Raw genomic sequence first — 72,089 nt, 5'->3', positions numbered from 1 at the left:
TTTTACTGCTCCAGTAAAAACCATAGTTAATTTTTGGATTTGGGTCTTTTCCTGGACTGGTGATGTATGGTATGAACCTCTCTTGTTTTGCTGGGCAGCAGCAGCAGCAAGCCACAGCTGACAGTCAGCCCGTCAGTCATGAGGTGAAGCTACTAACACTCTATGGTGTGCTGCGTTGCTAAGCTAGGAAGCTCAGTAGGCCAGTGGACTGAATGTATTTTGGACTTAGGATATTTCATACTTAGCGATGGAGGTACATGGATATAACTCCATCATAAGTTGAGGAGGAACAATTGTTATCTCTCTAGATGTAATGTGGTCTACTTGTGTGACTGGGGGAAAAGGGTTTTGACACCTAGTGTTGTATGGGCCACATACTTTTGGAAGCACTACTCAACTGGCTTATGTGCCTACAGAGTAAGTGCATGTATTGACTGATGTTATGGGAAGAAGCTTGGTGTCTTATGTGGCCTCCACTCCTGGATGCCTCCTGATGGTGATGCTCCCTCTGAAACCAGAGATAACATTGCTTATTCTGACCTTGCACATATCTGTCAATAATGTATATTCCTACAATCAACAGAGAAACATTTGGGAAATTATATGTCAAACACTTTCACATTTATATTTCATCAGAGGCAAAGTTGGAAAGAACAATTGAGTGCAGTACTTTAATTACACCACCAAAAACCAGGTGGGTGTGATTGCTAATGTAAGGATATGTCTCTGTGGACATGAAGACCAGACAGAATTCTGAAAAATGGAAATAGTTGATGCGTTTACATGGCCAGCCTTTATCTATTATTATTTAGTGTCTGGAGATGCAGTAAAAAAAAGAAAACAAATGACTAGTGCTAGTGGTAAATACTTGACATTTTCCCAGAAAGAAAAATAGATCTTTCTGTGGTTGGTACATCGGTAGATACCATATGCCGTGTTCTAGACATCCATAAATAGCCCTGAAAGACACGTTAATATTTTACACAAGAAAATCAATAACCCCCTACTGTATGCATATGATTGCTATTATGCCTCATTAAAGTGTATTTAAAGCCTTTTCCATATCAAGTGGTATTGGAAAAGTAATGAGAGTCCTTGAGCATGTGGTGTTGAAAAGGAAGAAGTGACACAAAGGCTTAGAAAATGTCCTGTGAGTAGAAGTTGAGGGGCTTCGGAGTGTCCCCAGATGGGGCACAGGCCAGGAGCAGCTGGTCCCCGCTGGCCAGCCTACCTGACACTCTCAAGGCTCTCCAGCATTCCTCTGCCTTCCAATCTGGGCTACTGCTGAGACCAGCCTGTGTCCTTTCCTGCTGAAGGTGGCTGCCAAAGAGGACGCCCCAAGGTGATCTGTCCTCCAAGGTTCTCCAGGGACCAGTTCTCAGCATCTAGACAGAGGCAAATCTTGTATTGGGTGCAGCCTGGAACAAAGGTAGAGTGCTGCTTCTGTTCAAGTCCCTGACCCTCCCAGCCAGGCCTGCTTCCTCCACTGTTCCCAGGTGCTACCACTATGCCCCTCCCTCTTGGGACTACAGAGAGGCCTCCAAATACCAGTGAGCCCTGACGCCCCCGTAGTTTTCAGGATAGTAGCCATCCCTGTTGCTGTTTGCTGGTATTTCGGTTTCCATTTTAGCACCCCCACCCACTTTCTGTACCCCAGAGCTACACCCTAGCCTGCCTCACTGTGATTGCTCCCTTTTACATGTGCTCCCTCCACTGTGATGTTGTCCACCACAAGGACTTAACTACAGTCTAGCTCTTAAGTGTCCACAAAAGTCATGTGTTAAGGGTTTGTTCCATGTCCTATGGTGCTACTGGGAGGTAGCACCAGACCAAACCAAACCAATATGAATTCACTCATGTTGAATGCCACATTATACATCTGCAACTTAAAGGAAAAAGATCTCAAACAGACCAGATTCCCCCCCCAAAAAACAAAAACAAAAACAAAAACAGGAAATTCCAGTTTACCCAAGTCAATCTAACAAGAAAGACTCTATGCTTTAACCATTAACAACAACAACAAAAACGTAACCTGAAATAATCTGACACTAACTGATCACCTTTTTTTCCCCTCTACTATTTGTTTTTCAAAACCCACAGTTTATAAAACCCACTGTTCTACCATTGCCTGGTAGGAGTGCTTATTCTATCCTATAAAATGAAGGCTGCCCAATTCATGAATTGCAAATAACAGCTTCATTATTAGTCTATTTCTCATTGCCATAACAAAATAAATATCTGAGGCTGGATACATTGTAAGGAAAACAGGTTTATTTGGTTCACATTGCTGGAGGGTCAAATTCATGGCTGCTGGCATTGGTTTGGCTCTGGTGAAGGCTTATACAGTCAGCTTATGTTAGTCATATAACAAATACCTGAAATAGTCAACTTGTAAGGAGACAAGCTTTATTTTGGTTCATTTAGAAGTTTCAGTCCAAGATCAGAAAGTGCTCTCCTCACAGTCAGGAAGCCAAAAAGAGAGGCTGAGGAAGAGACTTGGGTCCCACAATCCCCTCTGAGGGCACATGCCCAGTGATTTGAAGGTCAAGCACTAGTCCCTACTTCTTAAAGGTTCTACCACCTCCTAGTAGCACCATGGGACATGGAACAAACCATTAATGCATGACCTTTGGGGACACTTAAGAGCTAGACTGTAGTTAAGTCCTTGTGGTGGACAGCAACACAGTGGTGGGTGCACTGTAAAAGGGAGCAATCACAGTGAGGAAGGCTGGGGTGTAGCTCTGGGGTACAGCACCTGCCTAATGCAAGCAAGGCCTTGGGTTCCATCCCCAGTCCCACAAAACAAACCAACCCCACACACGGAGGCGTTGAGGCAGAGGAAGCAGGAGGTACTGGACTTGCTCCTTCATAATAACTCTCTCGAGAACTAAATTAGGGTACCACAAGAACTACCTGAATCCCCTCCCAGGATGACCCCCGTGACCTAAGTTTTTTAGGTTAGAGTAATATTTACAGGCTGTTTGACTAATTTTCGAGAAAGAAAGGAAGAGAGGCAGGGATGGGAGGGTAGGAGAAGGTCAGAGAGATCCTGCTTCTGAGGTCTTTTTGATTTCCTGCTGTTCAAAGTACTCAGCATACTAAAGGAGGATATTTTGGAGATTCATTTTCTGAGCCCTAACACCCAAAATGAGAGACTCTATGGAAACTATTCATAACAGAAAAGAGAAGCGTCAAGAAGGCCCACCTCTTTCCCCACCCGGGGAGTCTCTGCTGCTTCCCCAAACTAACCTAACCACAGGCGTTGCTGGGTTTCCCCATTTAGTCTGTTACCATTGGATCCTACCCTTTTATCCAATCCCATTCCAACACAGCTGCCCATGCTCACTGATCCTAAGGATAAAAAATGGGTCTTTTGGATTTTTATCTGAAGATTTCTGTGTAATATAAGACTTTAAGTAAATGTATTATGTCTTTCTTTTGTTAACCTGTCTTTTGTTATTGAAGCGTCAGTCATGAACCTATAAATCATCAGGATAGATCACACCTTACTGGCCCTGTAGAAAACATGTACTTGATTGCCCACTTACTAGAAGTTGAGAGGCCCTTCCAAAAAGTTAAAATAAATAGACACCATTTATAATAATAATAACAATAGCTTCTGAAGTATACTGAGTTTTAAATCTAGTTATTCTGTTTTTAAGATTTGTGGCTTAATTTTTTTTAAATAATTGTTTTTTAGTTATAGGTGGACACAATATCTTTATTATAGTTTTATGTGGTGCTGAGGATCAAACCTAGTGCCTCACCCATGCTAGGCAAGTGCTCTACCTCTGAGTCACAACCCCAGCCCCAAGATCTGTGACTTTAAACAAGCTATATTACCTCTCTAAATTTAAGTGTCTCATTCTGCGAAAGAAATAGAAAAATTTTACATGCCAAAATTTTTTCTAGTAATTAAACTAAATAAAATAATTAACTTAGAGCTCATAGCACAGTGCCTAGGAAATATTACATTTTAACTTTTTAATCAGATGTAGTGACACACAATTTTAGTCCCAGTAACTCAGAGGAGTCTGAGGATTGCAAGGTCCCAGCTAGCATGGGCAACTAGGTGAAACCCTGTACAAAATAAAAATAAAAATGTGTGGGTATATAGTTCAGTAGTAGAGTTCCCATGGTTTCTATTCCTAGGACCACACACACACACACAAAGGTCTTTTTTCCCCCATCAAAACCAAGATCTTCTTAGAAGACTTCACTAGTATCAATAGTATCCATCCTTCCCTTTCTCTATTCTCAACTCCATTTTTGTTTCTTACCTAACCTCAGCTCCATGGTTTGTCCTTCCAAAGGTACCTCAATTGGCAGGCCAATCAGAATCACTTGTGATAATTCATCTCAAACCCTAAAATTCAGGAGGGCTTAGAATGATGTGTTTCAAGCCCTGCAAGAAAATAGCTGTTGACCAATATTCCTATGTTCAGCAAAGCTATCCTTCAGATTTAAAGAAGAAATAAAAACTTCCAAGATAAGCAGAAACTTAAAGAATTCATGAATGCTAAGTTGGCACTACAAAAATTACTTGAAGAAATAATATGCAAAAGAAATCAAAATATGCAAAAGAAATCAAAACCAAACTCCAGAGCTCACAAATGGACAAATCTCATTGAAGAGTTGCTACACAAATGAGATACAGGACCAAATTAAATATTATGAATAAATCAAAATGGCAAAAATTAATAAACACCTCTTTTTAATAATACTGAATATTAATGCCCTCAACTCTCCAATTAAAAGACATAGGCTGCCAAAATGGATTAAAAAATAAGAGCCAACTCTATGTTGTTTGCAAGAAAATCACCTCAGAGGTAAAGACATCTAAAGGCTAAAAATAAAAAATGAAAATTGATATACCAATCAAATGGAGCCCCAAACAAGCAGAACTAGCTACTCAAGGAGCCCACAAACAAGCAGAAATACAGATTCTCATATCCAAAAAAAGAGAACTTCAAGCCAAAATTAATTAGAAGAGACAAAAAAAGTCACTTCATACTGATCAAGGGAACAAACCAACAAGAAGATATAACAATAGTAAATATTTATGCTTCAAATGTTGATGCACTTAAACACGTAAAGCAGACACTACTCAACTTAAAGAAGGCTTTAGACCTCACTACAATACTGGGTGATTTCAACATACCCTGCTTTAATAGATAGGTCGTTCAGAAAGAAAATCAGGAAAGACCCTTCAGACCTAAAAAATTAAATGAAATGGACTTAACAGACATCTACAGAATATTTCATTCAACAATAGCTGAATTCACTTTCTTCTCAGATGCTCATGGAAACTTCTTCAAAAACAGGTTACAAAGTAACTCTAGTAAACACAAGAGAATTGATATAATTTCTTGCATCCCATCAGATCATAGTGGGATGAAATTAGAAATCAACACTCCCCCAAAACTACAGAAAGTATAAAAACACAGAAGATTGAATAATACACTTTGAATAACGAATGGAAATATTTTTAGAAATTGTAGTATAAAACAGTAATACTGATACACATTACAGACCTCTAGGACACAATAAAGGTAGTTCTACGAGTAAAGTTGATATCTATGAGTGACTACAGTAAAAAATCTTTAGATCAAGGCCTTAAAAAAATGATAACAAACCAATTTTAAAAAACAGTAGAAGTAATTAAAATCAGAGCCCCAAATCAATGAAATAGAAAATTTAATAAATTGTAAAAAATCAATGAAATAGTTAGTTCTTTTAACAGATAAGCAAGATAGATTAAAAACCCTTAGCCATATTAACAGAAAGAGAGAGAGAGAGAGAGAGAGAGAGAGAGAGAGAGAGAGAGATAGAGAGAGAGAAAGAAATATCACAGTTATAAAAGTAGAGATGAAAAAGATGAAATCATGACAGATATCACAAGAATCCAGAGGATCATTAGGGACTATTTTGAAGATTTATACTCCAATGAGTTGGAAACGAAGAAGTAAACATGTTTGTAGACATATATGACCTGCCAGAAGTGAATCAAGAGGACATAGAAAACCTAACCAGACTAATATCTAGCAATGAGATGGAAATACTAATAAAAGCCTAACCAAGAAAAGCCCAGGTCCAGATGGATTTTCTGTTAAATTCTACCAGGACACATCAAGGAAAGAAAACTATAGGTCAATATCCTTGATGAAATTAAATGCAAAAATTCTTAATAAAATAGTAGCAAACCATATTCAATGACATATTAAGAAGACTGACCATCATGACCAAACTGATTTTATTCCAGGGATGTAAGGAAGGTTTATCATATGCAAAACAATAAATATATGACAGAAGATTATTATCCAGATACATAAAGAACTCAAAAATTTACCATCAAAAATCTAAATAACCAAATCAGTAAATGGGCAAATGAGTTATACAGAAACCTCTCAAAAGAATAAATACAAATGGCCAACAAATATATATACAAAATGTTCAACATGAGCAATTACATTTGATTTGCAGTTTGCAAAACAAGACTACATTGAGATTTCATCTTCATTTATTTAGAGTGGCAGTAATCACAATTACAAACAATAATAAATGCTGGAGAGGACGTTCAGAGAAAGAAACACTTTTACACTGTTGGTGCAATTGTTAATTAGTACAACTGCTATGGAAATCAGTATGGAAGTTACTCAAAAGACTAGGAATGAAACCACTAAGTGACCATTGGTATTTATTCTAAAGAATTAAAGTCAGCATACTGTATTATTACATGCATGCCATGTTTACAGCAGCACAGTTCCTACTAGCCAAATTATGGAATCTGCCTATGTAGCTATCAATGATAAGTAGATAAAGAAAATGCGGTATATATACCCAATGGAGTTTTATTCAGCCATAAAGAAGAATGAAACGATGTCATTTGCAGGAAAATGAATAGAACTTGAAAGCATTGTTTAGCAAAGTAAGCCAGACTCAGAAAGTAAACACTTGTATGTTTTCTGTCATATATTTCTCATATATAGAAGCTAGAGAGAAAAAAATGAAAGAAAACATACAGAGGCAGGGGAATCTCATGAAAAAGAAAGGGAGACCAGTGGAGCAGAGGACAGGGACCAGGGGGAGGAACAGGGGAGGGAAAAGGGAAATACAGGGGAACAAAATTGACCAAATTACATTGTTATATAATGTGCATATATGAATATGTAACAATGAACACCACTACTATATACATATATACTTATACATTTATAACAATATAAATATATATGAATAATTATATACATAATTATATATATATATATATATGTATAATTATAATCCACCAATTAAAATATGGGAAACCAAACAAACAAATCCAAAGATGAAAACAACAGCAAAAAAACACCCAACAACAACAAAGTTGACTCAGTCACCATGCTGGAAACTCATTCCTTTACCATTCTGTAGGCCCATTTTGGGAAACTCAAAAACTGCACAGTATCCTCCATGTCCCCTGGCCTTTCAGCTATTAAGACTTAAAAATTATGCTGTTGAGCCTAGGGCTGTCTTCCATTTTCAGACAGAAAGTTTCTGCCTCTTTGTAGCCTTTTCATTTTTCATTCATTGACTCCCAAAACCATGATCAGTGGGGACTAGGAAGTCTGATGCAATCCGGCTGTCAAAAGTCAAGAGGTGGACCTTTGTGGGATTCACTGGAAATTTCCCTAAGCAATTATATAAAGCTGGAATACAGGGAGAGTGCACCATCCTTTTCCTAAGAGGACCCACTCTTTCCATTGAGAATATGCCCATTTTCTCTTCTTCTATCCCTGCTGAAAACCTTTTTTCTTTTACTAAGTCTCCTGTGTTGCCTGGAATCATCTTAAGCAAGAACCTAAGAATCTGGGACAGAAACATCCATATCTGGCATGCTCTGCCGCCACCTGCTGGTCTCCTCTGCAACACCAGCTGTGCATGCATGCAAATTGACTAGATTCTTGCTGCATGGGAATTTTGAAGAAGCCCCAGGATAGGAAGAAAGAAGTACAGCAACACAGGTATGGCAACATGTTATCAGGTTGTTCCTGAGAAGAGAGAGCCAAAGTCTGAGTGATACTGGGGGTTTCATGAGGGGCAGAGAAAATGTAAGGCAGAAGGGATTTGAGTGACGTCTGTCAAGAATTGAGGGTTTGAGATTTTTATCCTATTTACAAGTTAAGCAAGCTTGCCATAATCTCATGGATACTGGTAGGAGAGATCAGACTCTGGGACAGAGAATTTTTTAATTCATAAACATAGAAGTAGTCAGGGTAACAGCATTTCCCTAACAGCCAATTCCATGAAAAATGTGAAACTTAATTCTTTTTTTTTTTTTTTGGTATCAGGGATTGAACTACTCAGGGGAACTTAACCACTGAATCACATCCCCAGCCCTTTTAATATTTTATTTAGAGACATGATCTCACTAAGTTGCTTAGAGTCTTGTCAAATTGCTAATGCTGGTCTTTGAACCCTTGATCCTCCTGCCTCAGCCTCCCAAGGCTTTAAAGGCATGCACCAGCATACCAAATGTGAAGCTTAATTACAGTTACCTTCTTTTATGGGAGGTAGAACCATAGAGACTCAGAAAAAAATCACCCCATAACAGTATATAGGAAGTACCGTATAAAATTACTAAAACTTGAGTATGTACCCTAACTCCCCTATTTTGCCCTGGCATGAGATTTTGTTTCACTTACCTTTGATGCACCCAACACTAATCATAACTTTAATCCATGAATGGTGACACTTTACACACACACACACACACACACACACACACACACACACACGCCCCTACCTTCCCGGTTCAAATTTATTTAATCTCAGGCTACACAGAAACAAGCAAGCTAGATGACAGACTCTGGGAGGCCAAGGCCCAGGTCTGTGCTGTATCCCAGAATATTGAACAGTACCTGCCACCTAGTAGGACCTCAACATATCTCTGTTCAGTGTATATATGACCAGAAATACCTGTCTGACTTCCCTGTAGAGCACTGTGTTCAGTAGGATGCACCATTTAAAAGTGAGATTTCCTGGGGCTGGGGCTGGGGCTCAGCGGTAGAGCACTCGCCTAGCACGTAGGAGGCTCTGGGTTCCATCCTCAGCACCAGATAAAAATAAATAAATAAAATAAAGCTATTGTGTCCAACTACAAACGAAAGAAGAAATATTTATTTAAAAAAGTGAGATTTCCAATCCATGAAACTACAAAAGGCCTGAAGGCTGACAGCTTGGGGAAAACGTCCTATAAGAAAGGGTGAGGGACAAAGGTTTGCAGCTTCACAGATGTGATGGTTTGTTGGTGTCCCTCAAAAGTTCCCGTGTGAGACAGTGCAAGTTAGGAGAGCCTTAACCTAATTAGTGCATTGAACCCCTGGGGGGGACTAACTGGGTGGTAATGTATGCAGTAGGGTGTGGTTGGAGGAGGTAGGTCTCTAGGGACTACCCCTGGGGTTTCTTATTCTGTCCTGGTGAGAGGAGCTCTCTCTCTGCTTCCCAGGTGTCCTGTCCTGAGCTGCTTCCCTACTCCACACTCTTCTGCAGTGATGTTCTCAACCCTGATGAGTTGTTCAAAAATCAACTCAAATAGGCTATTGGTGGCTTCCCTTATCTTTGGTCTGGGCATCTTGCTCAAGCAGTTGGTCACTAAATGTAGCTGTCCCATAAAAGAGATCATCTCCTCTCAGCTGCATCCTGGGTAATGATCAGGAAGACCAGTTTGGCAGTTTCTTAATAAAATCAAACACATACCCATCACAGAACCCAGCAAATATCACTCCTAGCTATTTATCCTAGAGAAATAAGAACTTAGGCTCACACAAAAGCCTGCACATGAATTTTTAGATGGCTGTCTTCATAATCACCCCAAACTGAAACGAATTCAAAAGTCCCTAAACTGTTGAATTGTGGGGAGCTACTCTGAATGATTCACACCTTCCATCCTGGAGCGGAAAGACTTTGACCAGTCACTACATCTTGTAGTGATCTGGACATTGCTCTGGTCCAGGAACTTTGAGAGCCTGTCTTCAGACATAGGCATGTAGCCCCATGGATTGAGCTACATTCACCTATTCCTTTGTAATATTAACGCTTTGCCCTGTTTGGGACAGAATGTTCCATGGAAATGATTCTTTGTGTGTCCCCTTCTCTTGCTCGGCCTTTGGGTGTGGCCTCCCTAGATGTCAGTCAATCTCTGACAACAGACATCATGAAGCTAGACTTAACCTCCTGAAACCTGACCTCTTGCCTCATTTGAATGGCTTCTCCTTAATAAAAGGGTTCAGATTCTGCTCTCTCTCTCTCTCTCTCTCTCTCTCTCTCTCTCTCTCTCTTTCTGTGGACCCTTAACGTCAGAAGAGCCATCACAGAACCCCGAAGAAAAAGGTACCTCTGTCTCTTGTGTGGTTATTTCGTGCAGCCCAGTTCCCCTGGAGTGACCCTGAGTGTTTTAATTGTGAAGAACACGACATTGAATGGATAAACAAATTGTGATGCATTCATACAATGACTAGTAGGCAGCAATAAAAAAGAACAAATTACTGATAAATGTAACATCTTGGATGAATTGAAAGGCATTATTCTGAGAAAAAGAACCCCGGCTCAAAAGTTTACATGCTGTTTTCCTTTATAAGATGTCTGTTCAAAACTATCATAATGAAGAATAAATCATGTTTGCCAGGGATTAGGCAGGGGACAGGAGTGTGGCTACCATGGCATAGGGTGGAAGAGTTTAGGCAATTACAACTTTCTCAATGTACGTTGAAATTCAAAGAACTGTAAGCCAAAAGGAAAGTTCATCTCATGGTAGGTCAACTGAAAAACAAAGGTGAGGAGGACTATAGCTTTCAAAAATGGTAATTTTATAAAAGACTTAGGAAGGCTGTGGAGATGTCCAAATAAATGAGCCTGAAGAGACATGACTAATGCAATACAGAAAACCCACAGTGAAGGGGAAGAAATGACAGAATATCCTATGTATTAATACATAGAAAAATATCCCTGAAGTTTCAGTTCTAACCTTTCTCAAAACCTGGAAAATGTTGATTAGTGCTCTTGAGTTCTATTCCTATTATCTTTTTTATATACATATACATATTTAGTTGTATATGGACACAATATCTTTATTTAATTTTTATGTGGTGCTGAGGATCAAACCCAGGGCCTTGAACGTGCTGAGTGAGCACTCTACCGCTGAGCCACAAGCCCAGCCCCCTATTATCTTTTTCCACAGTAACTTATTGATTCAATTAAGTGTCCATGTATACATATAATATGTCCTGTTACATAAAAGGCAATGTATTTGTGGACATAAGACAGGAGAAATTCCTCTTTTCCTTTAAGACATTGAATATTGATGCCAAACCATTTATCCACTCTTCTTTAATACTATTTACTGTCATAAACATATGATAAAATTTTGATATCTCTTAGGAGTTAGTTTTCTAAATAATTGTTTGAGATTATTTTTCTAGTCCCATAGATAAGTGACTTATTGGATGCACCACATAATAGCAAGCCTTATGAACAGTTTTTCAAACTGTCTCACTATTGAGAGATCATTGTTTTCCAACTTGGAAAACTCTTCTTCCCAAAACATTTTGTACATGGAAACAAATAACAGCAAACCTCAATGCTAACTGGCTTACTTACCAAAAGGAATTTATTGACTCACTGATCATAGATGGACCAGGACTGAACCTTCATGCCTCTGTGGTGGCTTGGGCCTACCTTATTTCTCTTAGCAATTTTGTCCTCAGACTGCATTCTACCATAGGGGTAAATGTCTGCCACTGCAATCAGAGCTGCTGTGTTTCTTCAATCATATCCCAAGGGTGGGGGCATTATATCTAAATCAAAACATTAACCAAAGTCTTGAATCTCAGTGACTGTACACCTTAGAGCATGTATTATCCCCGAACCAACCACAGCCAAACACTAGGGGTGCTACACGCTGAAGAAGAGAAATAACACACAATATTAAGGAGGGCACCATCATATCTGCAGTGACAATTCTTTCACTTACTTGACACTTCCTTTACTTAATACAATCAGCTACCATCTATTTAATCCATACCTGTGCTGCCTCTTTGCATCCTTTTGGCCATTCCAAACAACAGGGAACTGAGTTCTCCTTCCAGGTTACCTTAGTTAATGGGAGTGCATGGAAACAGTAATGGAGGTCAGGGTGACAGCAAACGCTTCAGCAGTTAAGCAGGAAAGCTTCTAGGAGGAAGCACATCAGGGCACAGCCGCCCTGGGGACTCCAAGGCCCATCTCCTGGGCAGCCTGGGAAGCAAGGTTCCTGGGCTTTCTTTTGGTGTGGTTTCTCTTAGGTGCTTAGTCCCAACACCCTGGGAGACTGTTTTCTACCACATCGCTGACTGCACAGCGCCACCACAGGGCAGTGCTACCCTGAGTGTCATGCCTGCTTGAAGGAAGGTCCCACTTCCCGACATGAGGCTGGGGCAGACTCACAACATATGCCCAGGAAAGCCCTGGCCAGCAGCTGTCAGTCCAGGAGGCCCTTGGAGGCGGTCCCCCAAAGCAAGGGGAGTAGCAGGCACCTTTTCAGGAACCCTGTCCTCCTGGGCAGAAGTCCCATCCCCCTGGCTGAGGCCCATTTCGCACGGGAAAGCCCAGCATCCAGGGCCGCGTCCACTCGGTCCCACTGCCACGAGGGGCAGCCGCAGGCCTCACTCCTAGGAAGTTGGGGACAGGTGAGGACGCTAGTCAGTTGCTGTCCCACCCTAGCTCACCAGCTGAGGTGACAGCGCGGCTGGCGGGGCGCCAAGGACCCCGCCCTCAGCACGCAGAGGTTGACAGGGAAGCCAAGTGGGGCCGTCGCCAGGGAGACGGGGGCGGGGCCTATGCCAGGGCAGGAACTTGGAGCGGCGGTATCGCACAGCTCCGTGTGGGAGGAGCCCGGAAGTAGCGCCCTGGAGGCGGGGCTGCAGGTCCGGGTGTGATGGGTCCAGCTCCCGGGATCCAGGAGCGGAGGAGGTGAGCTGGCCGGGAGCCGCCCGGGTCTAGACGCCCACTCGAGGGTGTGACCCGGGAGGACTCTGCCGCCGCCCTGGAGCCTCGGTCCCGGGCTGCCAGTCCCCTGGAACCGCCGGGGCGGTCCCCACAGCGCCCACCGCGGACCCCGCTGTCCCGGTTCTCACCAGAGGGCTCTCCTCAGCGGAGCTGCTGGTCACAGCGGGTGGATTTTGATTTGCAGGGTCCTGTTCAGGATGCGGTGGCCTCAGCCGTGTGGCCTTTGCCATGGACCTCAGAGGAGAAGAGGTGGCCTGACCCGCAGGTCCCCTGGAGAGTGGGAAGGTGATGGAGGAGCCCAGTGTGACCTGGGGAGCAGGAGGCCAGTTTAAAAGACAGACCCGCCCAGGTATTTCAGGTCTCACTGACTCTGTGTCTCCTTTTCCTGTGGCACCTGTGGATTCTGTTTTAAGTCCTCGCTTTAAAAACCCTCTCCTGTTTCCTTCTGTGTACCTGACCCATCATTTTAAACCATGTTCCAAGGTCACTTTTTGGTGTATGTGTGGTTCTGGGGATTGAACCCAGGTGCCTGAGCTTGTTAGGCAAGTGACCTACCTGAGCCCCACCCTCAGAGACCCTTGTAATTTTTTCCCCCTTGGCCACAAGGTCTAATTGCCAAGGCTGACCTCGAAGGTTCCTCTTGCCTCAGCCTCCCTGGTGGCTGGCATGACAGGCATGCACCTGGGACTGTCACACTCTAGCCTGTGATGGGAACTCATGTGCATATGTCCAGGGCTGAGCATGGTTCTGCAGAGCTGTGCTCCAGGCTCCCTGCAGGGCTGTGGAGGCCTCAGCTGCCCAGCAGCCCTGGTGCCATCGCCAGTGCTCCTCCCAGCCAAGGGCAGGCAGCTGCCCATTGCTGTAGGCTGATCTTATTTTCTTCTTATGGCACTTGTACATTCTCTGGAGTATATTGGATGGTTTGTCCATTAGGAGTTTAACAGGTCCTCTAGAACCTTCAAATAATTAGTAAAATTCCTTACACAGTAAGTGAGCATGCACAGAAATTGGGCTAATGGGAAGAATGATGTTGGATGATATTTTTATGGCTTGAGTATATTATCCAACATGAAGTTACATTTTATTACTTACAAAATAATAAAATAATGAAGCAATACCATGGGCTGAGCCAAAATATATCCTCAGGATCTTAGGCATTCTGTAATAAATTTGCATCGTTTGAAGTATAGAGTTGATCATCTCTGGCTAATGAAATGGAAGTAAAGGTATCAAAGCCAATGATCATCTGTTTCCAATTTTCTGTGATTTGGTTCAAGTGGTAAAGTGGTGATATTTATCAATAATGGATCAAATAGGTTTATAATTGTTTTAGAGTACAATTAGATGCCTTTACACTTTAGGCTATATGGGCACATTTGAGAACAGTTCCAGCCATTCTCTCATCCTTTGGGTCATTCCCCTCAGATGTCCTGTGAGACATTTTCTATGTGAGGCTTTAGGAAGAAGAAGAGAATATTCTGTAAAGAAAATCTTGTGATCTCTGCATTATAAAATTAAATGGGTTCATTCAGAAATCAGACTTTCTATTGAAAGATATTTGCATGAGCCAAATAAAACCTATTTCTAGGCGTCCTGGTGAAGACAAGGTTTTATCTTTATATGTCTCATTGTTTCTGCCTTGCGACCAGATCGAGCTTCATGAAAGAAGGTTCAGTTCATAAGAAACTGCTAGTGAGTTTAATTTAAGGGACAAGACTCTCATTACCTTTCACACAGCTCTGAGACGGCTTCTCCTAGCTCCCACTTCTAGCCACCTAATGTGGTGGTGAGGTTTACACAAGAGACTAGGGAGAGAGGGAGAGCACGCAGGGAGTGAGCTTTTATTGGGGAATAAAACAATTCAAGGGAAAATCCCATCCAGTGAAGGTTAAGGGGGGCAGCATCCCAAGGTCAAGGACAACGATTGAGTCTTCAGGTCAGTGGCCAGGCACGCCTCTGCATGGACAAGCCCTCGGACCTGGGAAAGGGTGGGGAATGGCTCTGACACAACTGTGTTTGAGCGCCTCTCACCCAGCCAGGGAGGTAAGTCAAATCACGTGCGAGGATGGCCTCCCACAATTGTCTGGTTTTTCTTTTCTTGTTGTTATTGTTAAAATGAAATTCATAAGTTGGCAGACCATTTTTTCAGATGTGTAACTAGATGCCATTTAAATTACCCACCTTTAAATGGTAGACATTTTGTACATGAACACTGCCTGTCTGCACCTTTTTTAACAACCAGTCTGGGCTCAGGAGCCCAAATACCAATGTTAGCTGGAACATGTTCTTCAGTTTGGCCTATTTGCCAGTATCCCCTGAGGTCATCTGTTCAATGAGCTTCGTTACTCCTGCTCCCTCACTGGCTTTCATAGAAACCACATACTGTCTATGAATCAGGGACACCAATCCCACAACATTGTGTTCTTTGAGTATCCAAAGTCCCACTTTTCACTCCACCATGCCTGACATAGGCCCTAATATTTATCAGCAAATGTGAGGTTTTCAAAGATCCAATTCTATGTGCTCCTTTCTCAAAGAGCATTAGGCAGGGCAATAGCATACATAAATATTAAGTAAAGGCCATAGTTTTAAAATGTCATCCATTGAATAGTTGACACATGTCTGAGATACTTTTTATTTTGGAGGAGGTATTTTTTAATAGGGAATTCCAACAGCTATGTAATAGTGAAATGAGAAATCTTGCATCCATTTTATTCTTTGTTTCTTATGATTTTTATCAGTAAGGATAAGATACTTCCTTGTTCCAATGCAGATGTTGCCCACTTCTGTAAATGGATGTGGGGTGTCACCTGCTACTTGCATGTCTGCATGTTTTGCTTGACACTGATATCCTACTTGGCAGAAAGTCACTACTGAAGTTAAGGTCTTATGTTGTAGCAGCAGAGCCGAAGATCCTTGGTGTGCCACCTTCTGCAATCCATGCTGCTCTGTTTGAGTCCTTTAATGACTTCCTGGTGATGAGCATCATTGTCTCCTGGTCTTTGAGAATGGCCAAGCATTGCTCTGTGAATGTGGAAGATGGGCGTGTGGAAGGCTCCAGGCAGGATGGATCATTGAACATGTACTCTAATCAATGTGCCTCTTTAATGACCTGTTTTTCTTCTTGGGTTTTAAGGGAGACAGTGCCCTCAGACACTCTGTGCAGCTGGGAATGCAGGCTTCTGCTTCACCTTGAAGGAAGCATTAATGAATCCTTTCCAGAAGACATGAGAAGACAGAGTGAGCCTCTGGTATCATGAAGGTTCCTTCCATTTCCCATGGGCTAGAAGAGAGAAGAGTTGCTTCATGAGATTTGATCCCCTTTTTCCTGAAGAGTTCCACACAGAGGTGAGTCCCCAGCATGTTTAGACACCATTTCAGACCCCTTTGTTGACGGAAATGAATCACACCCCCTGATGATGTGGAAGAGCTAAAGATGGGTTTGCTATGAATTTTCTATTTCATTTCTCAGGGCCTGAGTCAAGCCAGCCATTGTGCTGTCAGCGCATGAGCTGCTGGTCAAATGTGAGGAAGTGGTCTTGCTTTATGAAAACACCACCCTGATTCAGTGAGCCAGAGGCAGCTTGCATTCCCTCAGTTTTCCTGTAAAGGCAGATTGCTGTGGATGGCCTCTGGCCTCGTCATGCAGCCTGCTCAGAGTAGGGGATTGAGGGTCCAGGCAGATCCCTAGTTCTTTTTGACCTTTATTGCCATTGGGCCACCCCAGGATCCTTGGACTCTACCTGGTCTTCTGGCCTGGGTCAGTGGATGTGAGGTTTGGAATCCCTCTCTGTGGCAGGATCCCAGCCACCCCCACACCCCAGCCACTTGAGGGCAGGCACAGCCTTTCCTAATTGTGTTAGAGTTGGAGACTTTTCCCACCCTTCCTCATCCATGCTCATCCCACATTTTGTAGCTTGACACCTGAGGACATTTATTCATTGACTTAGTGGTTAGTCATGATGGTTGCTAAGACTAAGTGACTCTTTCAAGTCACATCACTTGCATGGTAGGGCTAGAGCATGGATCTTCCTAATTGATTTCATGGGACTCTCTCATAGAGACTGTGACTGCCTGCTAAACACACTCTATATTTGGAGTGTCAAAATTCTTGGCACTGCCTCCTTGGCAAGTGTATCTTGTCTTCTACGTGGGAATTTCACAAATATTTTCCTTTGGTTTGTGGAAGTCATGCAGAAGGGATTTCATTTGAAATGGCCCAAACAAGAAATACCAGTTGTCTTTTTCACACATGGATGTGTGTAGTGAACACCCCTTTCTGTGTGCTTGCATGAGTTGCTCCTTTGAATTTGTTGAAGAATGGTTGGCTGGGGAGCAAGGTAACGAGAGATGGATATCAATGGTTGTCAAGTATTCTGAAGTGAAGAATGTATTGAGGATGTGAAGGCTTTTCTAGCCAGTTCCTATGGCTCAGTCAGGGATCAGTCAGAGGATTCTGTCTGGTAGACTCTTTGGAACAGATGTCAAAGTGGCCTTGTCTTACGCTGTGCAGGACTGAATGCTGAGCTTGAGTGGGAGCTTCTTGTCATTTCAAGCATTTCCATGAGTCTGTCCTCTGTTCTCTTGTATCCAAGTGGTTTCTAACAGGAAAGCAGAACAAAAATTGAAAGTATGGTGATTGATTATTTATACCAATGTTATTTCAATCATCTTTGTATAATACGAAATTAACTTTCTGCTAGTAAGATTTCATATGTGAGGAAATAATGAAAATATTGGGGTTAGGGGATGAGAATATGCAAATCAAACATTTTTGAGCACTAAGACCTGTTTTTTGTTTTTGTTTTTGTTTTTTTAACTTAAATAATAAAGTGCCAGAGGACCACACCTGCCATTCAGCCTCAACAAACTCCAGGTCCAGCCTCCAGGTGGCCCATTTCACCAGGGTGTGTGGGACCACACTGTCCTGGGATGAGAGAGCATTACTCACGGACGTTGTCATCTCACAGAGTAGATATTGCCAGAGACAGTGGGAAGGTAGTGGCACATGAGGAAGGGAAGAGCTCTCAGGATGGGAAGAGGGGGCCGCTTCGAGACTCATTGGGCATGGCACGAGGCTGCTGGGTGTGGTGTTGGCCTGGGCCCACTGAGTGGGGCAGATCCATGTTCTGTGTCCCTGTACCCTCCTCTGTAGCCTGTGTTGGCAGCAGATCAGGGAATTGGGATCAGAATTGCTCCCAGTAACACAGGTACCAGCCCCCAGAGTGTGTGCCTAGCCGTTTCCCCACCTGGCCTGACTTAGTGCTTATCTTGCCTCAGGGCTGAGACCCTACAGTCTCTGATGAGGGTGTCTGCAGTCCAGATCCAACCTGCATGGCCAACATGCTCAGACCTTCAGCTGGGTCTTAGGCTGCTGCAACCAAACCCTGTTAACTGGGTGGCCTACAACAGAGGAAGTGTCTTCCGTTGAGCTCCAGAAGCTCAACACAGTAGGTGTTGGGCTGTCCCAGTGCCATAACCCCTCCCAGGTTTCAAGGGGACTGTCCCCCCAACTCTCCCAGCCCTTCCCACTCTCCTACTGCTGCCCACGATCTGTGGTTCCCATATGGGCATCCCCTCCTGACTCCATCCTCACTTAGGTTGTATCCCAAGTCTCCCTGGTCTCTGGGTGCAGACTCCCCTCTTCCTACAAGAATATCAGATATTGGATTTGGTCCCAGTTGATGCTGTGTTCCATCATGTGAGCTCTTAACTTCATCCCTGTGCAAAGACTCTTTCCACACAAGTTCGCATGACTTTTGGCTGGCTAAGAATTTTCAGGGGACACTTTTCTAATGAGTACACTTTCCTTTCTTCAGATCTCTCCCCACTGAGCCTTCTTCTCATCCTTGTCCTAGTTCCTTTATGGCAGGTTCCCTCCTTATGGTTGAGAGGACCTAGTGACCCCTGGATTCACACATTGTCCTTAATCACCAACACACTGCAGAATTCTCCATGGGATGTGGTGTTTTGCTTTGGAACCCACCCCCTGACCTCTAAAAGTGGTCTAGACAATTGGGTTGGCTCCCTCCCTCCTGAACCTGTTTGATGCCCTTTGAAGTAAGTTATTCTTTTGGATTCCTTCCACAGTAGGCAAGTCCTTGGATCCCCTGCTAGAAAGTCTTCCAGCCTTAAGGTCAGATGTGTCCAGATGTTGACTTGAAGGATATCAGCTCCTAGAAGCCCTCATCCTGGCTGCAGTGTTTCCTCCCCTCAATGCAAAGCAAGAAAGTGCAGTTGGCCCTGCACCCATTCTTCTGCATCCATGATCCCCACCAGCTGGAAATCCAAACTATTAGGAAAGGAGTTGTGTCTCTCTGGACAGATTCTTCTCTCCTCATTGTTTCCTGGATCTTACAGTGTTACAGAGAGTGACACTGCCCTTTCATTGTATTAGGTGTCAGAAGTCATCTAGAGATAATGGAAGTGCTACAGGAAGAAGATATGCAGCGTTTAGATGCAAATACTCGGGCAATTTTGTAAGAGACTTGAGCCTGTGTGGACTGGTGTTTTGGGCGGACTTTGAACAAATCTCCCTTGGATTTCTTGTAACGTTTCTGGTTTCTGGGCTTGGGAGTGTTCAGGACTTGTGTGTGAGTCAGCCTCATGGGGATGTGATGGGGGGCAGTCGGAGCTGTTGTGCAGAACCTCAGTGATGGCTTGTAAGGCCACATGCAACACTGCAAGCAGGAGCCGAGAAGGGAGCCCTCTCCCCATGTGTTCAGCTTAACTCTTGTCTTATCCAAAATCATGACTTGTGAAATGTTGCAGAAATGGACTCATGCCAAAAGTTGGGATGTTCTGGGGAGCATGGGCTGTCATTCTATTCTGTCTCTGCATTATGATGTGTTAGTGGGTGGGAACTTGAAGACGTGCTTAGGCCATGGATTCTCCTTCCCTGGGAAAGGGCTTCTCAAATCAGCCCTTGTCTGTGTTTCACCTGCTTCCCCAGGAGGACACAACAAGAACGTTCTTACAAGTTGGCCCCCGGTCTTGGTCTTCAAGCCTCCCAAGTTTGAGAAATAAAATCTGTGCTATGAATTACCCAGTGTCTTGTATTCTGCCATCACAACACAAACTATGCTAAGATAAGTCAATCAGCAGTCTCCCAAGTGTTTACATTGTGGTAATTGACACCAAACATCCGTTTTGTAATTAAACCATTTTGGAGTACACAGTTGAGTGGCATTAAGCATGTTCATGTTGTTGTACAGGTGTCACCACCATGCCTCTCCAGAACTAACGTGGACATACTCTTGCCATCAATGCTGAATTCTAGTGCCCTTGAGGCCCAGGAAAAGAACATTGTATTTACTTTTTATGAACCTGATAATTGAGAATCTGAGATAAGTGAAGTCCTATAAAATTTGCCTTTCTCTGGACACGATCATTTTCAAGGGATGCAGATCACCCCCACTCGTGGGCATACCAGGTCCACTGCTAACTCTGCGGGTGTTTCAATTGCACTCTCAGTGACAGTGGTGACTGTGTGCACATGAGCTGTGTGTCCAGCTCAGATTTCAGGATCCAGTGTCTTTGGTTCCATGCAGCCTATAGGTTGCCTGCTCCTCCAGGTCTCTGCAGGCCAGTGGCATGAAGGAGCTGGGCCTGGTGGATTCTTTAGGTGAGTGCAATACGTGTCCACAGTGCTGTGGGTCATCATGGACTATAAATAGAAGCAATGCCTGGATACTCCTGGGATCTCAGTGGGCTCAGCCTGTGTGCTGAGAATTGTTGTTACTTCCTAATTAATGGGCCCCCAGAATCACAGAGAAAAGGGCAAGTCCAGAGCCAGTGGAACCTCAGTGTCTCTGAGAGAACTTTTGGGGTGGGGGGCCAGGATACATTGATGTGATGACTCTAATGCAGAGTCACATTTTTCGAATCCAGGTAGAGGTGCTCAGGAACAGCCTGGGCTGGCATGTGGGTTCCCCACCTCCACACCTGTGGAACATCTTGGGGCTCTGAGAAGCACAGCAGCCTGACCACGTGAGGGCATCTGCTGTCTACATACAGTGAGCTGGGTTTTCTTCACATCTCTCAACAATTCCACATAACACCAGCTCTGAACCCAGAGTCCTGGGCACTTAGTTGAGGCTCAGTCAGCTCCCACCTCTCTCTACCTGACAGAGCCCTCCTGGCTCCCTCTGCACTCATTACATTGAAGATGAAAACCTGGAGGGTGGGACTTCCCATCATCCAGAAGTTCCCAAATACATTCCACTGTGTCTTTTGTTCCTGGAACCCAAATGGTTGGGGTGGGCCACAAGTACCCTGGCATCCATGTGTGGGAACCATGGTAGTATAATCAAGAAACGGGAAGGAGAGGGGTTGGACTTATCAGTACAGATGGCAGGGCATAGTACAGAGTGGAATGGAGAGTTCTCACCCGGGGTGATTGTTGTGATGTGCATAAATGCTCTGCTGGTGCTGGGGTGCCCTCATGGTTTCTGGGGTCTTGAAAGGCTACAGATGCCCACAGAGTGTTCTCAGATGCACATAGTGGGAGGCCCATTGCAATATGTACATGTGGAAGAAGTAGGAGACCCCCTTAGTGTGGAGGTGCCATCTAGAAGGCAGCCTCACTTCTTTGAAAAACTTGATTGGAAAAAAAGTGTATGGACCTGTGCCCAAAGGGCCATATATGCTCCTGGAAGTTGGTGGTGGAAATAGTTCTCCATCCATTAATCACTCCCTCACTCACTAATGTCCTTGTGTCCTTGAGAAAGGCTCTCCCTTTCCTGGTTTTCCTGAATAGAAATCCTCTTGCATCTTGGGTGAATAGGGTTATGCATTGTGCAGAGGGTGTTGGTCCAGTGAGCATCTTAGAGACTGTCCTTTATGGAGCGTAATGATACTCATTGAGGAATGAGGCCAGGGTCCTAACTGTGGTTAGTGTGAGGACACCCTGGGTTCAGCAGAGGGAAAGAAGGACAGGGAAAACTCAGATGTCCCTTCATGGCCCCTGGAGTTAGAGGACTTACCCCTTTGCACCTGGGATCAGGAGACCTCATTTCCTCAAGGACATGCGTACTCAGTCGTAAATCTTGAGTGTGGGTTCCTTTCTGGGGTCCAGGGCTGTTTTTAGCCACCAGGAATGACAGTGCTCTCCATGCTGAGTGGAGCCATTTTTGCCAGGAAAGAGAGCCCATGGTCACGCCTTGTCCAAAGCATCCCACTCCAAGGGCTCCCATCTCTACATTCCTGTCCTGAAAGGAAGCCACTCAGAGGCAAGGTGGGTCCAACTATCTCGCATGTGTTAACTCATCACTGTGTTCCAGCAGTCACCACAGTTAACAGTGCTGATGGGATTGGAAGTGGCTCAGAATGTCACCCTCATGAGCTGTACCCTGCTACAGGTGCAGTTCTGCAATGGGAGAAACTCAAAACCTCAAAACACATGCACATGAAAGAAAAGAGCAAGAGCCAGAGCGCCAACAGGCCAGGTGTGGCAAAGACAGCTGGAGTGCCTAGGTTGGGACTCAGAATTATGTCAGTGGGGTGGCAGTGCTGCTGGCACCAGCATGATAAAAGAGAGCCAGCCCTGCTCATTTTTGGGAGCAGTGTGTTGGGGAAGGCAGCAGAAATTGAGAGGCAGGATTGAGTTTGGCCCTAGGAGGAGGTTGGGTAAAAGGCCAGTGTGAGTTGGAGGGCCTGGGCAGATAGAGAGAGGCCAGGGCACACCCCAAAGCCTGGAGACTGCACTTGATGTCCAGGGTTGTGGAACACCACCTCCCCTCTTACTCACAACTGAGAGCAAGGGGCATTGATAAGTTCAGGATGTGTGCGACTGCATCCAAGGTGGCTCGGCTAGGCACCTCTGTTTCCTTGACTCAGGAGGCTGGGAGTCCAGGCTCCACTGAGGCTCAGCTGGGAGGATCGGAGTCTGAGTTTAAGCCTTGTTCCTGGTGGGACCCATGTTGGCTGAGCCTCAGTGTTTTTGTGATGAGAGGATGGGTGACTGTCATGTCTTTATCCCAGGACACACTTGCTAAATGGACTTGTTTGCTCTGAGGAGGAAAGAGAGAGGGGGGAGTGGTGCTGGAGACAGGGATGCAGACAGGGGTCATGGACTTGGCATAACTCAGTCTTGGAGATGATATCCCATCACCTGTTCCCACTTCAATTCCCATGAATCCAGAGGCTAAGCCCCCTTGAGGTGAGGGGTGAACTGGTTCTGGGCAGCAGGATGCTGTGGTTCCTCGGTGTCTCTGTGAGACCCAACACTAGACACACTTGGCCCTTTTGAAATCTTAGGAGAAACCTTGGGAAGTTGTATGGCAGAGAGGAGCACCCTCTGCATCTCAGTCACCTCCAACTTGCCATGGTGTAGAGTGGGAACTGCAGCCACGATGGGACGAACATTGGCCATTTCCCTGTGTGGGACACAGGCCTGATTGAGTTAGGGTGCATTCTTTGTCTCTCCCCTTCTTGTGATTGTCCCATCTCTACATTTGTGCTTCAGCCACCTGTGAGTCCCATCTCTGGTTTCAGAGAGAATAGAGGGTGTTATGGGCCAATAGACACAATAAACCGTAGAGATTAGATGCTACCCTATTTTCCAGAAAAGACTAGGCACACCATGAGTTGCACAATGATGGGACCAGGGTCCAAAAGCTGCTGAGAGGGAAGGACTGATTGTGAATGCATTTTTGAAGGCTCCAAGCTGGAACTCTAGTGGCACCAAGCAGGGCAGATGCTGGTGGGGGATTTGGGTGGCTGTTGGTGAACACCTGCGCACCTGAGATGGGTAGGCATGGAGGAGAAATCAGCAGCCCATAGGACTTTTGAAAGTGGTCTTATGTGAAACGAGGCTCAGGTGTGGGCACAGGAAATGACATCATTGCTTTGACAATGCATCAAACAGAACATGGAACCCTGGTATCCAGGCACCCACTTCACTGACCAAGCCATCCGAGCTCATTTGTTTGGAGACACTGGAGTGAGAAGGATGTTCCCCTGTGGTTACAAACAATGCTGAGCCTCAGGCTCCCAGGAATCTGAGGGGGGCCAAATAGCCCTTTTGTGGATACACTGGGTGAGGCTTCATCTTCGATGACAGAGCCGCTGGCGATTGTCGCAGAGGAGCTCAAGAGTAACAGTGAGTAGCACAGGGCAGGTGAGCCCAGCAGGCCCTCTAGTCTGATCCCTGATGAATGGCCCAGGACTCCTATTCTGACTGTGTGTGTGTGTGTGTGTGTGTGTGTGTGTGTGTGTGTGTGTGTTTGTACTGATGGGAACTGTCCCATTGTGCTTTGACTCTAGTGTATTGGCACAAGTCATTTTTCTGTTTGTCACCATTTCCATTTTGAACCCACCATTCTTGGTCCCAACCCAGGGTGAAAATGATCAGAACTCGGAGGAGCCCTTCAGGGTACAGAGCCTTGAACCTTACAGGCAGGACCAGCATAGGAATGAGCTCCTGCCTGTCATTTGTGGGAGGAACCTACATTTCAGCAGCAACATGGGGTTCACCTCCTGGGATTCCATCCCCACCCAGCAGGTGCTGGATCTCTTGTTCCCAAGGTAAGAAACCATCCTGACTCCAGCTGATCCACAGAGGTCCGTGGAGCAGTCCCCACACACTGGGCACCACAGCTCAGTGGTGTCTGCTGAGCTCATTCCCAGGTGGAATCAGTGAGGCCAGGTGGTCTTTCTGGTTGATGTTGGCTTTGTGAAGAATGTAGATCTGTGCCAGAGGCATCTCAAAACTCGGGCCTTGGGAAAAGCACTTTTGGGTTAATAAAGACACATTAGTTTCCATAGTGGGACAGAGCTTCCTAGCTGGGACATAGCTGGACAGGGGCTTTGGACATGGCAGCTCCCACACCCAGAGATATGTGGGAATCAGCAGTCTGGGCTCATTCACTGATGAACATGGAGAAAGCACCCACTGTGTGAAGACAGGTTTCCCGTCACGTTTCATAATTCAGTGAAAAATGGGGTGCAAATGACTGCCATTGTGTACCTTTTCATGGGGGTCAGCCTAAAACTGCAGGTGCCATGAGTACATATCCTACATGTGACTGCCTCCCTGACTCCATGAGGCATAACTTCACGTTGTCCTCTTCAGTGAGTATGGTGGACCCCTGGACCAACTTCAACATGGAATGGGCTTGGCGTCAAGAGGGTGGGCTCCTGTTTCCAGAATAGGGAACTGCAAGGTGATTTGACTTGGGAAGGCTGAGGAAAGACTGCTCTCCCCAATTCTGTTTTCTGCCTGCAGTGTAAGGTGTGGGGCTTCAACAGTAGGAGGGGTAAGGCAAGGCGGGGAGTTGTAGGTGGAGTCATGGTCCTCTGGGGAAGCCCCTGGGACAATGGATCCCCCCACACTACACCTCCCTGTCCTCCCCCAGGGCCACAGAGATGTGGTCTGCACTCATGGGAAAAGAGAGGTCCACAGCTACTCAGGGGGACTTAGTGAGAGCTCACAGAGAATGAGGTAGCATTGCAGCCCACGCCAGTGGAGGAGGTGTCTCTTGAGCCCTGAGAAGAGTGGGCAGGAGGACAGACACTCCTGGAAGGTGCACTCCAGGTTGGAGAGCACATAGCCAAGGGGAAGAAGAGTGTCAGGCCTGCCCTGAGGAGGGGAGAGCTGGTCATACCATGGATCTAACGCTCCTTCGTTGAAGGTTCTTTGCGTGTGGCGACCTGTCCTGTCCCTGCCTGTACAGCCACTTTGTCTTGTCTGAGGTGGACTGGTGTGTTCAGAACCAGGGACGGTTCAGAAGTGTAGGGTCAGAGGTTTGATCTGGAGGCCATGGCAAAGCCAAGGCCAGGGTTTTGCTGACTCCACACCTGCCTCCCCACAGTGCCTCACCTTCCTTCCTGGGGACCTGGGTGAACTTCTACACCGAGGCTTCCCATCGGCCTCCAGGCTCTCTGAGTCTGCAGCTGCTGCTGCCATACATGGGGCTCTTGCTGGTTGGCTTGTACCTGGAGCACCAAGCACACCACCTCCTGGCCCCAACTGAAGATGGCATATCAAGCCAGGCAGAGCCTGAGAGCCAGGCGGACTGGGGTGAGGACCTAAGGGTATATGAGGAAAGGTCCGACTGTTGTCCCACTGCAGGGAGTCTGTATGCCTGGTGTTGGGCTGGAAATTAGAATAAGCCTTTGTCCATTCAGGAAGTGACCCCAGTCTGCAAAGAGGTCCTGTGTGGGCTAAGGGTCTGAGTTCTTCCTGGCAGCAGGGGTATTGTGTGTCTGTGCGAAGGTCAGGGCAAGGCAGTCATGTTGGCATCTTTTCTCCTCTAGCTACAAGCTCAGTTCCTGTCACGGTTCCTAAGCCAACCCCAGAGCCAGAGCCTTCTCCCTGGGAAGGGGCACAGCTGGAGTCCAGGACATCAGGGGTCTCCACTAGGTACTCACCACGGCCCCAATATAACAAGCGGTTAAGAGGCAGGTGCCTCATTCACGTATACCTGGAAAACGAAAGGACAACACAGTACAAGAGCATCCTGGTGAGTCTTCGAGCAGGGGAGTCTCCTGGGAGCCCACACTGGGGAAGACCGAGTCCACAGCAAACACCTTGGACTAGGCCTGTCTTCTTGAACTGGAGCTTCTGGAAGGTCAGGAAGGAGAGCATAAAATGAGGAAGAGAGATGCGGGAGAGGAGCAACATGCCAGGTCTAGGTGGGAGTTGGCCTGCGTGTTTTGGGGTGTGCAGGTCAGAAGTGTAGGAGTGAGTGCTGGGTTCAGAGGAGGTCAGAGAAATATCGAGGGTTCAGGACATCCTCTACTGATTTGGATATTGAGGAAGAGTATATTGAACCGTGGAGGTTGAAGCAGAGGAGTTGGCAGTCATTTTCTTGTGTGTGGGAGGGGACATATTGCTGGTTGAAGGGAAGGGAGCCATTGTAGAATGATTAGGGTGGGTAGGTGTGGGTCACAGACAACTGGGGCCTTGGAGGGGCCCATTAGTGTCCTAGTTTGCATGTATGTGAATAGAGATTTAGCGGCTCTCTCTGCAGAATTTTCCTGGGTGTGGAGTATCCATCATGAGACTCTGGTGTCCACCTCCAGGGGAGCCATGTTGAACCACTGCACCTGCTGTGTCCAAACCTCCTGACACCCCAGCAAGCACTGACACTCTTGAGCCCAGCAACTTCCATGCCTATCATTAAAGAGTCCTAGTGTGTGTTGTGCCCTGGCTCTCAGGACCAAAGCACCTACGGTTTGTGCCTGGTCCACACAAAAATGCAGCTGCATCCCAGACCAGAGCAGGGATATGGAAGTCCACTGGACCATTCCTCCCATCTTGATGGGACTAGAGTGTTTCTGTACAAAGCCTTTTGGTCCTTATTCCCTTGTCCCTGTAGGGCATAGCAGGTTAATGCAAACTCTTGTACCAAGATTGGACTAGAGGCTCATAGGAAGACACCACATGATCACATGAAGGCCTCAGGTAGCAGGGTAACAAGATGGTGCCCTTGTGTTGAGAGCTCTCTTGTCTCTGGTTGTCCTTGAGCACTGTCCTCTGGGTAGCTACTCCCAAATTCCCTGTCTGATGAGCTTTCTCCAACCCTGCTCAGGTGACCTGCCAGGACAGCACTCCAGTCATCATCCGCAGGGCCTTAGATGCACACTTGCTCCAGCAGGAGGATCCAGAAAACTACGAACTTCTGCAAATTGTCTCGAACCATCAGAGTAAGTGGAACCACCAAAGGGTAGGAAGCAGTGAGTCACAGTGGGCTCACGATAACTGGGAGCCAGAACACAGTGTGCATTGACCCAATGCCCAGGGAGAGTCTGGTGGGACTTGTGCACAAAACAAAGTGTAATGATGGGGCATAAATCTGCAGGTTCTTCATGTTCCCCAGGGGCTGTGGACCTGCCTATCATGTTTTCTTTCCTTGGCCTGAGGAGGCATTGCAAAGCTATTATCCACAAGGGGCCAAGAAGAGAGGCTTCTTTGTCTTGTGTCAAAGAAGACAGACAACCACAGGGTGCCTACTTTGGCAGTCTTTCCTGACCTAGACAAGTACATGAGAAAAGCAGTTTAATGAAGAATCATTTCTGGCTTCCAATCTTTCTATTCATTGCAAACTGAGTCCACTTAGGACCAGAGGCCATTTCTAGAGAGAAGTATGTGGTAGAATAGAACCCTTCACAGCTTCTAAACTCTTCTTGGGGGGAGAGAGAGAGAGAGAGAGAGAGAGAGAGAGAGAGAGAGAGAGAGAGAAAGGAGGAGGAGGGGGAGGAAGAGTAGGAGAAGGGGGTATATGGAGGCCACACTCAGGTAGCAGGATAACAAGCTTGTGCCCTTGTATATGTAGCTGAGGTTTCTCCTGAATGTTTGACCACAATCTTCTGGGTAGCTTCTCTAAAAGTCATTCTCTGATGACATTTGACCCACCCTGATCCAGTTGACCTGTGTGGATATGGTGATGAGCCTCATCTGCAGGGCCTTGGACCAAAATTTGTTGCAGCATGGGGATGTGGACAACTTTGAGCTGCTGAGATTGATGTCTGAGAATGAGAGTAAGTAGGACAATCAGACAGTGGGGAGACATTATCCACAGTGGGCTCAGGATAACTCACAGCCAAGAGAAAGTGGGCATTGGGCCCAAAATACCAAAGTGTGGTGGGCCTGGCGGAGACTCTCAGGGGTTGTGGGTGTTTTGTGGTATAATCCTTGAGTGCCACCTAACAATTCTCTCCAATTCGCTCTGCAGAAATCAAGGTCTCTGACCACTCACTGGTGTGTCTGTACATGAATGCGGGAATAAAATATTTCATCGTGAGGAAACGCCCCCAGGTCAAGGGAAAGGAGGTAAACACCTACCTTACTCAAGCTGTACTTGTGCTGCCACTCCACTCCCACCTGAGGAAATAAGAAGCCTCATCACCTGGACACATGTGGTAGAAGCCCATAGAGCCAACTGACAGGCTGGGGTGGCTTTCTGTTTCTGGGTTTGCTGATATTCCATCCCCCACAGTTCTCAGAATCAACCTGCAAGTCCTCCAGGCCGCTTTCCCACAAGCAGGTGGGAGACACCTGCTTAATCCGTGTCCACTTAGAAACACAAAGTCCAAAGATGGCCAAGACTGTCCTGGTAAGCCTGGATGCAGGGGTGTCCCCTGGTGCTTACACCTGGGTGGGGAGCAGACACTGGTCCAATACCATGGACTACTCATGCCCTCTTGAATTTGGAGCTTCTGGATGATCAGGAGGATAGATGGGAATCAAGAAGGGAGAGGTCAGTGTGAAGGGCTGGAGCTGAGATGAGGGAGGGCAGCAGCTTGCCCACCGCCATGTCTGAGGGAGTCTGTGTGTCAGGTGGCAGCATGCAGTCCAGAAGGGCAGGGGCAGGTATGGGTGACAGATGAGAATAGGACAGGACCTAGGTTGCAGGTTCCCTTGTATGAAATGCTGACGTCCATGGAGGAGGACAGCAGTGTGAGGTTCTGCATGTTCCTTGAACAAGGAGCTGAGAGGGTCTCTCTGCAGAGTCGATATGGATGTGGAGCAAGCACACTAAATGTCCAGGTAACCCAATGACCACCCTTGCCGGATGAGGTGCCCTCCTACACCCCAGCCAGCACTGAGCCTCTGGAGGCCAGGAGCTCTCGTGGCTATCTTTCAGCACTCCTGTGTGTGGTCATGTTCCTGGGTCTGTTTTTGGCCCTGGCAATCCAGACCAAAACCTCTAGGTTTTGTGCCTAGGCCATTCTCAATGCCGCCTGCATCCTCGGGCAGACCTGGGATCTTGGAGGCTATTGTCCCATTCCTCCCAACTTGTGGGATGAGATTGCATCTGTATGCAGGTAGTGGGGTCCTTTCACTTCGAGAAGAGTGCAGCTCCACAAAGAGCAATGGCAGGCCCAGGAAGTCCTATGTACAAGGATTGGGCTAGTAGCCTGTGGGAAGAGCCCACGCAATGAGCAGGAGGCCAGCCTCATATAGTCGGGTCATGGATGTTGCCCTGTACTTAGAGTGGAGGTGCCTCCATAATGCCAATGCCCACTGTCCTTGAGTAGTCACTTCAAGGCCCATTTCCTGAAGGCCTGTCTCCCATGCTGCTCCAGGTGACCTGCCACGATAGGGCTCCTGATGTCATCCGCAGCGCCCTCGAGCTACACTTGCTTACTCAGGAGAAGCTGGAGGAATATAAGCTGGGCCAAATCATCTCTCACCGTCAGAGTGAGACAATCATATGGCAGAGAGCAAGGGTCAGGATGTGGACTCAGGTCAACTCTTAGCACCAAAGAGTAGTCTCTGACCCCCAAGAACACTCCAACAGGGTGTGTTGGGTTCGTGCACAAACACAAGTGCACTTCTGCTGGTGGAAGGTCTTGAGGTCCAATGGTATACCCCAGTGGATATTGCGGCTCCCCACCAGGTTCCTCCCCTGGACATGAACAGACATACAAAGCTGACATCATTGAGGAGTGAGGAGGAAAGCCTCTTTCCAGGAGCAGTATGCTTTCATGATCTGGGATAGGAGTGGTTTCAGAGGAACATGGGAATGTGTGGGCTAAAGATGGAACTGGCATTTTGTGGACTGAAGCAGTACGATTGAAAGCCTTCTGTGTGACCAGAAAACCACTGCCTGGGCAGAGCATTGCCAGGATTCTAGCAAGCAGTAACAGGATGAAATTGGGAAGAAAACACAGCCTGGGAGACAGCCTGAATCATCTGTTTTTGCATAAATTCCATGGTCTTCCACACCTGAGTCCACTTGCCAAGGAGTGATCACAATAGCCAGGTTATGATCCCTAACTAAATTCAGATGAGGGCTTCCTGAGCATGTCGGCCACAGAGGTCATCTGATAATAATGCCAGTGCTTTTTCGTTGGTTGGTTGGTTGGTTTTTGTGAGCCAAACACCACAGCAGCCATTATCCCAGCCTATGTATGCTGAAGACCACCATCCCTATGAGTTCTAGGATCACTTGTCTCCTATCTTAACCTACTGTTAGGTTAGTAGAGTCTATGGAAGAGGAAGTCTGTGTGGGTACTTGGTAGCCTAAGAAATTCATAGCAGAGATCCCCACATCTAACCCAGAAGGGATGGAGAACAGGCTCTAGGTTAGAGGAGGGCGACAGGAAACAGGTGTTCAGAGGAAGGAGAATCTGGCTGTGGTATTCCCCCACTCGGGGTCATGGCACCACTGGGCCATACACCATGTTTGAGGGATGCATTCCCTTTGCTGGTCTTTGGAACCATTGTTCTCAGTAGGGCAGCATTTGGAATGTGGCCTCCATTCTCAGAAGCCTGGTTCACATGGAGGCAGGCTCAACCAACGCAGAAGCATGGCTCTATTGTGGTATCCATGCTCATCAGCCTGTCCTCACTGTGGCCATACTTGAGGAAAATAACTCAGAGGAGGAATCCTAGTCCTTTTCTCCGGGTTTCATAGCTTTCTCTTTGGTTGTGCACTGAGGCTGTCCATAAAGCTCTAGTGTGTGGCAGTGGAGAGCTCCTCAGCCCTTGCCACAAAGGCATAGACTGGGAGAGAGAGAACGAGGCTGGCAGAGAGGGAGAGAGAGAAAGATGGAGAGGAGAAGGAGGACCTCTACTTGGAGAATGAGGATTCAGTGGAGCCAACAGGAACAAGGTACTGTTGCCCAGGGCGCAACCCTGTTTAGGTCTTCCTCCAACCATGCTCAACTTTTCTTCCAGTCCCTCCCACCTCCAAGTAGTGTATTCATCTTGAATGAGAATTTCATGTTGACATTAGAGCACTCACCATCCAATGCTTCCCTCCAAACCCACCTATGAAGATGACTCATGTGGGGACTGAATCTTCGGCACAGGAGCCTTTTGTGGGAGATTTCAGATGTAAATCTAGTGGTGTGCTTTGGCAGATGCAAGAGGACCTGAGATGTTCTGGAGTCCAAAGCCTTTGGTAGGAACAGACATTAGGTCTGTTAAAGTGCTCTGTCTAGTTTTTCCTCAGGGAGGACTGTGGAGGCTGTCTTTGTTGGTATTGGTGCTGAATTGGGGAGCTCTCAGGTGTGTGGCTCTGGCCTTTTCTGGCACAGGCTCTCAGATGTTGGGGTGTCCTAGGGAGCACCTCCTGAGTGCCACCTTCTTTTTGTACACCCCTCTCTCCCCAGAGCTGAGGATTCCAGCACAGGCCAACGTATTTTATGCCAAGAATCCTCACAAAAAATCCAACTTTGTGCTGAGGAAAAGGAGCCTTTCCCAATAGAATGATGAATGGATCCAGCCTCAACCACCCTCTGGTCCTGCAAAGAAGGCTCCAGCCCTCCTGAGGATGCTTGCAAAACCATTTTGCTGCTGTGTGCCTGGGTGGGGCTGAGGCAGCCCAGGAATATTTACATTGATTACTATTTGCTTCAAAGTTTGAATCTATAGATTGCCATTGTCCTTGACCTTGTTTAGTAACACAGTTGTTACTCTATCCTATATTTTTTGTTTCCATTAACATATTATTATTTTAAAATATATATGTTTTTGTTACCTGATCTACTCTGATGATTTGAGTATACTAAATGTAGCAGTGATTCCTAAAGGACACATCCAAACCAACAGGAAGGAATGTTTCCTTATATCAGCAAGAACTTTGGTTTTTAGGAGTTTGGCAGATGGCATTATCTGAGTCAGTTTTCCAATGCGGACAATGAAGTATCAGCTATCATGGTACAAACACAAACAAAGACACACAAACGCACACACACACACACACACACACACACACACACACACACTAGAGCACACACACTCACTGAGAGATAGATACACAGATGGAGTTGGTCTCTTCCGAAATACTTTGGAGACGTGGTTCTGATTTCTCCCATTTTGGAGTATTTTCAATTGCATCAGGTGTCCTGCAAATGAATCCCATGTCTGAAGAAGACATGCATGTGTACTTCACATGCCACTTTCCACATAACCAGAAGGTCATGACATGTAATATTTTTCATGCAGCTGTGTTTTGACTGTGAACCATCCCATGAGGTCATCTGTGGAATTTTCCACTGGTAGCATCACAAAAGGAATCCACTCTTTGCATTTGGCGATATTTCTGATTTTTTTCATTCAGATTGGAATGATCTATCTATGTATCTATGTATCTATGTATCTATCTATCTATATCTATATCTATATATATATATATGTATATATATATATATATATATATATATACATATATGATTTTTAATCAAAATTGTGCATTTGATGATAATGAATGTCATGCATCTAGGAATCTGTAGACTCTAGACAATGAATGAATGTCTACTGTTGCCTGGACTATTCTGCAAAGTCCTGTAGCATTTGAGCATGTGTGAGGGCTTCATAGGGCTTGCGAAATGTCCAGGTCAGATGGTCCTGCATTAAGCTGAGTTCCTAGTGGTCTCCTCCACAGCATAAGGGCCAAGAAGAAACCCACTTCCACACAGAAGATGGGAAGCTACCTTATGAAGGTGATTGTAGGTGTGAGACCCTTTTGCTAGGACCCTTTTTCTATTGGGCCAGAACTGTGCTCTGAATGTGCTTGCTGAGAAGAGCTTGGAATTTCCTGACTGAAGCAGTTTGTGCAAGCTGCTTCCACTTGCAGGTACAAAGTTTGTTGTCCTTGAGCACTTTGGTTTGTCCCTGGTTGAACTAGAGTGTGTCAGAAGCACTTGTAATGATTGGCATTCATGGTTTCACATTGAAGCCTCTGTGCCATCTGTCAACTCAACCACTGATGGCTGCAGGTGAGGCCCCTGAATTTCAATGAGTTTTATGAAAAAATAGGAGTTTGGGATTTCAATGAACCTTTGGAGAACTGATCTTCTCAGCATTCCCCTTGCCTCCCCAAGTTGGGTGATGTCAATTATACAGGCTTCCTTGGGAGCACACATTTTATATTGGGCTAGAATTGGACTCTGGATGTGATTGCTGAAAATAGCTGGGGAGTGGGAGAATGGAAGCCGTTTGCTGCAAGCAGTTTCAATTTGTTTTGTTGATTAACTTTCTTCTAAGTGGGCACATGCTATTTTTTTTTTCTGTGTGACCTAGAAGAAATCAAAACTGCTTCTAACAGGTGACAGGCATGCTTTCACATTGAAGCGTCTGTGCCATTGATCAAAAACAGTTCACTCATGTGGGCACCTGCACTTCAAGTGTATGTTGTAAACAAGTGTGACAAATGGATGTCAATGAGACTTTGGAGAACTGATCTTCTCAGCTGGTCCTCTTTTCCCCTGCAAGTTGGTGATGCTAGATTCAAGAGATCTCTTTCTGGCACCCTTTGTATTTCATGCCTGAACTGTGCTCTGAAAGTGCTTGAGGAGAACAGCTTAGAAGTGCATAAGTGAAGCTGTTTGTGGAAGCAGCTTCAAGTGGCACAAGCTAACTTGTTCTCAGTGAGCACATGGGGACTTTTCCCTGGTTGAAGCAGTTTGAATGAGAACGGCTTCTCAGAGCTGGTAGGCATGTTTGCATTTGGCAAACTTTGCCATCTGTCACACAGAGTTCCTTGCATGAAAACTGCATTTCCAGTGTTTTCAGAAATGTCTGATGAGTGAGTTTCCATGGAATTTGTGGAATTGTTCTTTTCAGCAGTCCTCATTGCCTTCTCAAACTTGGTGGTCCTGGGTGCAAGGACTCTCTCGTCAGTCCACATTATATTTTGGGCCTGACTTTGGCTCTGAATGTTCTTGCTGAGAGTAGTTTGGGAGTGCAAAAGTAAAGCAGTCTCTCAGCAGCTTCAACATTCAGGAGCTCATTTTGTTCTCAGTGAGCACATTGAGGTTTGTCACTACTTAAACCAGCATGAAGAACCACAGCTTCTCAGAGGTGGCAGTTTCCCTCTGAAGCATCTGTACAATTGGTCAATGTGAGTTCAATGCAGGCAGGCACTTGGATTTCAATTGAATTCTGTGACAAACAATTGAGCAATGGATTTCAATCCACCTTGGGGAATTTCTCTCCCCAGTGGGCCCACAGTTCTCCTCCAGTGGCTGAACCTAAGTCCAAGGGCTCTCTTGCTAGCACTCTTTGCATATGGGATGAAACTGTGCTCTGAGTGTGCTTCCCGAAAATATTTTGGAAGTGCAGCACAGAAGAACTTTGGCAAGCAGCTCCCACATTGGGAAATGACATTTTTCTCATCGTGCCCATTGAGCTTTGTGCCTGGCTGAAGTAGCCTTAGGTCCAATGGCTTTTGAGAGCTAGCAGGCACAGTTTCTATTGGAAACAGCTGTGTTCTTGGTCAATGGTAAGTTGGGTGCTGTCAGGCACTTGCAGTTTCAATGAGTTTTTAGAAGAAGGAGACCAAGGGAATACAATGAAACCTTGTGCAATTCATTTCCTAATTAATGTTGGTGATGCAAGACCAGAGTGGACTTTTGCAATGATACTTTGTCATGATTTTGCAGGAAATGTGTTCTGAATGTGCATCCTGAGATCCATTTGTAGGGGCCAAACAGAAAAAGTTTGTGCACAAAGTAGTTTTGTTCTCAGTGAACACATGGCGGTTTTTCCCTGGTTGAACATACAGGAAGCAGAACCTCTTGTCAGAGCTGATGGCACCTTTTCACTTCAAACCATCTATGCACTCAGTAAAGCACAGATCATTGCAGAGAGGCTCATGCAATTTCAAGATAGTTTTCAGAATCTGCTTGAGGAATGGATTCCAAAGAATCTTTGAGGAATTGATCCACCCAGCAGTCCCATTGCTTCCTATCTGAGCAAGTGCTCTGAGGTACAAGGGCTCTCCAGCTAGCACACTTCGGATATTGAGCCTGCACTGCTCTCTGAATGTGCTCAGTGAGAAGAGGGTGAAGTGCAGAAGAGAAGCGGGGTGTGCAACAGCTCCAATTGCAGGATGTAAAAGTGTTTCTAGAGAGCATATTGGGATTTGGGCTTGGTTGAACTAGTAGGAATTGGAACCCCTTCTCAGAGCCAGCAGTCACGGGCTTTACTTAGAAGTTTCTGTGTCTTGTATAAAGCAGAGTTTGTTTCTCATGGGCACCTTCATTTCCAGTGAGTTTTCAGAAAAAAAAAATTGAGAAAAATATTTCAATGAAACTCTGGGCCATTAATCTTGTCAACCGTCCAATGTTCCACGTGAATATTGGTGATGTGCCAAGGGATCTCTGGGTAGCACAATTTGCACTTTGGGTGTCAACGTCGTCTGAACGTGCTGGCTGAGAAAAGCTTGGAAGTGCAGAACAGAAGCATTTTGTGCAGGCCGCTTCCAATTGAAGGAATGGTCTTGTTCTCTGTAAGCACATTGAGGTTTCTTTCTGGTTGAAGCTGCATGAAGTGGAACCGCTTCTCAGAGCCGGCACTCTCAGTTTCTCTCTGAAGCATCTGTTCTATTGGAAATTCAGATTCCCTGCATGAAGGCTCCTGCATTTCCAGTTTGTTTTCTGAGTAAGGGGGAACCATTGATTTCAGTGAAACATTGGAAAATGGATTTTCTTCAAAGAGCAGCTTTCCTCTTTAAAGTTGGTGATCGGAGCTACAAGGGTTCTCTTATAGGTACACTTTTCCTATTGGGCCTGAAGTGGGTTCTGAATGTGCTTGCTCAGGAGAGCTTAGAAGTTCAGAAGTGAAGCGGTTCATCCAAGAAGCTTCCACTTGCGGCAGTAAAGTGTGTTCCCAGTGAGCAATTTGTGGCTGTCCCTGTTTGAATTAGAGTGCCGCAGAATGACTTGTAATAACGGGCAGACACAGTTTCACTTTGAAGCTTTTGTGCCATCAGTAAACCTGTTTGTTGCATGTGGGTCCCTGCATGTCCTTTATCACTCAACTCATCCAAGTACAGCACGGTAGTGGTTCTCTGAATAAAAAAAAAAAAAAAAGAATTGCAAAGTGTCTATTGAACACAAAGCTCCCACATAGGCAGGGAAGGCTGTGCTTGAGACCTCCTCAGGCCCGCACAGGTGTCTTCAGCTGAGAGTCTGTAGCAGTTCCTCCTAGGGCCTCTTTTCCAGTGATGCTACCGCCCTGCCCTCACCAGCTTCCCTAACTTTCCCATCTTTCCTCTCTCTGGTCCACTCCTCAGATCCCATCCTCCCTTCAATAGGGCCTCATCCAGGAAGCCTGCCCATGTGCCTCCCACTTGATTCAAACTTCTCCAGTGCACTTGTTGTCAAAGCAGGGACTCCGAGGAGAGAGGGGCTCTCCTTTCTCCACATTGAAGTCTCACAGCAGGGAGGACTCCTCCATGCTTGGATGGCAGGGCTGTGATCACCTGGGAAGGTGGAAATAGGAGGCTTCCAGGGGGCTGGTGGTGTGCCTAGCCAGGGTGCTGGTCACTGCAGTGCTTTTAATCTATGGATCTCAAGGAGCCTTATGCTGCAGATTTGTGTACTTCTGCATCTGTATGCACACAGTTCTTCATGTGGGGGAAAAAGCAGTGTTCTCAAACTGTGCTTTATGTTATACTCAACTGGTAATTTACAAACCCCAGTGTCCCATCTTAGCCCAGAGCCATTCCATCAGCACAGAGCCAGTGGGTGGTCCAGCGGTCAGTACTATGCACAGCTCCCAGGTGGCTCCAGTGTGCAGCTGAATTTGACAGCCAGTGTACCCTAGAATTTGCCCTTGAGGTTAGAATTCATTGACTTCCTCCTATGTCATTTGACTGGTCAGGAAGTCTCATTAACTATCTGTGAAATCTTCAAGTTAGCAATCTCTGGTCATTTCTACCCCTGATGGTACCTGGTTCAACAGCTTGTTGTTGGGTGGGGTCGTTCATGGGCAGTCCTGGGTCACAGAGAGGGACAGGAAGACCATAATGTGGAATGGTGGTGTAGAGAGTAAGGCATCGGGCCAGAGCCCACACTGTGGTTAGGGTAGGGAAGGGATCTGAAGAGACTACATTGAAAGTGAGCTCTGGCTGCGTTAACCATTAATCAGGGCCTGGAAATGGAAGCCATGATAGGGCTTCTGACTAGAAAGGACACATCCTTCTGGGCTGAGCTGGAGGTCCATCGAGGCAGAGGAAAACAGAGAGGATGCAGGAGAGGGGGATGGTCTAGATCACAGAGCAGCTCCGTCATCATATCTTAGAGAATGGATTCTTTTCTTCCAGTTGTTGGTAAATGCTGATTTATTCACATGTTACATTCACATCCACCTCGTCCATTGGAATGGCCGCTCAACCACCACAGGCACTCATATCTTGGTGGATGTGTGCATTCTAAAAGGAGGTGAGGTTGGCGCCAATAGAGTGTGTGGGCACTCAGGCATTGGCAAGCTTGCTTTGGAGAGTGAATCTTCTAAATGTTATTGGGCTGGCTTTTGAGAGCTCCTGTGGTTTGGCTAGATGTAGAATTCTTCCACACAATTAAGCCTGATGTACATTTTAGAGAGCATTTTCACTGAGGAGAAGGTTGGGGGTGTGGAGCCGTGAGCATTAACATCTATCAAGTTTCTCACCTGGACTTGGCTACCTACACCTGGTGACAGTGTTTTGCTACTGCTGAGCAATACTGAACAAGTCTCTGGGCCAGTAATCCATTGCTGAACTACATCACCAACAAAAAGACATTGAGTGAAGGTGAGGACCAGAAGAGCCCGGGAACCACCTGACAGCAGCCCTGAAGTCCTGAGCTCTGGCACATCATATGCCTACTCAACTGTGTATCAACCTCTTCCTGGGCTCATTAGAAATGTGTACCAACAGGTGTCCTCAACTTTCAGAAGCAAATGCAGAATGATAGAATCTTTAATGAGGACACTTTTCAAAGTTTTATTTGCAGCACATCTTCTAAGTCTTATTTGCAGCACGTCTTCACTGGAATGAGTAGGCATTCGGCATTCTGTTGTACTTAAAATTCATTCTACCCCTGCTTGGTAGGTTGTGTGAAAAAGACTTGGCCTGAATGCATTTTACATGCCAAAATAAGGCTTGTCTTTTCTCCTAAACCTATCAGGGCAGTCAGAGCAGCCAAGGAGAACTAAAAACAGGTGTAAAATGGCCAGACTTGGATCATTTCACACCTTTCTAGAACCTTCTGTCATGCTGTGGCTTCCCTGAGGTTAAAGTGTGTGGACCCTGTGATCCAGATTTGTTAGAAAGTAGTTTCCTTGGGAGGCGATGCTAGAAAACTCCAGGTGGGAACAGGAAGTGATTAGGAACTGGAAGACAGGGTGTACCAGCCAGTTGTTGTCACTGAGTGACTAAGCACAGTCCTGATAAGGAGTGCTGGGGGTCCATGTAGATCATGCTACTAATAGAAGTCCTCTTACAGGGTGAGAGAGCTGGGGTGTTCTCCACCCACTCCTGCAAGCCATGGTGGGAAGCTGCTGCTGGCCTGCACTGTAGGCAAATGGGCCATGGTGCTGGGGGCTGGAGGTCAGCTGGGGTGTGAAGAAATGGCATAGTGCTGGACAATGTCATCCAGCTTTGAATCCCCAGACTGGGATCTGCAGCAGGGCAAGGACAGAGACTGTGCTCAGTGCAGCGTCTACTTCTCAGCATACTGCCAGGCACACAGCAGACCTTCATCAATACCCGTGGAATGCACTGGCTCGCCCCAGCCCTGCTCCAGGTCTCTCAGCTGCATTCTCTCTGTGAGTCCTGTCTGTTTTATTTTTTTTTATTTTTTTAAGAGAAAGTGAGAGAGTGAGAGACGAGAGAGAGTGAGAGAGAGAGAATTTTTAATATTTATTTTTTAGTTCTCGGCGGACACAAAATCTTTGCTGGTATGTGGTGCTGAGGATCGAACCTGGGCCGCATGCATGCCAGGCGAGCGCGCTACCGCTTGAGCCACATCCCCAGCCCGAGTACTGTCTGTTTTAGTGTATTCAGCTCTTGCTTCTATTTTTTTCACTTTCCTGAATTTTGTCCTCTCTCTCCACACTCCTGTGGTCACTCTGCCTTCTTCCCAGATGGCTGTCTGGTGGGGCTGTGGCAGAGAGATCTCATTACTACCAGAGATGAAGTTTTTACACCAAATAAGACACGTGCTTTGCTGCTTAGGATTGTCTTCAGCATAACGTGAGGTAGGAGGTTTGAAATTAGGATTGTCCCCCCAATCTTAAGGCATGTCATCCCTGTGTGCAGACCAGGAAGTTCCCTGGGAAGAAAGGCAGGTGTGGGTTTGGAATCAGAGACCAGCATGAGAAGAACACTTTCACTGCTTACTAGACAATGACCTTGGGCATGTTCTGTAACCTCTTGTGGCCTCAGTGTTTCCATATCTGAAATGGGGATAATTGTATGCCTGACTTCAGGAGGGGAATAGAAAGAATCCTATAAATAGAGGAAGAAAACACCTGGCATCTGTGAAGTACCCTGCCCCCATCTTTAGTCTTTCCATGATTTTCTAAGCGTATGTTGATTGGCTGTTGGTTACAACATGCCTGTAGATCTACCTGATGTCCCGTCTAATCCACATGGACGGAGAAGGTCACTTTTGCCCAGTTGCCACATTTGCAAGGACACCTTCTAATAGAATTGGATCTAGGAAGCTGGGGTCCCTTTGCAGAACATACAGGATCCACAGCAAATTCAAGCCCCTGTGACAGAGGGCTTCTGCTGGTGTCCTCATGTCCTCATGGGCACTGCAATGCCTTTCTCCACCGATGTTCATTGAGAGCCTGGTCGAGGCCAGGCCAGGGCTCCCTGCTGAGGATGTGGCAAAGAATGAAGCACCTGCCTGGCTGGCATGTAGGGGACTCAACAATCGGGGGCAAGACAGGCAAGTATTGGTGACGTGTCTGAAGCTCTTGGTGCGGAGCACTCTTCTAAGTACCTTACCATAAAAACTTCCTCATCCCTCAATAGATGCAGGAGGAACAGTGCTTTTGTTGTCCATAGGTGGCAACTGAGGCACTGACAGATCAGGTCACTTGGCCAAGGTCATGGAGATAGCACAGGGGGAAGTGTGGCTGCAAACCTTCCCATGTGGCTCCAGCTTTGGGCTCTTTATCCCCCACGGCCTGCAACCTCTTGGTCATGCTGTGGCCCCTGTGACTTGTCTGTCACCAAATAGTGATTTACTGAAGGGCCTTTCCCGAGTCCTCTTCCACCTCAGAGTGCCTGTGTCTTGCAGAGAGTTTAATCAGATTCCCGGGCCCCGCTGGAGCTCCTGGTTTTGCCAATCTGGGGTGGGGTCTGAGAATGTGTGTTTGTAACAAGGTCTCAGGTGACTCTGAAGCTGATGAGTCTTAACACAGGTGACTTTCCTTCTCCCCTGGGGTCATTTGACAATGCCTGGAGAACTTTGAACTTATCACAAGTCAGGGGTGGTGGTGCACAACTCAGGTAGAGGCCATGGGTGCTGCTGAATGTCTACACTGCTCAGGAAGATCTCTGCAGACTAAGATGGATCTGGCCTAATGGGCCAAGGGCGCCAAGGTGAGGAACCCAGTGTGGAGTACAAGCACGTGAGCTTGGGTGTGTGCAGGTATGGCCTCCAGGCTTGTTTCAAATGTGGCTTCTGTCAGTGCAAAACTCCAGCACCTCTGAGTGTCAGCGTTTCTGACAAGCTCTGAGCAGGGATGCTGGTGCTGCTGACCAAGCGATCTCACTTTGTGTAGCCAAAGTGAAGTGGAGTTCTTAGGACACCATGAACTTCTCAGAAACGCAAAGTGGACATCTCCTGTGTTAGATCAGAAGGAAAGAAACTCTGAGTTGGAATAATCCCCTTTCAACTCACCTAGTTGCAAGTTTGCCCCTAAAGCAGCGCTGAGACAGTGGGGCCAGGTGGGGGACAGAGCTCCACTCCTTTCCTAGCCGCAGGCTGAGGACTGCTGAAAATGAGGAAGTAGCAGAGGTGGGTGAGAAGTACCTTGCTTCAGTCTCCAAGCATCCAGTCAAGTCTATTGTCACCTGGAGTGGTGGCTTCTTTTCCAGGGCCCACGCTAGCATTGGGGTTTGCATCTGCCTGACTTTCAGTTCTGCGAATGGAAGGTGGGGACGGGCTGCTTGAGACATGGTTGCTCTTTTGGGAGAGGGTATGGGAGAAATGACAGGAAGCCCAGCCCTCCAGAGCCCGCACCCCTGCCCCTGTGATAAATGGCAGCATTAACAAGGTTTGGTTGAGAAGGTTTCCACAATTTGTGACTTCCCATGTCCGCCAGCAGATGTCACTATGGCTGGCAGAACAGAAGGCCTTTCAAGAATGAGCTGGGGGGAGCATAGAGGGGAAAATGGCATCAAATAGAAGGTAGAAGCCAAAATTACCCTTGGCCTAGTGGGATATGGTCCATACTATCATTTTAGGAATGGGGGACATTCTCCCATAAACCCACTATCTGGTCATGTCATTGAGGTCCAGCTTCTTTGATTTAGGCAGAAACTCTGCAATGAAACACAAAGTTCCTGGCTTCTCTCAACTGAAAAAATCTCCACTTTTTGGTTGTTGGCCTATATGTATCATGAAACATTTTCTTGAAGGAAAACAACACTTTGCACTGAGTAAACATATATTTATTTGATGTAGCTTACCCCTAGACATCATATTGATGGGTTTTAAAAATCGATTCATTTTACAAATTCAGCAGCTTATTCTGAAATTCCTTTGCTATACATATAATTTTACCTATTTTTGACAATTATTTGATAGGCTGTTATGAATGTTTTAATTGTTAGAATTTGTGTGTGTGTGTGTGTGTGTGTGTGTGTGTATGAGGTTTGGAAACAAGGCATAAATTTGGCCTTCTTCATGGGCCATGTTAGTATACACAACTGCTAACACATGCTTAGCAGTAATTATAAGTCACATTTCCTTCCTTTAATCTTTCCCTGAAGATGTGCCTTCCATGTGTAAAGACAAGTGTTTTCAAAGGTGACTCTCTGGACAGATCTTTGGGCTCAGGTGGTCAGTGTTCCAAACTGTGCCAGAAAACGCCAAATCTGATTTCACAGGCTGGGCTGTCCTTAGCTCTGGCCTCCCAATTTATTCCCCTTCCTGGCTGCACAACCCATGAGACTTGCCAGAAAGGAAGAGCCATGGAAGACTTTAAGGAGGACAGCGACAGGATCCTCTTTGCTCCTAGCCTCTTGAGAAAATAATAAAAACAATAACATCAAGCAAACACATGGTCTAGAACCTTCTTCTGTAAATAATTAGTATTTACCATATTGATATGTGTGCCGTGGTCCAAATTTTATTTGGGTGTGTGTACGTGTGTGCATGTGTGTATGTGTGTGTGTGTGTGTGTGTGTGTGTGTGTGTGTGTGTGTGTTTGATTCTGAAGAATCAAAGCCAGAGAACAGAGACAATTCTATGAGCTGCATCTGGACAGCACTTGGCCTCCTTTCCTAGCAGGGAAGGACCTGAGGTCAATGGCAGAGCTTGTCCGTGGTGTAGCCAAGTGTCTCTGCAGCATTTTTGAGGCTAGAGCACTGGTTCTGAGAATTTTAGTATAGCACCTAATTTTTTCATCTTTGCAGGAACTTGCAAATGTGGGAGTTGAATGAGGGGTATACATCAGAGGAGAAAAGTTATTGCTTTGGAGAAGGGGAATGTCTAAAGTCTTGTTAGAATGAGTGGAATGAGGGCACATAAGACTTCAAGGAGAGACAGCAGAAGCAGGGGTGGGGGTAGATATACAAAAAACCTCAGAGATGTTCCTTCTATCTCAGGAGGTAGCAGTAAATTGGAGCAATGCTGTGCATCCACTGCTCAGTTCCATCTTGGTGGCAGACCCAGCACTGCAAGCTGATGAGGGACAGGACATAGGAAAGCCATCTTTACTGCAGATGACACAACTGAGCATCTGGCTCATCCAAGAGGATGGGGGGAGGCAGATGCAAGCCAGGCCTGGAGGAACCCATGGAGTACCATCAGGTGATCAACAGCCACTTCAAAACTCTATTGTTCCTTAGAAAACTTGGAATGGAACCACCATTTGGCCCAGCGACCCCACTCCTCAGTCTATACCCAAAGGAATTAATATCAGCATACTGTAGTACGCAGCCACACCAATGTTTATAGCAACTCAATTCACTATAGCTAAACTATGGAAACAACCTAGATGTTATACTGTGGATACAAAAAAATTGTTGTATATAAACACAATGGGCTAAATACTCAGAATTAAAAGAAAATATAATGATGGCATCTGCAGGTAAGTGAAGTAACCAGTCCCATTAAACCAGAGGCTGAATGTTCTAAGAACTGGATGCTGATCCCAAATGGGGGGAATGTGAGAAATGGAGAAATTTTGATCAAATGGGAGGTAGGGGTGGGGAGGACGTATGGGGCACGATAGATGGTGGAATGAGATGGACATTATTCCCCCAGGTACATGGATGAGTAACGTAGGGTGCAATGCTACATCATATCCAATTAGGTAAATGAAAAGTTGTGTTGCAATAGTGTACAATGAATCCAAATGCATTCTGCTGACACATATACTGAATTTAAAAAATCAATTAACAAAAAATCCCTATGGTAAGAGAGCTTCCAGTCCTGGAGCCCAAAGAGTACCAGGGGCCTCTGGGATGAGAGACAGAAACAAGACAGAAGGACACGTGCCTGTAACCTTACTCATGGGGAATGGAATACAGTCACACAATAGAAGTAGAAAAATGGTTGTGACCGATATTTTCCTAATGACTATTAAGGCAGATGGCAATTGGTTGTTGGTATCCTGACCCACAGCAGTCATTTTAAAAGTAATGCCCATCCAGCACTCTGTCTGGGCCTTGCTCTGGGCCACCATTCTCCCTGCCTGGCCTATGTGACAGAGTCCCCTTGCAAGCAAGAGGAGTGGCAGGGCCTTTTCAGGGGCTCTGTCCTCCTGGGCAGCAGTCCCATCCACCTGGCTGAGGAGCATTTCCCATGGGAAAGCACAGCATCCAGGGCCGTGTCCACAGGGTCCCACAGTTACAAGGGGCAGCCGCAGGCCTCACCCCTAGGAAGTTGGGGACAGGTGAGGAGGCTAGTTAGTTGCTGTTCCATGTTAGGACAGCAGCTGAACTGACAGCCTGGCAGGCAGGATGCCCAGAGCCCCACCCTCAGCACACAGAGTGGGTCACAGAAGAGGGGGTGGGGCCGTTGCCAGGGAGACGGGGGCGGGGCCTATGCCAGGGCGGGAACTTGGAGCCTTGGTCACACTGAGCTTGGAGGAGGAGGAGCACTGAAGTTGGGCCCAGAGCCCAGGCTGAGGTCCTGGCTGGCGGGTCCATCTCCCAAGGCCCATGACAGGAGAAGGTGAGCTGGCCGGGAGCGGACCCGGTCTAGGCGACTACAGGAGGGTGGGACCCGGGAGGACTCTGCCGCCGCCCTGGAGCCTTGGTCCTGGGCTGCCTGTCCCCTGGAGCCGCCAGGGCGGTCCTCACAGCGCCCACAGAGGACCCCGCTGTCCCTGTTCGCACCTGAGGGCTCTCCTCAGCGGAGCTGCTGGTCACAGTGGGTGGGTTTTGATTTGCAGGGTCCTGTTCAGGATGCGGTGGCCTCAGCCCTTGTGGCCTGTGTGGAGGACCTCAGAGGAGAAGAGGTGGCCTGACCCGCAGGCCCCCTGGAGAGTGGGAAGGTGATGGAGGAAACCAGTGTGACCTGGGGAGCAGGAGGCCAGTTTAAAAGACAGACCCGCCCAGGTATTTCAGGTCTCACTGACTCTGTGTCTCCTTTTCCTGTGGCACCTGTGGATTCTGTTTTAAGTCCTCGCTTTAAAAACCCTCTCCTGTTTCCTCCTGTGTACCTGACCCATCATTTTAAACCATGTTCCAAGGTCACTTTTTGGTGTATGTGTGGTTCTGGGGATTGAACCCAGGTGCCTGAGCCTGTTAGGTAAGTGACCTACCTGAGCTTCACACACAGAGACCCCTGTATTTTCCCCTCAGCCACAGGGTCTAAGTGGCCAAGGCTGACCTCGAAGGTTCCTCTTGCCTCAGCCTCCCTGGTGGCTGGCATGACAGGCATGCACCTGGGACTGTCACACTCTAGCCTGTGATGGGAACTCATGTGCATATGTCCAGGGCTGAGCATGGTTCTGCAGAGCTGTGCTCCAGGCTCCCTGCAGGGCTGTGGAGGCTTCTGCTGCCCAGCAGCCCTGGTGCCATGCCCAGTGCTCCTCCCAGCCTAGGGCAGGCAGCTGCCCATTGCTGTAGGCTGATCTTATTTTCTTCTTATGGCACTCGTACATTCTCTGAAGTATGTTGGATTGTTTGCCAATTAGGAGTCTAACAGGTCCTCTAGAACCTTCAAACAATTAGTAAAATTCCTTAAACAGTAATTGAGCATGTGCAGAAATTGGGCTAATGTTTTGGGAGGAACAGATGGTCTGATCTAAGCCTTCACCATGCATCACACGGCTCCATGCTTCCAGCCTATATCCTGCTTGACTATTCTTCATTTGTCCTGAACTAACCTAGTGTCAGAGGTAAAGACAGGATCCAGAGACCCCTGTGTACTTTATTAACATCAGGTTTGCATACAAAAGATTAATGAGGAGCAAAACAAGAACCCAGTGCATCTTGGGAAAATATAAGTAAAAGAAGAATAAATCAGTATCATCAAACAACATGGATTCAGCCCCTTTGGTGGTGAGACACACAGACCCAGGGAGAGCCCTGGAGGAGGGCCCAGCACAGCAGGAGAGACAGACAAGGACTGCCACACAGCTGGAGGGGAGCAGCACCCATGCAACCCTAAAGACCAGCCAAGCTTTGAAATGTCTCCCAGCCCCACTCAAGAAGATGGAACATGGGAAGGGAGGACAGGGAAGGGCTTTCCCAGGAGTTGGGGAAGCAGAGGGTCCCGGGGGGGGGGTGGAGAGCAGCAGCAGCAAGTGACAAAGACCAATGGCATGTGGCTCAAGGACCAGGCTAGGAAGATAGCTCCTATGCCCAGAACCTGGGAACCCTGCAAGTCATCCCCCAAAGGGCAACAGTGGGGGGACGAGGAATGAGGCCACTCTGTGACAGAGGGAAGGACAGGGCTGGCCATGTTGTGCTGTGTGTGGGTGATCAGGACAGCACTGGGAAACCCACCCAAGGCTGTGGCTGAGGGGGAGCCCTGGGGAGAGGGCCACACCATTCAGCAGGGCTGCAGGCCTGGCAGAAGCCACGCAGGAATGGGAGGCAGGGGCTGAGCAGTGCCACCACCCAGGGAGGCCCCTCCATGGAGCAAGAGAGGGACAGGCAGGACAGCAGGAAGAGAGAACACACGTGTCCTCGGATCCAGGACAATGGCTTTGGCTTTCTCTGCCAGCCCGTGGAAAGCCCTTGGATGATCAGAATCAGGGACTGCTGTGTGTTGACATAGGTGTTCACAGCTGGGTGCCCGCTGCGTTCTACACACTGGGCTGGATCTGAGGACCCAGGGGGGACCTCAGCAGAGGGCATGGACGCTCCTCCTGCAGGGCGCGGTGCAACACCAAGGGCAAGTTCCTTCCAAAATAACACACACACACACACACACACACACACACACACACACAGGATTTCATTTCTTTCCTAACAGTTTTCTTTCCCGCCCATCCTCCACCCACCTGCACTGTTAGGGACTGAACCCAAACTCATGGTCACAGGTACCTCCTCAGATGAAGTGTGTTCATGATACTTTTTCACAATAGATAATGAAGATGTTCGTAGAATCAGGAAAGTACAGCTACTCTGCATGTTGTGAGGGCTCTGCCCACGTAGAGTGAAAGATGAGCCAATCTTTAGAGAAAGGGTGAGAAGTGGGCGTTCCCGGCAGAGGAACCACCCTGTGCAGAGGAAGAGTGGGGGTCCATGCAGGACACAGAGGCATCTGTGCTGGCTGGGGTGGAGGACCGCAGGTGGGAAGGGTGCAGACCCCAGGGGTCCCGGGCTCGGTCATCTGAGAGGCTCACAGACACTCTGCAGCAAGGGAGGGGAGGTCTGCAGTGGGCATCCAGGAGGGCATCTGGTAGGAGTGTCTGAAACCGATCTGGGATCTGAGGTCGAGGTGACAGACAGGTGAGGGTGACAGGCCTGGACCACGTTGTGGCTGGGTGTATAGGAGAGGAGGAGGATGGGAGAGGAAGCCCCAGGTGCCCATGGCTGGGAGCTGCTTGGGAAGAGGAGGGGACATTGCTCCCACTGTACTGGAGCTGAACCCCTGATGTGGCCGTGACTAGCAAGCCAGGTCCATACAGTAAAGGAATCAGAGGGGACAGCAACAACAGACGCAGCACGTGTCCTATGCCCATCGGCAGTGTTCAAGTTGACTCTGGATGGCCCTGGGAGGACGGCGTCACACAGAAACAGCAGAGGGTGGGACTGAGCTCTGGATCTGCAGGCCCAGACTCGCAGACCAGCTGATGAGGAGGCATCATTCCCAGTCACTCAGGAGCCCCTCTGTGTGACCGAGCATTTCAGGAGCATCACCCTGCCTGCCATATGCTCTTCCAGAGCTTTCTACGAATATACAACATCCTTTCCTCTTCCTCTCTTTAACCAGGATGTGACCCACCTGCCCTTCAGGGATAATGTCAAGCTCCCCATGGCCCCACGTCCCTCCCCCCATCCCCGACAACACATGTCACCCTCAGTACCACTTTCCCGGGCTGCGTGGCTGCACTGTGTTCAACTTCACAAGCTCCTGTCCTACCTACTCTCAGGAAACTGGGTCATCTCCAATTTGTCAATATTATGACCAGCTCAGCCACCGCGGATTTGGTCACAGCATGCTTCTTTGCTAAATTCCTGGAATGGGAGGCCAGGGTGTGAGCATGTGTACCTTGACGGTTTCTGAAAGGAACAGCCAAGAACCTTCCTGCAGGAGGCTCCTCTCTCTCCAAGAGGCCCAGGACGTGGTCTTTCCTCTCAGCACGGCTGCATGTCTTTTTAGGCCCACCCCCTGTTTTATTCTTGCTTTAGTCCGTATTTTAATTAGATTAAACACCTTCTAGATGAGCCGTCTCGTGATCTATCATTTTATGAGTCAGCCTTACCTAATTTCAGCCATTTTTCGGTAAGAGTATTGTTCTCTGTTCCCCTTTAATCTGGGAGTGCGGTTGTGAAAATGCTATCATATTTTGCTAATCTGTTCTTAGTTTTCCCTTGGCCATGAAGGGGCTGTGTCGTTTTAGCAAAGCAAACCTCCAGAATCTTCCTCTTCAGGGTTTCCACTGCTGCTTGCAGACACAGCAATGAACACTCACCGCAATGGTGAAAATGATGCAGATGTTTTGGGTGTCCTTCCAGAAAACCTTCTGAGGAGTGATCTTGCAAAATGGACCAGTCTCCTGAAGAACACAGTCAGGCCGAGCACTTAGGTGATGGAGGTGCCCTGCAGCTCAGGGCCCCGCCAGAAGCAGGTTGGGCTGCAGTCCCCGCATGTTCCTGACCCTACCTTTCCTAGCACCCTCCAAGAATTAGCCATGGCCCTGAATTTTACTGAAAGTTGTGCCCAGGTCCCTGCTGAGGGCAATGGTTGATTCCTCTTCAGGGGAAACCTGCCTCTTGGCGCATGACCCACAGCCCAGAGGGGCAGAGCTTCTGGGGGCCATTGCAGCAGCTAAAGACCCAGAACACGTTCCTCAGGAAAGAGGACTGTGAGGAGGACACAGGCAGGTCTCCTACGCCCTCACACTCTTGTTCACACACAAGAGGCTTCTGGAAGTTCCTTTGCTCAAGCAGTAGGGCAGCTCCTGGCCGTGGTTTGGGTGTGTCCCCAGGAGTCCCATGTTGGAGCCCTAAGTCGCCAGAGTCTTATGTTCATGGTGTTTGGAGCTGGGCCTTTGGAGGGTCATGGTTAGAGGAGATGTTGAGGAGTGGCATTGTGGCTTTATGAGGAGAGAAGAGGTCCTGAGGGAGTCCCAGCACCCTCACTGACTCCCACATGCCACCTCTGCCATGCTCTGAGGCAGCATGAAGCCCTCTCCAGATGCCTGGACTGCCCAGCCCCCAGGGCCACGGATGAAAGAAACTTCTCTTCTTTATAAATGACCTGGTCTCAGGCACTTTGTCTTAGGAAACAGACTGAGACACTCCCAGAGATGTGATTGGAAATGGCGGCTCATTCCTTCAACATCACAGTCCTTCCGCCATGCTGCGTGGATTTGGCTTTTGAGAGACGGGGAGGGCCATCGATGGGAAGGATGAAGTCCTGACCAGTGTCCCTCCAGGGGTCACAGGGCCCCAGCCCCTAACTTGCTGTATTTGGCTAGCCTTGCAGTGGCAGCCACAATGTGCCCCAGCTTGCTGTGACACAGTGACACTTCCATAGCAGGGCTCTGCCTCCACCCATGAGAGAAGAGGGCAGCAGAGTAGGAAGAGAAGAGCAAAGGGCAGCCTGGCATAGGCCAGGAGGAGGGCAAGGCTGGGCAGAGGGCCAGAGGGATGGGACCCTAAGGGACAGGAAGGGAGGGGTCGGCTCTGGGTCTGAAAGCCAAGGGACACAGTCATCACCCCTGCCTCCTGGGTCTTGGGCACAACCTGGGCTGTATCCTCTGACAAACCTTCTGTCATCCAGCTCAGCCCTGAGGGCTCAAGGGCCTGGTAAGCCCAGGACACCTCTGTGCAAATCAGGGCTTGAGTGATCATGCTGCAAGGGGCCAAGTCCCAAACCCACATGGCCTCTAGACTTAGTACTGTGCTGGCTGGAGGGACACTCTGAAACCCAGGTGGCCACCCTGGAGCTGCACAGGACCAATGGCCCAGAGAGGGGTGAGGACTCGGGAGAAGAGGCAAGGGCCAAGAAGGACACTGTGTGAATTGTCACCAGGGTCAGGCTGGGCCAGCACCAGGGAGGGACGAAAGACACCCTGCCCAGCCTGGGAGTGCTCATCTCTGCCCCCTTAGAGCTTGTGTTTGTATGCACAGTCACAGGGCTAAAAGGCTTCCGTCCAGAGAGTCCATGAATTACAGAATCTTCATTGTATGGAGGTGTGGGGAATGTTGCTTTGGGGCCTCCCAAACCATACTTCTGATTTTTACCCCTTTGTTTCAGAAAATATTAATCTCCCACTACCAGAGCCTGGCTGGCGCCTGAGCAACAGGAAGGTAGTTCTCCTAGTTCCGGAGGCTGAAAGTCCAAAATCAAGGTGCTGGCAGGTTTGGTTTTCATGGACAGCCTTCTTTTAACAGAAGCCAGGGAGCTCCCTGGGGCATCTTTTATCAGGGCATTAGTTGCACTCATGAGGATGTCACCCCATGACCTAGTCACCCCCAAAATACTGCCAAATACTGTCAGACTGTGGACTGGGTTTCAACAGATACATTTCTTGGCAGGGAATTACAGACCTTCTGTTTGCAGCATATTCTTGCACACAGGCTATACAAAAACAGGCAGCCACCAAATCTGACCCTCGGCCCACAGTGTCCTGACCTTGTTTTAAATGTTTGAGTTGGGGGGGGTAATTTGTTACACAGAAAGAGATAACTGAAGTACAGAAGAATAAATAACCATGTGGTCATTAGAAAACAACAGCCTTGAAGGTGGACAGACCTGGCTCAGGGCCCAGCTCCCCACTTGTGGCCAAGCAACCTTGGGCAAATTAGATAACCCTCCTAAGGCTCAGCTTCCTTGTGGGTGAGCACGGGGTGGTGAGGGCTTTGCCCATCTCATGGAGAACAGCAAGGCTAAGGAGAACACAGAACACATAGAGAGCTCCGGTGGACAGAGCACTCAGCACATGACAGCCATTGAGACAGGTGAGAGCAGTGACGAGTCAGATATCAGTCTGAGCAGGTCATCAGCTTATCATTCAGACCTTCCTGGGATGTGTCATTCAAAATCCCCTGTGACCAGGCAGCGAGCACTCAAAAATACTCCTGGCATTTATGACCACCACAAAAGCTGAACCTGTGGCCGGCGTGCGTCCCACACTGCACCACACAATTACATTGTCTCCTCAGCATTAAACATACTTTTAAAACATCCTTCCTACCATCTCCATCTGATTTCTCCTTCAGTCCACAGAAGACCAGAAACTTCCATTGCCCTCAAAATCCCTCATGATTGGCACATTAGCCAACAAGCAGTCAGAATCCTCTGAAGCCCCAGCAAGAAAAAAATAAAGTCAAATTCCTATTTGTTGACATTTGACGAAAACAAGGAAGAAGCAAGGGGCCGCACTCATTGGTGACAAGGTCTGGTTGAACATCTTTTATCTAATGCTTACCAAGAATGGTAGCAGAAAGAGCACCGGTTCCTCAAACAGGGCAAGAGAGAGGTTGACACAGATGAAGACGTACGTGGCCATCCGCATGGCCCAGTGGTTATAAAAATAGTAAAGTCTGGAGAGGAAAAACAGTAAAGGTGGTGATAACCACAGAGCAGGAGTTATATAACACTCAAACTTCTGTGCAAAGACGAACAGGGGCCGGGGCTGGGACGGCAGCTCAGTGGTAGAGCAGTACCCAGCACGCACCAGGTCCTGGGTTCCATCCCCAGCACTGCCAAATAAACGGGTAAATAAACAAATAAATAAATAAGACTCATGATGGGTCACATGCCCTTTAGGTTCTCAGGAGCATGGGCGATATTTACTTGAGCTCAAACTATAAAACACTAACAGAAAACATCAAGACGATGATCATATGTCAAAGCACACTTGGTGGACAGTCTCGAGCCAGCTTTAGCACCTTCTTCATGGAGTTGTTGTGACAGTAATAAGAGAAAACTCTGAACCAGAGACTGACAAGGTGAACCGTCAGTTAGAGTGACCTAATGCCATGTGGGCGTAGCTGAGTCCAATGTGAAAATGTGCACAGCCCGTCTCAACGCGGTATACTCAGGACTGATGTGGCTGCCACACGCCAGATCCCCATAGGGTCGGACAGTCCCCCACTCCTGCTTGGCAGCCTGGGCACATGAGGTGTTTGTTGCTTTTGGAGACACTAACACCGAGCACTGATGTAAGAGAGGGTTTTTCCTTACTCTAGCCGAGGGCTTGGTCTTAGTTGAAGCTTTAGGGGGAGATAGAAAAGGCTGGATTCCCAGGAAAGGAGTGAATGTGTGGGTAGCATTAGGAGGTGACAAAAGGGAAAAGAGAAGCCCTGCCTTGCACTCCAGGTGATGCTGGCTAGGAAAAAGGTGGCCATGTGCGTCCAGCTTGGGCACTCCATCTCCTCGCCTTGGTGGTGTCCATTACCCCCCCTGATCTGCTCTTAACTGACCGGATGCTCCCTGCACGTGGGACACTATGCTCTTAGAACTTAACCCAAACCACCAGGCTCTGGGGCTGGGCTGCATCTCCGTGGTGGAGTGCTTGCCTAGCACTTGCCCATCTCTGGGTCGGCTCCCAGCACCACAGAACAAAACACTCTTGGGTTTTACCCAAATGTATGTAGACCCTCTGAAAAGTTTCTGTGGAAAGAATGCCTACAAGTTTGGCTCAACCTCTAGAACTTAAGGTGGACACGTGGAACAGCTGGATGCTTTACTTACCTGATAGCCCGAGGGGACGTTTGGAACGGAATGTTCCTGTTGTACTGGGCATCGGAAATATAGGCAGCTGCCAGGAAAGGTTCTGGAAGGAGAAAACGTCAGACAGGAACTAGACTGCTTTTTCCTTGTGGGAATGCATCAGGCACGGAGGGGAGCCCTGCCCTTATACCTCCAGCCTGGCTCCCTAGAGGTTGCCACCATCAGCAGAGCCATAGGTGCCTTTCCTGGTGGGTCCCCTGGGACCAAGGACCCTGCAGCAGAGCTGGCCACGTGCACACTGCATTTTCTAGAACTCAAATACAGGTTCTCATTTGAGGAAAGAAAATAAGAAAGCACTGAACAGAATATGTACATGGCTTACGTGGCATATTTACACATAAATAATGGTTGCATCTGTCCAAATATACATATGAGTATATGCACACAAACCCAAGTATAGAAACCCCAAATTATATTTATGCCACTTGGTGGCTGGTTGAAGGGATTTTTGAGGGGAAATCTGATGCACCTCCCCGACTCCCTTGTCTCCTCTTCTCATAGCTGTGAGGTTTCCTCTTCTCCTCGAGATTGAAAACTGGATTTTAAACAGTTGTGTTTCCTCCCTCCCCTCCTGTCCCAACTTTGTAAGCCTTATAAGGGAGGGGAGAGCACAGAAAGGAGGCACAGATGATTCCAGAGGTTCTCAGGGGAGAGCAAGGGCGTTCCTTCCAAACGCCCAGCAGACACCCTCTTCAGTCTCCCCTGCCCTAGCAGTGACCACCGCGAGCCCTAGAGACCGTCAGGCAGGCAGGCGACAGGAGCCGGGAATCTGAGCTGCTGATGGAAGTGCTTTGAAAACACACTAACATGTCTTGTTCATATAGATAAGAAAATCAGCATAACTAGCCGTATCTCAAGGTCAAGAGAAGTCCCCACACGTTTTAACTTACATTCTTCCACTTGGGTTTTTCCTCCCAATGCCAACGCCCCGTCTTGCCTACCTCTGCTCCTGCCGCAAACTCATCCTGCACGTGGATAAACAGAGCAGGCCCCTGTTTCCCAGGGCCCCCTGTGCGAAAGCTGCCAGTGACTTCTCTTCCCTTAGAGCTACTCTCCTTTGCCCAGATAACCAAGTGGGAAATCCTTGGCTTGGCCTTTAGGGGCCCCACAATCCCCTCTCTCCAACTTTCTCTCCCTGGCTTTCCCTCCAGGAACAATGTTCTCTGGAAAAAACAGATGGGATTCCTTGTCCACTGCCTACCACGGGCCCCACCTCCACACCTGAACTCATGCTTAGGCATTGAACTCCCACTGGCCTTCCTTGGACTCCATCTCACACTGCAGTCTCTCCAGGAGGAGGAGCCATCCCACATTTCCACATGGAAAGACCACCCAGAGAAGCTGGGGCAGTGCCCATACAGCAGGCATCCCGGACAGACAGCAGCGAATGAGTGACCGCAAACAGGCATTAGGACAAATACCTCATGTCCCTCAGCATAGCCAATTGCAAACCAACAAACCACAGGCCAAGTGCAGTCTAAAGGTAGGTTTTGTTTGGCCTGTAGAATGTGTTTACAATGTTGGCTACTAATTCAATTTTTTTCAAAACTGGAACTTACACAAAAATTTGAACTTATGGTTCCTATTTAAAAGATGGTTAACATCTGGCAAGGTGGGGCTGTTATAGTTAGTTTTTGCTGCTCGCCCTAATACTTCATCACCTGAACGAACACTTAATATCTTCCCGTGTTCTGCGGGTCAGCTGGGCAGTCCTTTTGGAGTCAACTTAGCTGATCTCGAAGGTCATGAGCACTGGGTGTTCTAGGAGGATCTTGTTCACATCTCTTGGCCATGTGCGTCCAGAGCATCGAGAGAGCAAGCGTCAACACTCATGGGCTTCGCACACCTCTGCTTGTGGACAACTGCTAATGTCCCATTGGCCAAAGCAAGTCCCATGACCCACTTCAGGTTCAAGGGCTGGAGAAATGGACCCTAACTGTATGGAAAGGAATTGCAAAGTCACCTTGCAAAGGGGCCTGCATTCAAGGATCAGAAGATTTGGTGAGCATTTTTGCAATCCATGATCGACCAACATGACACAGCTGGAGGTGGGTGACTGTGGTTTTCTTAGGGCAAGGGACATGCCCTCCATGTCATCACAAGCCCTGTCCCCTCTGTCGCTGAATCATTCCCACCTAGCTGGCTGGTTTTATGTTGCTCTTGAGGGCACTGCAGATTAAACCAACAGTGCTCTCTGAGCCCAGGGAGCCCTGGCCAGCCCTCTGCAGGCTTCTGGTAACTGTCATCTTCCCCTGACACGAGCTTTTCTGCAAATGGCTATAAGGTAACACCAGGGACCCAAGAGCTTGAAGACAAGAGTCATCACAGACCTGCATGAAAAAGTTGAAGAGTGAGAACATTCAAATAGAAGCACACAAAATATCAAGAGGTGACCACAGAGGAGAGTTGACAAGAAACAGCATGGGGCACAGGCTCTCAGCACTGGCTGTACCTCTGAATCCCCCAGTAGCCTTGAAGTTACTGGTAGCATGGCCCACATCCTGACCAGTAAAATCAGAATCTCAGGGGCCAAGCTGAACAAAGCACCTTCCTAAAAACTTCCCAATGAGTCTGACCAACAGTGAGGTTGGGAATCCCTAGCATTGGGATATTTCTATTTCAACTGTGAAAGTGTGGGTAAATTCCCCCCAAAAGTAGCCTGTCATCTTACAGCTGCCAAAGGAAACTCCCTGCAGGATAAGTTCTAAAAATTTCCTGGATAGGAGAGGATGCTGATGCATTTTTCAGTGACTATGCAGTTTCCTGTTCTGTGACCCAAAGCTAACTTACAAAAGATTAACCTAATCAACTGGCCACCCACCTCCCCACATCTAGATGTTCTGCCGTCTCAGAAAATATGGGGCTCTACTGAGGACTGTCTGTTGGTACCAGATGCATTACCCTTAGTGCCTGCTTCCTGGAGGAGGTCTCTGAAAGACCTGGAGTCCAAAATCTCTGGCTCCTGTAGACATGCATTAAACAAAATGGCTCACACTGGAGTCAGCCAGGACTCTGACTTATTTTCTGTCCTTCTTTTATTAGCTAAGTTGCTTAGGGCCTCACTAAGTTGCTGAGGCTGGCATTGAACTTGAGATCCTCCTGCCTCAGCCTCCCCAGCCACTGTGATTACAGGCCAGTGCCAACATGCCCGGCTGTATTTCTTAATCTCTCAAATTATTAATCATTTGCATGCATCTCTTATTTAGACAAAGAAATACGAAACACAGAGGGAGGGCATCGAGCATCTCTGGCTAAAATGATTTTCTCTCCACTGAAGGCTCTCATGATCACAACAAAGCCCGTCGTTTTGTAGATGCTGGGCCCAAGGGCAAGACTGGGAACCAGGAAACCATCGCCTCCTCCTGTCCTTTGCCTGCTCACTCATTCATTCACCCACTCACTGAGAGAGAGGACTTAGTAGAATGCACCTGTTGGAAGTGGCCTGACTTCTGTGGGAGAACAGCAGGCCAGATGGGAAGCCCAATGTTCCACCCCACACATAAGGGCTCTGTGGACTCTCTCCAGCAGGCTACATAGCCCCCTGGGGAGCAAAGGAGCAGGGGACACCATTCAGCCCAGAGTTGAATGACAGGGCCAGCCCAGCAAAGATGGGAAGCAGGACTAAGACACTCTGACCTCATACACACTTGCATGGCCTGAAGGAAACGCCCAGTGTCACTGTGTGCCAGAAACTGGGCTGGACCCAACCTGTGTGGTCATCCACCAAGGTGACTGCGATTTACCAATCCCACCTTACAGAGGCTCAAGGAGGAGACCAGCCCATGATCTGGAAACTTCTCCATCAGAACAGGGGTTCTTGCCTCTCTCTCCACCCTCTGTTTCTTATTCCGCCAAAGGGCCCAGCCCAGGAGCAGCTGCTTGGAAGCTCCAAGTCATCCAGAGGAGCCTGTCTGTCACAGAAAACACACAGAGCCCACACTGGAGCTGGGTCCCCCAGGCCCAGGAAGAGCCAGGGCTGCAAACCCCATCCTGCGCTGGGACCCTAGGTTGTTTTCCTTCTGGTACAGAGCGCAGTGTGCATGTGGCTCTGGAGCCAGGCCAGCAAGACCTGGAATCAGGTCTCCACACAATCCAGCTCAGTCCCCGCGGATGGGAGGCCTCTCCTGTGGCACAGGCTTGACAGCTCCCAAGTGACCCCCCAATGCACAGGGCTGCCCTCCAGCCCACTGTGCTCTTCTTGGCTACACAGCTCTCCAGAGCACCTGGGGCTCTCAGGTCACAGAGGACAGAGAAAGCAGAGAAAGCGCTCCCAGCAGAGGGGCTCCCCACACAATGTCCCCACAGGGGCCCTTGTTCCCAGCAGCCGGTGCTGGCTTTTATCTGGTTCGTTTTCTCCCGGGGGCTTTTCTGTGGGGAGGCATCTGGCGCTGGGAGGGTGACCGGACACACTGCGATCCGGGCGCCCCCAGGCACAGCGGGCGGCCTCCCTTAACTCTTGGGTGAGAGGCTCATCACAGAGCTCCAGGCGCAAGCGACGCACCCCCGCGGCTGGGCAGGTCAGGGCATCCAGGCTGTGGCGCACCAGAAAGGGATGCTCCAGCCCCCAGAGCACAGGCAGGAGGCCCTGGTTGTGCTGGGCCCTCCATGAGACACAGCGGATCGGCCCGGGGGCGAAGAACCTGCTCTGGCCAGTGGAGAGAGCTCCTGAGGCCCCTTCCAGGCATGGGTTCTGACTGCTCAATGGACAGTTGGATGAGAACCTAGGACACATGAGTTTGTAAAAGAGAACGTGTAAGAGGTTGTGGTTGCATGTTGCCTAATGCAAGTTATTGAGTTGAAGTTGCATTTGTTAATTTTAAAATATGGAAGGAAGTATGGTGTTTGGTCCACTTGAGGATTCACTCAACAGAGTATCAGACTTTCTTTTTTGTGGCACTGTGGAAATGTGAATGAGAACAAGTTGGTGACATCTTTCAGGTGGAAGCATTGTCACTCATCAAGTTGGCCAAGAAGCCATCTTGTGAAGCCCCTGTTGACTCACGGCTTTTGACGATGAATTCATGTGTGGAGACGGTAATTCTTCATGGACCTTTGCATTTGGTGAGTCACGGGACGTATCTGAGTAGATAATAATTTACCAACATGTCCACAATAATCTCACATATTATGCATAAGAGGTCATGGCTGGGTAAATATTACCATTTCCTTTTTTGCATTTAAGAAAACTAATAATGACATTATATTTTCTCCCTTTTTTGCCTTGAAGTATGTCTGTGTCTTAACCAAGCGTGATTGTTGGTGGGTAGGACAGCAAGAACTTGAATTCAGGGATTTTACTGTCATGTGTCAATTTATTGTTTTTCATTGATCTCTATTAATATATCCAGGTTGGCATCTATTACATTTTTAGCTTTTGACTTTCGTAGCTGTGGGCATCTTGACAGCCATCAACTCCCTGTAAGCACAGACAACTCTATAAGGAACCAGCGGATAAATTTCCCTGTGCATGTCCCCTTGTGAAACTGCTTAAGCACCACCTGGTTTACACACAGGTGGAATTTCTAGGTCAAAGTGTGCATGTTTCCTTCTTTGACTAAGCACTGCCAGGTGGATCTTCTGAATAGCTCTACCTGTGGCCAGGATTGTATTATATAGCTTTCTAACTTTTGCATGTTGAGTAGATACATAGTGGGAGCACACTGTTTTTGTTGATATTTTTCTTAGTATCTATTCTGATGCTTTTCACTGGGGGATTTTTCCTGTGAAAATGGGCTTCCTCTACTTGACCTAATTATCTTCTTCTTTTTAAACTTTTTTCAATGTGACTTTTTAATTTTAGTTTTATTAAAGACATTGTCCCTTGCTTGCATAGTCTATACCTAAAGGACTAGTCCTTGCTCCAAGGCCCAGCTTGCTCTCAGCTGCCCCGGGAGGGGAACAGTCTTTGGTGGTAGCCAAGAGACACCCCTGCAGGGGGCACAAGTGCTCTGGCCCTCTGGTGACTTGCCAGCAGTGCTTCCCATGCACACAGAGGGTTTCAGACACTGAGTCAATGGTCTGGGTGGTCTTTTGTTCAGTCTGATCTCAAATTGAGCTCCTCTGAGAGGTCATATTGAAGTCCTTCTGTGTACCTGACCCATCATTTTAAACAATATTCCAAGTTCACTTTTTGTGTGTATGTGGGTTCTGGGGATTGAACCCAGGGCCTTGAGCCTGTGAGGCAAGAGACCTACGTGAGCTACACCCTCAGAGACCCCTGTAAAGGTATTTCCCCTCGGCCTCGGGGTCTAAGTTGCCAAGCCTGACCTCAAATGTTCCTCTTGCCTCAGCCTCCCTGGTGGCTGGCATGACAGGCATGCACCTGGGACTGTCACACTCTAGCCTGTGATGGGAACTCATGTGCATCTGTCCAGGACTGAGCATGGTTCGGCACAGCTGTGCTCCAGGCTCCCTGCAGGGCTGTGGAGGCCTCTGCTGCCCAGCAGCCCTGGTGCCATGGCCAGGGCTCTTCCCAGCCTAGGGCAGGCAGCTGCCCTTTGCTGTAGGCTGACCTTATTTTCTTCTTATGGCACTCGTCCGTTCTCTGGAGTATGTTGGATTGTTTGTTCATTACAAATGTAACAGGTCCTCTAGAACCTTCTAACAATTAGCAAAATTCCTAAACAGTAAGTGAGCATGCGCAGAAATTGGGCTACTATTTTGGGAAGAACAATGTTGGATGATATATTCATGGCCAGTTATCTTTTATTACTTACAAAATAATAAAATAATGAAGCAATAACATGGGCTGAACTAAAATAGATCCTCAGGATCTTAGGCATTCTGTAATAAATCTGCATCACTGGAAGTATAGAGTTGATCGACTCTGAGTAATGAAACAGAAGTAAAGGTATCAAAGCAAATGATCATCTGTTTCCAATTTTCTGTGATTTGGTTCAAGAGGTAACATGGTGATATTTATTAATAATGGATCAAAGAGGTTGGTCCACTGAGCATCTTAGAGACTGTCCTTTATGAAGCCTCATGATCCTCATTGGGGAATGATCCAAGGTCCTAACTGTGGTTAGTGCCATGACACCATGGGTTCAGCAGAGGGAAAGAAGGACAGGGGAAATTCAGATGTCCTTTCATGGCCCCTGGAGTTAGAGTACGTATCCCTTTGCACCTGGGATCAAGAGACCTCATTTCCTCAAGGACACGCACACTCAGACGTAAAACTTGAGTGTGGCTTCCTTTCTGGATTCCAGGACTGTTGTTAGCCACCAGGAATGACAGTGCTCTCCATGCTCAGTGGAGCCATTTTTGCCAGGAAAGAGAGCCCATGGTCACGCCTTGTCCAAAGCTTCCCACGCCAGGGGTCTCCCATCCCTACATTCCTGTCCTGAAAGGAAGCCACTCAGAGGCAAGGTGGCTCCAACCACCTCCCATGTGTTAACTCATCACTGTGTTCCAGCAGTCACCCCAGTTAACAGTCCTGATGGGATTGGATGTGGCTCAGAAGGTCACCCTCATGAGCTCTACACTGCTACAGCTGCAGATCTGCAGTAGGAGAAACTCAAAACCTCAAAACACATGCACATGAAAGAAAAGAGCAAGAGCCAGAGCCCCAACAGGCCAGGTGTGGCAAAGACAGCTGGAGTGCCTAGGTTGGGACTCAGAATTATGTCAGTGGGGTGGCAGTGCTGCTGGCACCAGCATGATAAAAGAGAGCCAGCCCTGCTCATTTTTGGGAGCAGTGTGTTGGGGAAGGCAGCAGAAATTGAGAGGCAGGATTGAGTTTGGCCCTAGGAGGAGGTTGGGTAAAAGGCCAGTGTGGGTTGGAGGGCCTGGGCAGATAGAGAGAGGCCAGGGCACACCCCAAAGCCTGGAGATTGCACTTGATGTCCAGGGTTGTGGAACACCACCTCCCCTCTTACTCACAACTGAGAGCAAGGGGCATTGATAAGTTCAGGTTGTGTGCGGCTGCATCCAAGGTGGCTCGGCTAGGCACCCCTGTTTCCTTGACTCAGGAGGCTGGGAGTCCAGGCTCCACTGAGGCTCAGCTGGGAGGATCGGATTCTGAGTTTAAGCCTGTGTTCCTGGTGGGACCCATGTTGGCTGAGCCTCAGTGTTTTTGTGATGAGAGGACGGGTGAGTGTCATGTCTTTATCCCAGGACACACTTGCTAAATTGACTTGTTTGCTCTGAGGAAGAAAGAGAGAGGGGGGAGTGGTGCTGGAGACAGGGATGCAGACAGGGGTCATGGACTTGGCATAACTCAGTCTTGGAGATGATATCCCATCACCTGTTCCCACTTCAATTCCCATGAATCCAGAGGCTGAGCCCCCTTGAGGTGAATGGTGAAGTGGTTCTGGGCAGCAGGATGCTGTGGTACCTCTGAGTCTCAGTGAGACCCAACACTAGATACACTTGGCCCTTTTGAATCCTTGGAGAAGGCTTGGGAAGTTGTATGGCAGAGGGGAGCAGCCTCTGCATCTCAGTCACCTCCAGCTTGCCATGGTATAGAGTGGAAACTGCAGCCACGATGGGACGGACATTGGCCACGTCCCTGTGTGGGACACAGGCCTGATTGAGTTAGGGTGCATTCTTTGTCTCTCCCCTTCTTGTGATTGTCCCATCTCTACATTTGTGCTTCAGCCACCTGTGAGTCCCATCTCTGGTTTCAGAGAGAATAGAGGGTGTTATGGGCCAATAGACACAATAAACCCTATCGATTAGATGCTACCCTACTTTCCAGAAAAGACTGGGAACACCATGAGTTGCACAATGATGGGACCAGGGTCCAAAAGCTGCTGAGAGGGAAGGACTGGTTGTGAATGCATTTCTGAAGTCTCCAAGCTGGAACTCTAGTGGCACCAAGCAGGGCAGATGCTGGTGGGGGTATTTGGGTAGCTCTTGGTGAACACCTGCACACCTGAGATGGGTAGGCATGGAGGAGAAATCAGCAGCCCATAGGGCTTTTGAAAGTGGTCTTATGTGAAACGAGGCTCAGGTATGAGCTCAGGAAATGACATCATTGCCTTGACAATGGATCAAACAGAACATGGAACCCTGGTATCCAGGCACTCACTTCACTGACCAAGCCATCCAAGCTCATTTGGTTAGAAACACTGGAGTGAGAAGGATGTTCTCCTGTGGTTGCAAACAATGCCGAGCCTCAGGCTCCCAGGAATCTCAGGGCGGCCAAATAGCCCTTTTGTGGATACACTGGGTGAGGCTTCATCTTCGACGCCAGAGCCTCTGGCAATTGTCGCAGAGGAGCTCAAGAGTAACATTGAGTAGCACAGGGCAGGTGAGCCCAGCAGGCCCTCTAGTCTGATCCCTGATGAATGGCCCAGGACTCCTATTCTGACTGTGTGTGTGTGTATGTGTGTGTGTGTGTGTGTGTGTGTGTGTGTGTGTGTGTGTTTGTAAAGATGGGAACTGTCCCATTGTGCTTTGACTCTAGTGTATTGGCACAAGTCATTTTTCTGTTTGTCACCATTTCCATTTTGAACCCACCATTCTTGGTCCCAACCCAGGGTGAAAATGATCAGAACTCGGAGGAGCCCTTCAGGGTACAGAGCCTTGAACCTTACAGGCAGGACCAGCTTAGGAATGAGCTCCTGCCTGTCATTTGTGGGAGGAACCTACATTTCAGCAGCAACATGGGGTTCATCTCCTGGGATTCCATCCCCACCCAGCAGGTGCTGGATCTCTTGTTCCCAAGGTAAGCACCAGACCACCAAGCCCAAGTGTGTAGCCCCCTCATGCCTGGGTCTTGGGGCTGCCATGTACCTCTCAGGGACCCAAAGTTTTGTGATACCTAATGAGATAGAGGACCACACTCATCGTGGAATGTCTGCCCCAAATGGGACGAGTCCTGGAGGTGCCTGCCACAGCCTTGCAAGGGGAGTGAACTTCCCCTCTCAGGCCGAGAATCTATCCTGACTCCAGCTGATCCACAGAGGTCCGTGGAGCAGTCCCCACACACTGGGAACCACAGCTCAATGGTGTGTGCTGAGCTCATTCCCAGGTGGACTCAGTGAGGCCAGGTGGTCTTTCTGGTTGATGTTGGCTTTGTGAAGAAAGTAGATCTGTGCCAGAGGCGTCTCAAAACTCTGGCCTTGGGAAAAGCACTTTTGGGTTAATAAAGACATTTTAGTTTCCATAGTGGGACAGAGCATCCTAGCTGGGACATAGCTGGACAGGGGCTTTGGACATGGCAGCTCCCACACCCAGAGATATGTGGGAATCAGCAGTCTGGGCTCATTCACTGATGAACATGGAGAAAGCACCCACTGTGTGAAGACACGTTTCCAGTCACGTTTCATAATTCAGTGAAAAATGGGGTGCAAATGACTGCCATTGTGTCCCTTTTCATGGGGGTCAGCCTAAAACCGCAGGTGCCATGAGTACATATACTACATGTGACTGCATCCCTGACTCCATGAGGCATAACTGCACGTTGTCCTCTTCAGTGACTATGGTGGACCCCTGGACCAACTTCAACATGGAATGGGCTTGGGGTCAAGAGGGTGGGCTCCTGTTTCCAGAATAGGGACCTGAAAGGTGATTTGACTTGGGAAGGCTGAGGAAAGACTGCTCTCCCCAATTCTGTTTTCTGCCTGCAGTGTAAGGTGTGGGGCTTCAACAGTAGGAGGGGTAAGGCAGGGAGTTGTAGGTGGAGTCATGGTCCTCTTGGGAAGCCCCTGGGACATTGGATCCCCCCACACTTCACCTCCCTGTCCTCCCCCAGGGCCACAGAGATGTGGTCTGCACTCATGGGAAAAGAGAGGTCCACAGCTACTCAGGGGGACTTAGTGAGAGCTCACAGAGAATGAGGTAGCATTGCAGCCCACGCCAGTGGAGGAGGTGTCTCTTGAGCCCTGAGAAGAGTGGGCAGGAGGACAGACACTCCTGGAAGGTGCACTCCAGGTTGGAGAGCACGTAGCCAAGGGGAAAAAGAGTGTAAGGCCTGCCCTGAAGAGGGGAGAGCTGGTCATACCATGGATCTAATGCTCCTTCGTTGAAGGTTCTTTGCATGTTGCGACCTGTCCTGTCCCTGCCCGTACAGCCACTGTGTCTTGTCTGAGGTGGACTGGTGTGTTCAGAACCAGGGACGGTTCAGAAGTGTAGGGTCAGAGGTTTGATCTGGAGGCCATGGCAAAGCCAAGGCCAGGGTTTTGCTGACTCCACACCTGCCTCCCCACAGTGCCTCACCTTCCTTCCTGGGGACCTGGGTGAACTTCTACACCGAGGCTTCCCATCGGCCTCCAGGCTCTCTGAGTCTGCCGCTGCTGCTGCCATACATGGGGCTCTTGCTGGTTGGCTTGTACCTGGAGCACCAAGCACACCACCTCCTGGCCCCAACTGAAGATGGCATATCAAGCCAGGCAGAGCCTGAGAGCCAGGCGGACTGGGGTGAGTACCTAAGGGTATATGAGGAAAGGTCTGACTGTTGTCCCACTGCAGGGAGTCTGTATGCCTGGTGTTGGGCTGGAAATTAGGATAAGCCTTTGTCCATTCAGGGAGTGACCCTAGTCTGCAAAGAGGTCCTGTGTGGGCTAAGGGTCTGAGTTCTTCCTGGCAGCAGGGGTATTGTGTGTCTGTGCGAAGGTCAGGGCAAGGCAGTCATGTTGGCATCTTTTCTCCTCTAGCTACAAGCTCAGTTCCTGTCACGGCTCCTAAGCCAACCCCAGAGCCAGAGCCTTCTCCCTGGGAAGGGGCACAGCCAGAGTCCAGGACATCATGGGTCTCCACTAGGTACTCACCACGGCCCCAATATAACAAGCAGATAAGAGGCAGGTGCCTCATTCACGTCTACCTGGAAAACGAAAGGACAACACAGTACAAGAGCATCCTGGTGAGTCTTCGAGCAATGGAGTCTCCTGGGAGCCCACACTGGGGAAGACCGAGTCCATAGCAAACACCTTGTACTAGGCCTGTCTTCTTGAACTGGAGCTTCTGGAAGGTCAGGAAGGAGAGCATAAAATGAGGAAGAGAGAGGTGGGAGAGCAGGAGCATGCCAGGTCTGGGTGGGAGTGGGCCTGCGTGTTTGGGGGGTTCAGGTCAGAAATGTAGGAGTGAGTGCTGGGTTCAGAGAAGGTCAGAGAAATATCGAGGGTACAGGCCATCCTCTACTGATTTGGATATTGAGGAAGAGTATATTGAACCGTGGAGTTTGAAGCAGAGGAGTTGGCAGTCATTTTCTTGTGTGTGGGAGGGGACATGTTGCTGGTTGAAGGGAAGGGAGCCATTGTAGAATGATTAGGGTGGGTACGTGTGGGTCACAGACAACTGGGGCCTTGGAGGGGCCCATTAGTGTCCTAGTTTGCATGTATGTGAATAGAGATTTAGCGGCTCTCTCTGCAGAATTTTCCTGGGTGTGGAGTATCCATCATGAGACTCTGGTGTCCACCTCTAGGGGAGCCATGTTGAACCACTGCACCTGCTGGGTCTAAACCTCCTGACACCCCAGCAAGCACTGACACTCTCGAGCCCAGCAACTTCCATGCCTATCATTAAAGGGTCCTAGTGTGTGTTGTGCCCTGGCTCTCAGGACCAAAGCACCTACAGTTTGTGCCTGGTCCATACAAAAATGCAGCTGCATCCCAGACCAGAGCAGGGATATGGAAGTCCACTGGACCATTCCTCCCCTCTTGATGGGACTAGAGTGTGTCTGTACAAAGCCTTTTGGTCCTTATTCCCTTGTCCCTGTAGGGCATAGCAGGTTAAAGCAAACTCTTGTACCAAGATTGGACTAGAGGCTCATAGGAAGACCCCACATGATCACATGAAGGCCTCAGGTAGCAGGGTAACAAGATGGTGCCCTTGTGTTGAGAGCTCTCTTGTCTCTGGTTGTCCTTGAGCACTGTCCTCTGGGTAGCTACTCCCAAATTCCCTGTCTGATGAGCTTTCTCCAACCCTGCTCAGGTGACCTGCCAGGACAGCACTCCAGTCATCATCTGCAGGGCCTTAGATGCACACTTGCTCCAGCAGGAGGATCCAGAAAACTACGAACTTCTGCAAATTGTCTCAAACCATCAGAGTAAGTGGAACCATCAAAGGGTAGGGAGCAGTGAGTCACAGTGGGCTCATGATAACTGGGAGCCAAAACAGTGTGCATTGACCCAATGCCCAGGAAGAGTCTGGTGGGACTTGTGCACAAAACAAAGTGTAATGATGGGGCATAAATCTGCAGGTTCTTCATGTTCCCCAGGCCTGTGGACCTGCCTATCATGTTTTCTTTCATTGGCCTGAGGAGGCATTGCAAAGCTATTATCCACAAGGGGCCAAGAAGAGAGGCTTCTTTGTCTTGTGTCAAAGAAGACAGACAACCACAGGGTGCCTACTTTGGCAGCCTTTCCTGACCTAGACGAGTACATGAGAAAAGTAGTTTAATGAAGAATCACTTCTGGCTTCCAATCTTTCTATTCATTGCAAACTGAGTCCACTTAGGACCAGAGGCCATTTCTAGAGAGAAGTATGTGGTAGAATAGAACCCTTCACACCTTTTAAACTCTTCTTGGAGAGAGAGAGAGAGAGAGAGAGAGACAGAGAGAGAGAGACAGAGAGAGAGAGACAGAGAGAGATTGAGATAGAGAGAGAAAGAGAGAGAGAGAGAAAGAAGAAGAAGAAGAAGAAGAAGAAGAAGAAGAAGAAGAAGAAGAAGAAGTAGTAGTAGTAGTAGTAGTAGTAGTAGTAGTAGGAGGAGGAGGAGGAGGAGGAGGAGAAGGAGGAGTAGAAAAATGAAAATAAGTTGAAGGAGGAGACCCTGAATAAGAAGGTCAAGATGACTATAAGAAGAAGCATGAGGAGACGATGAAGAAGAACGAGAACAAGAAGAAGAAACACAAGGCGAATAAGAAGTATAACAATAAATTGATTAAAAATTTGAATGAGAATTATACTCATGAGGAGGAAATGCAGAAGTGGGGAACTGAAGAGAAATATATTGCTCTGTATGGCACAGCCCTGCTGTGGACATCCTCCACCCATGCTCAACACACCTCCAAACCATACCCCTCAAATTAGTGTAGCACTGTATGAGTGGATGAATCCACTGGCAAGGTGGAGGCACCCACCATCAAGTGCTTTTCCCTAAACCCACCTGTGATCATTGCTGCAGTGGGGAGAAAACCTTCAACACATGAGTCTTTGGGGACCAATCCAGATACAAAGTCTAGCTGTTTCTCTTTGGTGGGTCCAACGTGAACTAAGAGGTTCTGGGATACAACTGGCTATTTCCTTGAAAGGTGTTCCTGTAGTGGACCTCCTGTGCATAGAGGGTCCTCAGAGAGGAATCAGTGGGGAGTCTTTGGTGGAACAGTAGCTGGATTCGGGGGCTCTCAGGTCTGTGTGTGAGACCTGAGCAGGCAGAGGCTCTCAGTTGTTGGGGATGTTGGTTAGTGTATTCCTTGAGTGTAACCTACCACGCCTCTGCCCCTGCCTCTCCAGAGCTGAGGATCCCTGCTGATGGGAACGTATATTACGACCTGGATGGAGGAGTGGATTACAACTTTCTTCTTCGGGAAACAGATGCCAGCAAGTCGATGAAGGTCAAGCCAAAAGAGGTAAACAGCCACCTTCTTCACTCTTACTCCTGTTGCCACTCCACATCCTCCAAGGGGAAGAGAACCTCAGGTTCTGGATAGATGTTGTAGAATGCCCACAGAGCCAACTGCTAGGCTGGGTGGGGTGCAGTTGCTGGGCTTTGCTGATGTTGTCATCCCCTACAGTTCTTGGAGCCTTCTGTGGCAGTGGCATCCAGGATCCCAGCAGCTGTGAGCAGCAGCTCTGCAGTGGCTGCAGGATCATTGCCCCAGGCCACCCAAAGCAATGAGTGGTGCATGAGAAAAGTCACCAGTAGCAGCTCCTCACTGCTTCACTCCAGTGAGCAGGTGGAAGACAGCCGCTTTGTTCACATCCTCCTAGAAGGACAGAGCCTGAGGGAGACAAAGTGCATCCTGGTAAGCCCGACAGCAGGGCTGCCTCCTGGGTGTCCACAGAGTGGAAGGCAGGAGACACAGCCAACCCCGGGGCTGTGGTGGGAAATAAAGAAGAGAGAGGTCTGTCTTAAGGGCTTGACCTGAGGAGGGAGAGCATCAGCATGCCCAGCACCAGCGGTCAGTGGGCCTGTGTATTGTGGGTTTTGCAGGCCAGAAGTGCAGACGGAAGTACTGTGGACAGATGAAGTCAGAGATATGTCCAGGGTGCAGGCTGCAGTGCCTAGAACTTGGTATTCTCAATGAGTGAGGTTGGAGCAGAGGAGGTGGCAATGACTTGTCCCATGTGTAGGAAGGGATGTGTTCCTGGTGGCAGGGAAGAGAACCTCCTTAGCATGACTATGTGTAGGAATTTGGGGTCGGGATTACCTGGGGGGTCATGCCAAAGCTTCGGAATGTCAGCCTTTGCATGTATGTAAATATGGAGCTAAAGGGGTTCTTGGCAGTATTTCTATGGATGTGCAGTACACACGCTAATGCTGCAGGTGTCTAGCTGCAGAGGAGACATGCTCAGTGACTGCCAGTGCTGAGTCAAGTACATCATTACAACCAGACCCGCACCAAGCTTCCAGAGGCCAGGGCATCTCAAGGCTATCATGAAGCACTCAAGTGCACACTCTTGTATCTTAGTCTGTTTTGTGTAGTGGCAGTCAGGACCAAAATTTTCAGTGCATCTGCCTCTTCCACCCACAAAGGCAGCCTGCATCCCAAAGCACACTTGGTGTGCAGATCCCTGGCCCATTGCTGTCATCTCAGTGAGATGAGAGTGTGTCTGTGCATAGGCAGTTTGGTCCTTTGAGCTGAGTGGAATGTGGCTCCCCAGGGGGAGGGGAGATGGCAGGTACAGGCAGATATTTGTACCAGGATTGTTCTAGTAGCACATTGCAAGAACCCAGGGGATATATGGAGGCCACACTCAGGTAGCAGGATAACAAGCTTGTGCCCTTGTATATGTAGCTGAGGTTTCTCCTGAATGTTTGACCACAGTCTTCTGGGTAGCTCCTCTAAAAGCCATTATCTGATGACATTTGTCCCACCCTGATCCAGGTGACCCGCCAGGAGACAGTGACGAGCCTCATCCGCAGGGCCTTGGACCAAAATTTGTTGCCACCTGAGGATGTGGACAACTTTGAGCTGCTGAGAATGATGTCTGAGAATGAGAGTAAGTAGGACAATCAGACAGTGGGGAGACGTGATCCACAGTGGGCTCAGGATAACTCACAGCCAAGAGAAAGTGGGCCTTGGCCCCAAAATACCAAAGTGTGGTGGGCCTGGTGCAGGAAACCAAGTGCAGTGATGGGCGTGTCCAATATGGACGTGTTCAATGAGGCCCCAGGGGGCTGCTGGACCTCCCTAAATGTGTTCCCACCTGGACCTGGTCTGGCAATGCAAAGCTAATATCGATGAGGGGCAAGGCAGAGAGAGGCTCAATCCATCATCAGTTTGGTTTATGGCTCACTGATAAGGATTCCTTCAAATGAAGAGGAGGAGAACATGGGTCCTGATTGGATAAGCATTGCTATGGACGGAAGCAGCACAGGTCCCAATCCATGGCCAGGATACGAGAAGTCAAGAATGTCAGGATTGCAGCAACTGGGAACAGGACTCAGTGAAGAGGAAACAAGGCCAGGGGACAGCCTGTTTGGGTTCTTTTTGGAACAATTCCAAGTCCTCTGTGCCTGGGTGCCCATCTCCTGAAGATATCAGAATGGCCAAGTTATTATTCCTTCCAGCAACAAAGGAGGGCATCTGAAGAACAGAGGCCACAATGCTGAGCTCTCCACAATGCCAGTGCTCTTTCCTTTCTTGTGAGCCCGACACTCCTAGCCTCCACCATCCCAGCCTGTCCACAATAGAACCCACCATCTGTTGGGCACATAAGTGAGTTTTCCCATTTTCACACACCGCCTCATTTGGGTTGGCTCTGTCTTACACATGAGGAAGACAGAGGTGCAAGGAGCTGGGCAAGAGGAAGTGTCTGTGAATCTCAGGGACTTGGGAGGTAGCGCAGGAGAATGGGGATTTCCAAACAGCCTCAGAAACTTAGGGAGACCCTGTACCCGAGTAAAAAAGGCCTGGGAATGGTCTCAGTGCTTAAGTGCCTTTGGTTTTATCCCTGGTACAAAAATAAGCCAGTCAATAAGGAATTACCAAACTGAGAATCTACGAAGATGATTTCAGAAACAGACACTTTCAACCCAAGCATCAGTTGAGAGCAGGCTCCAGACCAGGGGAGGTTTGTGTGTAACAGACATCAAAATGGAGGACTACTGGGGGCCTGGAACCCACTAGGTGTGATGGCATCTATGCCTTATGGCAGGAGGGTGGCAGTGATGCTGGCCCTCTCCTAGATTTTGGAAACCTTGTTTTTATTGGGGAAGCTTTATGGAGGTGGAATCTATTTTAGCAATCCTGGTCCAGATGAGGTGCTGACTACCACAGGTAGAAGCCTATCCAGAATGCGGTGTCTGTTATTCAGTCTTTCCTGACTATGACAATGACAAAGAAAGGAAGTCACTTGTCTTTCATCTTGGTTTCACTCCTGGCCATTGATTGAGACCTGATTTCATCTTGGACTACTGAACAGAGGCTGCATCTGGGCAGAAGAGTGTGATATATTTGAACTCTTCAGAGGACGCCCCACCATTGCCAGAGAAAGAAGGAGAAGGAGGAGGAGGAGAAAGAGCACACTCCTGAGTGGGGAGAGGATCACACGATGAAGAGCAGGAGGAAGAAGAAGAAAAAGAAGGAAGTGAACAGAAGGAAGGGTGGAAGGAGATACAAAAGAAGAATAACAAGAAGGAATCATGTAAGAACAAGAAAAAGACCCAGAAAGAACTACAGAAGATTCAGGACAGAAAGAAGAGCCAGAAGTAGAACAAGAACCAGAATAAAAGTACCAAGCAGACAGCTCATGATGAGAAACAAGGGGAAGGAGAGCGAACCTAGAAAACAATAGAGTTCTCCAGGGCACCACCCTCCTGAAGTCCTCTCATGTCCATGCCCAACACACCTCTGATGGATATCACCTCCCCTCCGCGTATTCATCCATGAGTGGATTCATCAAGGACAAGTGGATGAATTCACCCACAATCCAACGCTTCCCTGAATGCCCATGTGTGAGCATGGCTTAGGGCTAGGACTAATGTCATGTCTAGTGTTACAGTTAGGGGTAGACTTAGGGTTAGGTTTGTGTCTAGGTCTAGTGTAAGTGTAAGGCTTAGGGTAAGAGTCAGGTTTAGATCTAGGTATAATTTTAGGGTCAGGATCAGGGTTAGGGTTTTGTTTAGTTTAATGTTTAAGGATAGGGCTCAAATAAGCATTATGGTTAGGGTTAGAGTAATGGATAGGGTTAAGTTAGGGTTCAGGGTAGGTTTAGGGGAATGGAGAAGTTTTAGGTCAGCAAAATGGTTAGGGTAAGGCCTAGGGTTAGCATTAGGATTAGGGTTGTCACAAGGCTAATGTATAGGGTTAGAGCTAGGTTTAGGGCTAAGGTTATTGTTAAGATTAGGTCTAGAGTTAGGCTTAGGGTTTGGGTTATGGCTAGTAACCGTAGCTTAGGGTAGGGTTAGGGTTAGGGTTAGGGTAAAGGTTAGGGTTAGTCCTAGGTTGAGGGTTAGGTTTAGTGTTAGGTATAGCGTTAGGATTATGGTTATGGTCACAGTTATGTTTAGGGTTAGGACTAGGGTTTTCATTAGGTTTAGGGTTAGGATTAGGGTAATATACTGGGTCAGATGTAAGGTTACCTTTGGTTTTAAGGTTAGATTTAGGGTTAAGTTTAGTTTTAGGGCTAGGTTTACTGTTGTGTTTAGGGTAAGGATTAGGGTTTGAGTTAGGGTTAGAGTT

Source organism: Spermophilus citellus, assembly GCF_964194105.1.
Source record: "Spermophilus citellus genome assembly, contig: SCAFFOLD_36, whole genome shotgun sequence".
Taxonomy (NCBI): Eukaryota; Metazoa; Chordata; class Mammalia; order Rodentia; family Sciuridae; genus Spermophilus; species Spermophilus citellus.
This window is presented reverse-complemented; position numbering follows the sequence as displayed.